The 72,089-nt window shown below is 39.0% G+C and overlaps 1 protein-coding gene across 5 annotated transcripts; it reads left to right on the top strand.

The window, feature by feature from the left end:
- The first annotated feature begins 29,869 nt into the window (after nt 1-29,869).
- nicn1 (nicolin 1) lies at nt 29,870-48,794 on the top strand. 5 transcript variants are annotated; one of them, XM_066698282.1, is made up of 7 exons: nt 29,870-30,149; nt 32,425-32,565; nt 33,568-33,750; nt 35,366-35,479; nt 37,210-37,281; nt 47,282-47,386; nt 47,843-48,794. In XM_066698282.1, the coding sequence occupies exons 2-7, from the start codon at nt 32,437-32,439 to the stop codon at nt 47,882-47,884; spliced, it is 645 nt and encodes a 214-aa protein (XP_066554379.1). In that variant the 5' UTR covers nt 29,870-30,149; nt 32,425-32,436; the 3' UTR covers nt 47,885-48,794. The 5 variants fall into 5 exon arrangements, 4 of the variants coding, with proteins under 4 accessions (XP_066554379.1, XP_066554378.1, XP_066554381.1 ...); XR_010812644.1 differs by lacking the exon at nt 29,870-30,149 and adding an exon at nt 30,156-30,274 and having other exon boundaries at nt 37,188-37,281; nt 47,843-47,864; XM_066698281.1 differs by lacking the exon at nt 29,870-30,149 and adding an exon at nt 30,156-30,274.
- The last annotated feature ends 23,295 nt before the right edge of the window (nt 48,795-72,089 follow it).

The following is a 72,089-nucleotide window of genomic DNA, read 5'->3' as shown; positions in this document are numbered from 1 at the left end:
AAAATTAGAGCTGGAGACAGGACACAATTCCAAATATGCAATTCTGATTTAGCTAACAGCAGTATAAAGATAGACAGTAATTCTCTCCACAGATTGATCAGATTAAACAAGTCTGGAGTCAGAAAAGAGGCAAAGTAGAGGCATATAGCAAGACATATTATATGAATGAGAGACAAATTCAGCAAAGTGACTTTATTCAGCACAGATTGAAAGATAGCTGGTCCAACAGGGCTGAACAATAGACAAATTGACTACTACTATTGTCAGATAATTATTTCAGTTTGGGTTTTTTTAAGCAAATTCTTTAAATTGTCATTTATTCTTACAAACAGTTTATACTGATGAAGGAAACGCCACTTGAGAGACCCAATAAATAATTGACTGAGCAAAGTTTACTCCATAAACAGTGTGTTGGGAGTTTGGAAATAATACCATGTGAACAGTACAATGTCAGCTCCATAACAGAACTGTAGAAAATCTAACTGGAAAAAAAAAAAAAACCTGAAGGGTTTACAATGGAATGTAATTGTTTGGAGGCACATGAGAAAGATTCTTACGAGATGAAATGTTCAGGAAAGAAATGAACTCCCACGTTTTTGACAAATATTTGGTATTTTATTTCCTTTTTGTAAACTGATCATATTGAATTACTTTCATATTCTGAAAATAACATACTGCAGTGCATCTAACTATCGGAGATTACACCATACACTCTTTTTCAATATCAAGAGACAATGGTGTTTTTTAAAAGATGAAACATGATTCTTTCTGTGGCTGAAATAGGCACTTCAGTTGGAACTCAGCATTAAAAGCTGCAGCTGTACTTATTTCATTTAGAGTCATACAATTAACTGGTATAGTGTGTGGTATTATTTGATGTAACTTCAGATTGTATCCTACTAAAGATCCCTTTCCAAAAATGATTAGCAAAATGGTGGAATACAAGTCTATGAAAAGTTATCAAACCAATGAGTGAAAAGTGAAAATAAAGTCCTGCTTTAGTCAAGTCTAGGTAGCCCTAAGACACTTGAATAATGTTAAAATTAATTTTAAGTTGCCCTGGATAAGGGCATCTGATAATTTAATAAATAATCATAATAATAAGGATGTGGACATCTGTAGCTCTGTGTCCTTCTATAGTTTTCCATCATTTTTAAAAACAGAAAACAAGGAGACCAGTTGCTAAGAAACGTTGCAGGCTAGAAGTAAGTGAAATTGGAGCAATAGAATCATGGAATCGTTCTCGTTTGGTGTCCATTAATAACTGAGTGATCCAAGGATCCTATCCAGTCTGATTTTAAATGTTCCCAAATTTTCAGCTTCTACCACATTGCTGGGGAGTTTGTTCCAGATTGTGACTACTCTCTGTGTGAAGTAATGTCTCCTGTTTTCTGTTTTGAATGCCTTGAAGCCCAATTTCCATTTGTGTCCCTGGGTGCATGTGTCCCTTCTCGCTTTCACTCGCTGTGAAAAAGGCAGAGCCTCACCCAGCTGCTCTGATCTTTAACTGCTATTCAGTCCACCTGTATTTCTTTGGATCCCTGATACCTTGCAGTGCTTAATTTCACAGTTGTCCCCATAGCACTACAATAATTTGATTAGCAGTAGGTAGTCCCAAGGCCACCACAGCTCTGCAAAGCTCTGCACTCTCTAATTACAAGGTTCTCTAATTAGTTGGATCATTTCAATTCACTAGTCATAACTGGGGAGAATCTGACCTTAATCTTTTTTAACCTCTCAATCAGTAAGCCAAGTAACTGAAAATGCTTCACAAGAACCAGTTGTATAGCTTATTTATGCACTTCATGAATATCTTATGTGTTAACATCAAGTAACAGAGAGACTGTTTGTGTCAATTGGGTTTCACAAGGAGAACATTTTTGGTTGAACCAAGACATGCATACATATTCCCAAGAGAATGCTTTTTCTTTTACCTTTGCATGCGTAGAATTTCTATTTCAGCTCTTATCTGTACCATTATGCATTTCTACCAATAGTTAATTAAAGATTCTCCATTTGGTGATTGGGTTTAGATTCCTTCCCTAGATCTTTATCTGTTGGGATCTTTTGTTATTATTATTATTATTATTATTATTATTATTATTATTATTATTATTATTATTATTATTATTATTATTTTTATTTCTTGGCAGACGCCCTTATCCAGGGCGACTTACAATATAAGTGTAAAACAAAGTGCAAAAATACAGTTAAGTAAAAGGCATCAATCATTACAAATTCAATTAAACTAAACATAGCAGTTCAAAATACATTTTACAAATTCCAATTTACAATTTAAACAAGCAAGTACAGTAAGTGAGGTCCTACATCCTGGACGGTAAAAGCTAAGTGCTGTCAAGATGTAGGGTCACAGTCAAGGGCTACGGGAAAGGGAGCAAGGAGGAAAACAAAATCAAAAACATAAGAAGCATAATAAAACTGAGAAGTGCTGTCTAGCAGGGATAAAGGACTAATATTACAAGTACTGTTGGAAAACATGCGTCTTGAGTAAGCGCCGGAAGGAGGTCAAGGACTGTGCTGTTTTGACTTCGGTGGGCAGGTCGTTCCACCATTTAGGGGCCAGGGATGAGAAGGAGTGGCTCTGGAGGAAGGAGAGTGGAGAGGAGGCAGAGTTAGTCTTTTGGCACTGGAGGAGCGCAGTGGTCTGGAGGGGATGTATGGAGAGACGAGGGTCTGAAGGTAACTTGGTGCAGTGTTGTCGAGACAGCGGTAGGTGAGGGTCAATGTCTTGAACTGAATGCGTGCCGGTATCGGGAGCCAGTGTTGGGAGCGGAGCAGTGGAGTAGCGTGTGCGAATCGTGGCAGAGATAATACCAGACGAGCCGCAGAGTTCTGGATGAGCTGTAGCGGCGGGTAGTAGTTGCAGGCAGGCCGGCCAGGAGGGAGTTGCAGTAGTCCAGGCGGGAGAGGACCAGTGACTGGATGAGCAGCTGAGTCGAGTAGTCGGTGAGGAAGGGACGGATGCGGCGTATGTTGCTCAGGAAGAATCTACAGGTGCGTGTCAGCGTGGTGATGTGCTGGGTGTAGGAGAGCGCAGGATCGAGGGTGACTCCTAGATTTTTAGTGGAAGAAGAAGGAGAGAGTGTGGTGGATTCCAATGGGGTTAAGATGGGGAGGTCAGCAGAAGGTGAGGAAGAGTGGGGGAAAAACAGGAGATCCGATTTGGAGAGGTTGAGCTTGAGGTGGTGCGAGTGCATCCAGGTGGAAATGGAGGCAGGAGAGGAGGATGGAGTGATCAACGGTGTCAAATGCTGTGGAGAGGTCAAGGAGGATGAGGACTGAGGAGAGGGAGGCCACCCGAGCGCGGCGGAGGGAGTCAGTGACTGCCAGGAGAGCCGTCTCAGTGGAGTGAGCTGTGCGGAAGCCGGATTGCAGAGGATCAAGGAGTGAATGTTGGGACAGAAAGTCAGAGAGCTGACAGTGAACCGCACGCTCGAGAGTCTTTGAGAGGAAGGGGAGTAGGGAGACAGGGCGGTAGTTCTGAGGAGAGGTGGCGTCAAGGGTTGGTTTCTTGAGCAGTGGGATGACAGCAGCTTGTTTAAATGCAGAGGGGAAACAGCCAGAGATGTTGAGGAGGGAGGAGATGAAGGGGAGAAGATCAGGAGCGGTCGCTTGGAAGAGGCAAGAAGGGAGAGGATCCAGGGCACACGTTGTAGGTTTGTGACGTAGGAGGAGAGCAGAAACTTCAGTCTCTGAGAGGAGAATGAATTTCCCTCCAGTAGATCAGGATAATACCCCATTCTGGTCTTCATATGCTGACATATTTTCCCAACTTTAAATCTTGAGCAGAGTATCTTACTTGTATTCCAATCTGTCAGAAACAACAAATACATTCCAAATATATCAGGCAGTTGATCAAATATAATAGCAATCCATAAACTAAATCAGCAAATATTCCAATCTAAGTTCACTTTGAGCCTCCAGTCCTTGAACCTGACTTCTGAAAGTCAGAGTCTCAGGGGCATGTTACCAAGTGCTTAGATATTATATTTTTACTGGAGGCGCTCTCTTCAAACAGTACTTATAACTGGAGTCATGCAAATCCACTGTTTGTATTATTGGACCTATCCTACAGAAAGAAAAGATTCAGCTTCACAGACACTATATGAGCAGTAAACACTGAAAGAGAAACAAGGATAACATTTAAGAATGAGTAAACAGGAGGGATACGGTAGGGAGAGATACATTAAATAGGCTACCCCTTATATTCCTCCATTAAAGTCCTGGAATAAAATGTAAATTTTGCACCCGGCTGAGAATTCAGGGAATCCATTTTCTTTTTCAAAACCATAAAAAAAAACAATTAACTCTTGATTTTAATCTCTTCAGAAAGGATTTAGAAAGGCCACAATGACAGACCATGAAAGGCATCAAAGAGGAAAATATTTCCCTGTTACTGGGTGTTACATAATCCCTTTACAATATAAACCTTTATTTAAGTAGCAGGAAGGTCAAAGGAACAAGAGAAACTCATGAAAAGATTAATCTTTCATTACACAGGCCTTGATAAATGCTTTTAACTTTATTTCCATGGTTGCTGTTTTATACCAAGATATTTCAGTCACCCAACAAGCTGGCCCAGAAACATGTATTATACTCACTCACTAACACACCTGTACCTATGCGTCCCTAATAGCTATAACACGAATTCCAGCTGATCCCATTTAAAGGTTATCTACACCACTAGGCACCCACATTATGCTGAATAGGACAATTCTCTGTCTTACAGAAGGTAAATCAAACATAGCCCTCAGGTTCTACATTTTTCTTTTGTTAAGTCTTGCATTTGCTGGTATCACATGTGGAATGCTATTGGCGAAATGAAAGAGTCTTATACCAAAAATGAAGGCCTGCAGACCAGCCAGAGTGGCTTGTGCATATTCTGACTTTCAGGGGCGTCCCCTGACTCGGCATTAATAACACCTTTCTTCTGCCGAGGTTTCTTTCTCACTTCACCGCGCTGCCTGATGAATGAGCTCTCTGACATTGTAATCTGGGTTTCGCTCAGGCCAGGCTATTCAACCTGATGCCCCTACAGTCCATTCCTTTGCCAGCCATAGTTATAATTCAAACTCTGAAATCATTCAATGCATCCTTGCTCAGTTCACTTACATGACTAAGGAAGAGATTCTTACAGGGCTGTACACTATAATGGTAGGTTTTCATGTGTTGTGGTGCTTGATTATGGCAATGCCTTACAGGTTAGAGTGTATATGTTCAAATATGCTGCTTATTTAAAACTGAATGATCAAAGTCTTCATTAGTCACTGTATTTAATGGTCTTTGGTTTCACTCAGACCACTCAGACCAGTTTCTTTATCGCACTGAAAAGTACAGGCAATACAGAATTACAGCCCTCCATATAAGAACATACTAGGCTTTACTGATTACCAAAATGCTGTATGTCAGCTGTCAAAAGAGTAATTGTGTCATAGACTTTACTTTTATTCAGCCCCTAGCTGGCACTCGGCTGGAAGAACTAATAAAAAGGGCTCAAACACCCAGCTGAGCAGGCCACTAAAGGTTTCCCCTGCTGTTACGTTTATGAAAACACCAAAGCTGCATTTATTCAATATTCTTACGTGACTGTATTTAAATGTAAATCACCACAAAACATTGTAGGATGCCTGTACGGAGACACAGTATCTCTTGTTTTATTTATTAAAATGTAGTCATTGTGTAAAGAAGAAAAAGAAAGCAATATAAATTTCTCACACTGAAAAAGGTCTGTGTGATGTATGGTTTAAATACTATCAATGCTTTCATTATATGAATGAGAGTCAAATTATTTGTAAGGTCAAGTGTTGGCTTAATGATAAATCTAAGGCCGGGCTATGGAATCTTTAGCTTTCTTTTTCTCAGAGACCAGTCCAGCATTCCCCTCCCTACAACACAAAGACCACACTACAGACACAACAGAGGGACAAACATTGTTGTGATTTGTGTTCTCATAGGGTCATAGCAGAATTCACCACTCTGCTGGTGGTATTCCCCACTCTTCTGATTAAACTATTTTCTGAGCAGTTTAGTGTATCACAGTTTTTCTCAAGGACGCAGGAACAGTGCAGTGGATTGGCACAGAATTCCAAGGACAACTTGATGGTTTGTAAGTCGCCCTGGACAAGGGCGTCTGCTAAGAAATAAATAATAATAATAATAATAATAATAATAATAATAATAATAAATAATAATAATGGTTTCACTTTTTTCTGCATGTAACACTCTTGTCTGTAACATCTACTGCTCACATATCTGCCAAGCATGCACACCCGCGTTTCAATAAGAAGAATGACAAACCACACTGCCTGCACTATTTTCAGTGAATTCATTGGCTATACAATTTCAGATAATGTCACAATTCGAGGGGGAATTTGAGTGTGAAGGCAAGCTGCCATGTCCCTGCTCCCCACAACCATTCACTGCATTGATGCTGTGGCTTACCACCATCTTGTGGTTTTTGATATTGAATTCCTTTATTGTTGTTGTTGTTGTATGTTTTGAGACATTGACCTCCATCTCCTCATTATTTCTTCTGAACAGTATAGCAAGCTAGTAATTCAGGCAAGGTTGAGGAAAAGGGCATATCAGCATAAGGTTCACAGTTGAAGAGCAAAGTAATCCCTGACTGTTTATGTATCTCTGTCTGTTACCCTTAACTGGTTACTTTAACTCCTTATGATCTGTCCTTTGGATAAATATTAAGTGCCTCTGAAGCAGCTGCTGTTGATTCAGTTGCTTCAGTGCCTAGACAACAAGGTACATGTGTCCAAGGAATGGTAGGGGGGGAGTATTATGCAAATATTTTATTGTAGTTCCTTGGTTTAATTTTTCAGATGTGGGAAAACTCATTGAAAGGACATATTGTCTCCAGTCAGCCACAGAGATATCCATTCAGTCGAAATATTAGAAAAAAATCATTTTCAACATTCACAATACTTTGTCCAAAAGACTGATAAAGAAACCTACCAGACTTACCAGATGGATTTTTTGTGATTACAGCTCTCTGAGGGATGTGTAAATGTTTCAGTTCTTGTTGTCAATCTTTAACAGATATTCATTTAAAAATATCTGAAAAAAATCTGTAAAATCCCAGGATTTGAAAACTTGTGAATCTCCCTAAAGTCTCTCAAGTCCCTTGCCTTTAATCTTTTGGCTGCAGTCCACTAGATAGTCCACAATGGTCTCATTTATTTATCCATCCCTTTTAAGCATCTGGACACAGATTACTCCATTCTCCATAGGGAGAGCTTTCTCTTAGGGTCAGCTCCTTCCTCCTGAGAAATGAACACCATAACCTTTGATAGGGGTTTGCTGGGAACCTCACTCTCAATGCCGTGGTGCAGTTCAGTCTGCTCAGTGTTTTGCTAGGTTAAACATAATCTAAAGCTAAAACTTGATTTCTATAGAACATAACATAGCTCAGATTGAGAGCAGTGGTGTAGAAGTCAAAAACTATAAAGCCACTACTTGTCATAGCTTAAATATATATATATATATATATATATATATAATATATATATTGTGACATGAGGGGTGTCTCGAGGCCAGTGGATATGGGTGAATGGACAGGCGTGAAACAAAGGGAGCTTTGAAAATGGCTGTAAAACTAAATCAAACCCAGCCCTTGTGTAGGGCACTGACTAAATGTGCAGAGGGAGTCCCAATCTACCTCAGGGCTACTAAACCATTTCCTAAAGCACTTACTACGGGTAAAAATAATCAAAATCAAAATCCAAAGCCGTGGTTGTAGTTCGGAATTAAGGGTCATATTTGTAATCAGCGTCGTCGACCAGTCCTTCAAATGTCTAATCGGATCTGCAAACAAACAATAGTCAAGCCGGGTAAACAATGGCCGGTGTGCCAGCGTCTGTTCTCTGCTGTCTGCTCACTCGAAACAGTTCTCCTGCCACTGTCCTTGCACTCCCCCTCAGGTACTTTGCGATTAGTTGGAGTAGGCATTTCCTTTTTATAGAGCTCGTCTCATTCCTCATTGTCTGCACATGTGTTGCACCTGCTGGGCTGACAGGCGTCTGTGGAAAGATTCTGATATGGGTTCCTGAGGTCACGGGATTGATCCACCAGGGGGATCCAAAGCTTCGTAACATACCAGCCATCACAGAACACCCCATGTACAGCGCTACTATAATATATAAGCTGTTTAACATTTTGGAAGGCAGACTCAATTAGGTAACAGATGAGATTATTTGGGAATCATACAGCATAAAATGAGCCCTACTGCCTTTGTTTTCACACTGTATATTAGTAAAATTAAATGTAACAGAGCAAATAGCAGTACATATTTATCTGAAAGTCAAATAAGTACAAAAAGACAAAGCACTACTAACGGGTTATTAAGAAACATGCATTACTTACTTACAGGAATGTTATGTCACGGCTCAACTAGCTGGCAATGCATTAGTAGAGAACACATCCTCTTTCAGCCCCTGAGGTATCCTTCATTGATTTCACATGAGCTACATGGTGGACTGACATCTTAGATGATTTATTGGAGAAAGAAGTCCCTTATTCTGTTGCTGAGAGCTTTGTGTATAACATTATAAACTGTTACCTGACAAAAACCGATCTCCTTCACCACTATAATTGGATTTCCCCAAAGGTAGGGCAAGACATAAAAAGCCACAAAACATTAAAAACAAGTAACTGAAACTATTTGGGTTAAATTGTGTGCAGAATATGATATAAAAGCAAAAGCTTTCAAAAACTCTACTTTCACTGCCGCCATAAATGAGATGTGGATGAAGCAGGTTGCTAACACAGAGATGTATATTTGTAAATTTGAGAGGAACGCCAATGTAAAGAATGCCGATGACTCTGTCAGTATCTCTTAGCATATGTCTTCGTTCTCATGCTCACAAATTGAGTATCCAATGAAACAGCTTCCCTCCTTCCAGAAGATACTTTGGAGGTCGTTTCTTGCCTCATTGCAAGGAGGAAGAGCTTTCTTTTATTTTTATTATCTTTCCTGAAATCTAAAAACAGTCTTGGGAACACAGAATTAAAATAGCTCCTTGGGTGCATCTTTAAGGAAGGAGTTGTGACAGTTTAAAGTGCCTCGGCTGGGAAGGGGTTTCACATAACCCTTTTGTGAATTCCACAGGAAGGGGATGGCTGTAACTGATAGCAGCCTTAGAGAAGATTTAACAAATCAACCAAGGTGTTTTGACAGGATCTACAATTATAACTTGCTTCAATTTCCTTCATCCAGAGGTTTTAAAGCAGCCTAGGAACCCATCAAGCATGCAAGTGGGTAATGCAATTCACCAGCGATATTGACATCTGTTACCCGGAGAAAGTCTTCCGCCGTGTTCTGTTTAAAGGTCAACGCATTGATAGGTGAGAAGTGGTTTGCAGGACAAAATGAACCCGCCGGCTTTATTGTGTAACATATCAAGTCAGCAAAGATGCCCTTTACATGCTGACAGATACACACTGCATCTACAAGGGTCATAAGCGTTAAAACAGCACTGCTGCTCGCAGGGTTAACAGCTATACATTTTGTTATTATATAGTCCCCCTTTATCGCATACTAAAGACTCAAGAAACACATCAACAGACCTCAGTGTTTATGACTTTCACTGTAAAGAGTGCACAACCAATATTGATGGGTGTACCATTTTCATCGGCACCACCTTGAAGTCCTCACAAGGCCTTCCATTTTTTGCATATGTGCTCCATTTATTTTTGTTTGCAAATTCAACTTTGTGAAATGGATGGGTGCATCCACTAAATGCTTTGAATTTTCAAAACAGACCTACATCACAGATTACTTTGGAAGTGCAGCCCACTTGTTTTGGATTCTGTTAATGCTCAAAAATGTCACTGAACGTGAAAATCTGGATTGGTCTAATTATGCAGGGCCTGTTGGTACTGTCTGAGGTTAACCATTGCAATTCAATCACTCAATCAATTTTTATTTGGTATAGTGCCCTTCACAAAGCTACCTCACAGTGCTTAACAAATTAAAATAACAACACAAACTCAGGATGAATATAAAAATGTAAACCATTCGTCACAGAGGAGAGAAAAACAAAACCTCCTATAGGTTGCCAGACTGTTAGAAGAAAATACATCTCTGGGGTCTATGGCTTAGGGCCTGGGTCTAATGGTAGTCTCTCATCCAGGGAATTGACATTCTTGTTATCATACTACTTTGACAATAAAAAATGAAACTTTGCTATGGGTGTGTGTGATAGTCTGAGGCCACTATTCAGATTAACTTGATTGCTGGATTTCTGTCCATCTCTGTGTTTGCCCTTTACTTCCTATTATGACCCACAGTAGAATTCAGGGCTAGAGATTTGGTTTATTTTTTGTGTGTGAAAAAAATAGAGACTGGTGAGATATTCATAGCTTTTCTTGGCACCCTCTTAGAGCTACCACACATTCGCTCTAAGTGTCTCTTGTTGCCCTGTGTCCAATGTTCAGATTACATGACATGCCCTATGCTATATTGAGCATGCAAATACCACACTCTAAATAACCTATGATTCCCTTGTAGAAGCTGTTAGAGTAATTGTGCAAAATGGTACCGCAATGGCGATTTTTGTATTATTTTCTGTGCTCCAAAAATTTCTGTGCTGTTCCCTCCAGGTCCTTTTTTTTCTTTAAAATCCACATTTCAAAAACCATTAGAAAGCCATTTTTCTAGGACAGATCGTTAGAAAGAGAAAGTAGCATTGGATGGTTAAACCCTCCAACATTACCATGCAAAACAAGAATCAAAGCACGAGCTGCAGCAGTTAAAAGGTATTAAAATGAAAAGCTGCCGGATTACATGATTTACAAGAAGTCTTTCACGGTATCCATAAGACAGGCGGGCTTATTGTCCTGAATTGAATGACACAAAAACATGTATAGATAAATATAGATGTTTTTCCCTATGTTTTAGTAACAATGTGCTTCCAGAATTAAGATGGTTGTGGGTGTGGATAGTGGAGAACAAATGCAGTCATGTTTGTTCATTTTTTCAGAAGTTCTAAACTTGTTCCTTGTGCTTACTGCTCTCAGAACACTGAGGCCTTCCCCCCAAAATACCAATTTAAAAACCAACAGCCTCGTTATTAAAACTTTAATCAGTTCCTAAAGGTGAAATTGTCTCAGACTTTAAAGGGAAGTTAGGAGAAATAAAATGATTGTTGTAATGTCTAAGAAATGTCCTTTCTCAAAAGAAAAAAAACTTAAATGAAACCAGAAGTGTATTATGGGACATGGGATCCAGTGCCTAGCCATTCAGGTAAGGCCACACCTCAATTTCACAAAATAACCCTGTTGCAAAATAAATGTCCCTTTCTCTTGGAAGTCATCTAAAGTGTTTTCTTCTCATTATAACGTATGCCCTTCACGACGCCTGTAAATATATGTCACCTGCCTGACAACAGTCCCAGAGGATGAGTACATGCATGTCTTGTTCTCCAGGTTACACCTAAATAGCACCAAACAGGAAAAAACTGTCAGAGACTCTTTGATTTTTGGGGGAAAAAATAAATAATGCCACCCAGTCACCAGTGGCTTTTCTATTCAGATCCAGAACAAGGCCCTTATTGTCAGGGTTAGACACAAATGCATTGTCAGCCCCAATATGGCAGCAGGCTTATAAAAAAAAAGGCCCAGCTATAAAGCAAATGGATTCCCTCTTGATAACTTCTCAAAAGCGTATGTCCACAGTAAATGTGTCTGCGTTGAAGGGAGTTCACTGTAATAGCGGTTCGCATGTTAAATCATATATTTTATATGACACCCTAACTAAAAGAAAGCTATTTGATGGTGTAACGCCATAAAAAGAGGGGAAGGATGGAGTTGCTTCACGAAGGACGTGTTCTCGCTTCGAATGGGCCAGTCCCAACTAGCCCCCAGCCATGGTGTATTTCAAAACACATTGGCATAAACGGAGAGGGGGGAGGATAAATCTGCTTTATTTCATTGTAACACATATAACATCTGTAATTTGTCCTGCAGAGCTCCTTCTTTAGCTGGAGATGCCGGTGTAAAACAACCCTCATGCCGTCAGTAAATCACTCCCTTTCTTTTCTTTTTTTTTTCTCTTCTCCCCTGCTTAAAGCTCGGTATCACCCAGCTCAAATCGGTGGCTCGCTCTGCAAGCACGTAAACGGGGGCTTTAATCTGTCAACTCTGAAGAGGTGAGAACTCATCAGGGTGGGATGCAGCGGGGTGGGGGGGGGGGGGGTGCAGTCAGCAGATAAATCCAGGCCTCTGTAAACATCAACCAACAATCGTGGATCTGTCTCATTTTTAAACTCGGAGATCATCTGTAAACTGAGATTTGAAACTGATTTTGCAGTCCAAATGATGGGTTAGGACACCTTGGCTGCCATCGGTTACATTACAGGACTACTTTGGTCTGCAGTTGTATTTTCTTCCTTTTTGTGACTTTTTATTCCTGAGTAAGTAAGTGAATAAATAGATTAGCCACATATCCCTGCTGTGTAATTAAGTTTTTATTAGGGACCAGGCTTTGTGTTTTTTTTGCTTGTTGCTGTAAAATTTTTGATTATCCATCCTCGCTCATACATTTAAATTATGTCTTTTAACTTAGCCGGTGTTTAATAATTCATCAAAGATAAACTTTACTTGTTTTGGTGGAGAGAGATTTCAGTGCTGTTGTGTGCTTGGTATGATCCTGGAAATCTGAATATATATATTTATAAGTATAAATAAATAAGTGGATGGATATAATCTGACCATGTACAGAAAGATTGCAGTTTTAATGCAAGTTGATCACCTTATTTGAACCCCCAGTGCTTACTACCTTAATTTTGCTTGATCCATAATTCACATTTAACTACCACAGCCCCTGTATATTGCATGTATTTGCTGCTGCTGCTGCAATAAAAAAAGTTTAAATCCCATACTGCCTATTGAGTTAATGTCAGGCAGTGCTGGCTTGTTTCAGTCAGTTTCTCTCTCGAATCAGTGGTCTAAAATAAAGGCTTGGCACTGAACTATTGTTCTAAAGAGGAGTGTCTTAAGATCACTGTAATATTTTATTTTTTTAAGTGTTACCCTGCTTCTACAACCTACTCCCTATTTTTTCCAAAATGTGTTTCTGAAAGTTTTAAATCCATAACTTAGCAGATATGAAACCAAAATGATTGTTCTCAAAATGTCACTTCACCCTCTTGTGTGTTATATAAGATACTTAATTGTGTATGTCTGAGCTGCAATTTAAATACAGCGTCCTTTTACAATTAAAAACATATTGATAAGACTCAAAGACTCAAAACCAAAGAATCAAAAGGAATTAGAATTTATGGCAATGTATTTCCATCACTGGCCCTTAATTATGATTACAATATAGAGCATTTTCCTGTCAAGATTCGGGAGATTATTTCTGATATGAGATATCTGTACAGACTCTCAAAATATCTAAATAAATAATATCCATGATGATCTAACCCCAACCCTAAACCCCTTGTTTTACTCTGTGGGAGCTGTGTTTGCAATTACAAACACTAAGTTATTAAAGCATTTATATTCACTGAAGTTGGCCTAGTCTGCTTGATAATTGACCAGAAAGTAGCAGTTGTAAGCACCAGTGAGAACAAGGACACTTTGTGATACACAAGGGCATTTGTCTGTCTGCAACAAAGGACATAACGACATTGTGAAATTACAAGTTGCCATAGAAAACATTCTTAATTTGTATTATTTTGAAGCATGCATTTAAGAGAATTAACTTGTGGCCTTCCAAAATGTAAGGCACCTGCCTGTTAAATGTAATGCTTAAAAAATAATTTCCAAACTGCATTTATTTTGTGTAGATTTTTTTTCTGTTTAAGTTTAATATTTATGGAATGTCATATGGAATGTCATATGGACACTATGGTGACTGTCTAAAGCTGTTGTTGTGGATGAGTGTAGTACTTTTTTTTGCAATATAACTAAAGTAAAATCACTATTTTTTATTATCGTGATTGTGATTTATTTCATACATTTCCCAATATAAACGATAGTCGGTCAGCTCTGCAGTGAGCCTGTGATGTTATTAAAAAGTACTCAAAAGCGGTTAATGATAAACTATGTGATAACAAAGCAATCTAATAACTGGGAATGTTTTGCGAATAGCAAAATGTTGGGCTAGGTTTTTTTTTAATAATTAAAATCACAAATCAAAGCACCTTAGGATGTTTCAACCATTACAAACAAATTGCTCATATTATTGGGACATCCAAAAAAACAAACAGCCTTTTGTAGCACTTTTCTGCCCTCTACCTGTGGCAGCGTAACTGCATTTATTTATTTATTGGTGTATGTAAATATGTATTATTTATTGTTTGTATATATGCATGCATGTATGTATTATTTAACTTTTGCACACATTAATTTATTCTAATTAACTTGAAGAAGCATAAAAATGTCTACGCCTTCATAAGAAAGAGCAAGACTTAACAGACATGTTGCATAGATATAGTGTTTTCCATTAGAAGATGTTTTGTTTTTCACTCATATACTAAAAACATTTTTTCAAATGTATTCAGTTCCCCTTCTCCTTACAATCTCCTTAAAAAGTGTTATTTTTACCAAAAGCTAAAATAATGTCCATGTATTGGCTTCTATGGCAAATGACCATATTAAAAAAAACAAAAAAACAGAATACAAATTAAATTTGCAAGGAATTACCTGTTTTTTGAAATATACTGTAGCTTTTCATTGTAAGAATTAGCTATTGCTGTGTGTAAGTCATGTGTGTAAATTAGCAGAGGAAAAGGTCTGTCTTCCATGAACACTGCTCATTGCATTTGAAAGATTTGTGAATATTGTCTTTTGAGAGGCTGTTAGTGAAGGACTTGGGATGGACCAGTTTTCACATAATTTGATTCTGAAGTGCCAGTTCATTTAATAACCAGACTCTTTTAGTGATTTATTATAAGAACCACATTTCACAGTCCAAAGATGTACTTTATTTTTCCAGCCTTAGAAGTCAATCAGCATGCACAATCGAAAGAGACAGTTCAAAGCAGAATGTAAAATATTTAGCAGTTACATTTAGCTGCATTTATTTACTATTTAGCAATTCCCTTTTAATAAGTGGTTGGTTAACTCTAATGTCTATGGAGCCAATATCTCTTAGGAAGATCAGTTTTTTATATGATAATATATATGAAGACAATTTGGTTGGAATGTGTTAGCACCCACATATTTGTGATTGTAAACTTTAAACAGTAAAGATAGATAAGAGCTGATTGTGGTATTGGACTGATAAGGAAGGTTAAAGAATGATATATCGTTGAACACTATCTCAGGGCTCAATATATCATCTTCTCTTTTTTTCTATTCTCTTCTCTCCTTGTCACGGGAGGTGACTAAGCTCCTTACTTATTTTGTTCTTATTGTTTTCTTATTAAGGTTTGATTTGTTAATTATGTTAACGCTTTTATTGCTATTATTGTGATTCACATTTCACAAATGTGTTTTGTTAAATAATTACTTGTGCTTTGAGCAAGTCACCAGCTGGACACACCTGCACTATTCAGGTGATGCCCTGTGACCTGCCACCAGCACTTTACTCCACACCTGACTCTGCTTTTATACAGGGGTTCAGCCAATCAGGGGACTCCTATAGCTCAGGTGCTTCTAAGTGATTATTCATATATATAGTAGCAATTTTGAATTGTAAGTGGTTATAGAGGCACGGACAATGATATGTTGCAACCCTGATCATCTAAAGAAAATAGCTCCCAAAGGGGCTGTGGGACATCGTGTCACACAATGGGAAGTGCTGAAATAACAAAGTTATTGTGCACTGTGACGCAGATTAGCCCTCTCCCTGCAAAGCAACTTGGTAAAGCTGGGAGCTATTTTCTCTTTCAGATAACCAGGATTGCAACCTCGGCTTAACTGATCAGTCTGGCGGATGCTCCTCGTACGATCCATATAGCAGCGTATTACCCACACTGGGCAGAGCAGGTGCAACCGGCGATCTTCCCCAGAAGAGAAGGGAGGAGGATAGAGAGCCATCCACTCCACCAGCTGGTTCACATTGAAGGGGGAGTTCACCTTCACCAGAAAAATTGATTAGACTACAGGGAGGCTCTAGAATCATTGCCAGCGGAGCGAGCACAAAATGGGTGCACAGACAACACTATGGTCTCACACTAGTTACCCGGTCTGATGGACTTGGACAATGGAGTGGTGAATGAGCATCTAGAACCTTAACATCCATAGATAGTTATTCAACATTCTCAGATCCAATATGTTGTGGAAACCCTCACCTTTATAGGGCCACAGGAAGGATTTGGAGTAAAACCAATCATGCATCATGGAGAGAGGCACCTTGCTGAAGGCATGCTTTAATGTAGCACTGGATTTCCAAATTGAGAGTTGAGCACGGGAGGTGGTCCTTCACAGATGTCCACAGCATACTCCAAAAGGGGTGTGGGGCTGAAATTGCAGGGAATAGGCAATGAATATAATTTGAAGCACACAGTTTTTCCAGCTGCAAGAAAGCTCATTTAAGAGTTGCCAGTGGGAGTACGGATGTTTTGGGTGCTGCTGCAGCACATCTGGGACAAGATCCTGAGGAGGCAGGTTAGGGGACAAAGGAGAGCCTTGAAACCGCATACACTAAAATGAGGTTGCCAGTGCTTGTAAACCAGGCAGCCTGGGCCTCTGCCACATAAGCCTTCTGCAGGAGCACCCTGGTGGTCTAGGATTGTTTGGGATAAACAAAGTCTTGTGGCTCGACTGAAATTAGAGAGAGAGACACCATGGACACCTCGGCTGGCCCACAACCACCGCAAAATGCTCCACCCTGGCAAAATGCTCCTCTCCTCAGATGTAAGACATTGGCTTGCCCCATGTTGTCTGAATTTCCTTAATGAAGTCAGAAAATGGAGACAAGGAATTATCACTTTGGGGGTTGGGGGGGAATTATAGTGTAGTTGAAATTAGTAATAATAATATATATAATCAAAACCTGGAAAGGGGCAGTTGCCAGCTTTCCTGTCCTGTCGGACGAGGTGAAATGAGAAGCATAAATGTAGAATTCAAAATGCATGCACATCCTCACAGTTGGGTAATAGAAGGAGTGCATTTCTGTAGATTGATAGAAGGAGGGGGAGGGTTCACCTGCGTTACAGCGCACAAGGGCTATTGGAAGCTTTGTTGTGAGTTTTCAACACTTCCTATTGTGTGATACAATGTCCCATAGTCCCTTTGAGCTGCCAAACATGTGCAGTGCTCTTTATTCAGAATCAAGCTATCCTTGCTGGACTGACAGGCTGAAATTGAAACACAGATGGGAGCAGGAGAGAAGCTGTGATAGGAGCCTGCCAGCGTAGTCAGGGAGGACAGATAAAGGTTCACACAGAGCGGTTTGGGGACATGGAACAACAAGTACACCCTCCAATAACGCAAGTACAACTGTTTACAAAGTCCACCTCCCCGTAGTTGTCTGCAATGTCCAGGTAATGTCTGTGAGGCCTCTTCCAGCATGCCCCGCACCCTACAGGCGACATCAGGTTGCAGCCTTCTTGCTGAACAGAAGCATTTTCACCGGCAGACAGTGCTACTATATATATATATATATATATATATATATAGAGAGAGAGAGAGAGAGAGAGAGAGCAAACATTAGGTTTTCAAAATATGCTCTTCCCAAGGTGATTGAAGTAGGATCACATTAAGTTAGAGACTGTTGAAGACTGTGTACATGTTGGTCAATTACTATCATCAAGATAGTATGTCTGAAAGGGAAGTATTTTCACACGCTTAAGGAGAATCCTTTGACTGGTTGGCTAAAAGTAGAAATGTTTCGCAATTACAAAATTGTGCTTCAATGGGGGACATATTGCACTTCTTCACAAACTGACTTAATTCAAAGAGCAACCTGAGCATACATTAAACATGAGATAACTGAGTTTTATTTAAGCCTTAAAATTAAAATGATGTTCCTCTGCGGGATCAGTCTTCAGCTGGAAGGGTGTTAAAAAAAAGAGACTAGAGTACCAATGTGGGCTGATTTGAATGTAGCAAATTATATACAATTAATATCCCACTGATGACTGCCTTATTAGTGGTGATTCACTACAGCCTATTTTTACCTCTGTACAGTACATCTACCAACAATAAAACCGCAAATCTCTTTCTGTTCTTTTGTACACATATACCAGCAGCATGCATAATAAGAAACAAACCTGGACTACCACTGAACATTGTTTTCTTCCAACAATCCTATACAGTTTCCAAGGCTGTGTGCTTTCCTTAAGAAAATCCACTTACTTAATCAGCTTCATCACATTGAGGCCTACACATCATTGCTTGTGTATTCATTTAGTTTAGCCATGAGCTAGCAGTAAGACGAGTGCATGTGGCCATACACAGAGAGTTATCCAAACAATGAGAAAAGCAATAGAACTACAAAGACTTCTTAAGAACTGGTTTTGTTGAACATTCTGTTCCACCAAATGCCCTTAATATTATTGAATTATTGAATTATGTTCTTTATTTCAAGGTTCATTTTCAGAACAGATTTGGTCTTCTCTGCTATTTTTTAATTTTATTTTTTAATCTCTTCAGACTCATTCGCTCAACAGGCTGTTTTTTAAAGTATATGCACAATAGAGCTCTAGAATCCTTCCCCAACCCTTCAGTGTAAATTGTATTATATTTGGAGTGACATCAGTAGGAGACTTGAAATGTATCTTCAAATCTTTTCTCTACAGTGTATGTTTTGAAAAGATAACAGGGAATCTCTCCAGATCATGATTTTGTTCACTGTTTGGTTATTACTGTTAATACCACATTGTACCCTTCTATGCATCTTAAAGCAAGCCAAGGCAGTTTTAGAAACTAATTTCAGAAGATCCCAGATGTACCAGGGAAGAAACAGTTCACTAGGTATTACTGTTAAAAAATAAGTAGCAGGGCTGAAATGATAACTTGGCCTATGGTTCTAAATTAACCTTTGACTTAAATACTGTATTTTCTTTCCAAGTTGAAGATTATTTTAAAGATCAGTATATCTCTTTATCATCTTCTTCTTCCTCTACTTCTGCTTCTGTCTCTGTGTCTGTTTCTTCTACTGCTTCTTCACTAAATGTCTGGGATATTTAACTTAATGTACATTATCTTCTACAGTGGTTACTTAGAAATAAACAGTACAAAATCTACAAATTGTGTGATCGCGAAATAACGGCATGCACCTAATGCAGTGAGTCACACTGTGATTCAGATTACAATGCAAGGTGCATCATGGGCAAGGACAGCAATGGTGCAAGTTTACAATACAGTAAGCTTGAATGGAGACAAATGTCCAACTTAGCCACAAGTCTTTGTTCCCTGGCTCTGTTTACAGTAAATGACTATCAGCAGCAGGTACAGAGACATATGAGGTCTGCTATTGTATGTTGAGGATCAGTGCTTAAAAACATCAGTTCTCATTTCTAATCTCAATTTGAATCTCTACTAAAACCAAAATGCTGCAGTCCACAATGGGAATATTAATTGTGATTTGTTTAACATGCATTTGAGTGTAATTCCTCAAAACTGTGCAAAGTGAAAAAACACTTCATAACTTATAATTAACAAGCATATTGTTTATATGAGCACTAAGTCATGTGATAACAATTCCCAATTAGACTGCAAAGGCGGCATTTTAATGCCACATTTTTTCTTTATTTTTATTGTTGGTTGTTTATGATTAATGCATAGTAAATAGATGCTTTTCTTCAAGATGTCATTTAGCTATCACTGCGCTAATTAGCTGGGAATTCATGTATTATTCATGCTCGACAGCTTATCCTCAAAATAAAGTCATGCCCGAGCAACAGATGTACTGCACTGACCCAAATAACATAAACTTTCAGAACTCTTTCCAAGCAAACAACATGCAGCTGTTTTCTCAGCGTCATTGTAGCCGGCATTTCCATGCCAATTTTCTTACAAAAACTCTGAAGAACTGGACTATTACTTATTTGCTGCTTTTTTCTGAATATGAATCTCCAAGTTATAAAATAAATAAATAAAAGTAATTAAAACAAACATGCATTTAACCTTTACCAACAAGTAAACATGTGAAGGTGTTATGGATACCTGGGAAAAAAAAATGTATATATACATTTTTTTCCATCATAACTTATTTTTCTTCAATGAGATCACATGTACAGTATATACTGTATTTAGTAGTAGCTACATTATACCCAATTTCTTTACAATTGTGTAACACAAATATACAAAACTAAGATTATTTTAGTTAGTAATTTAGAACATGTATGCTAGAGAGATTGGAACACACTTAAGTCAGACTTATACACTGATCTCCATTCCCAATCTGGCTTCACGAAGAGGCTAAATAAAGTTCAAGCAAAGCCAGAGAAATGGTACAGCTTATGAAATAACATCCAGCATCATTTTTTCATTTTTAATCAGCACACTTTATGAATGATGTTGAATTGTGTAATTCATGTAACGTCAATGTGATGAATTGTCATATGTCATGCGTTTGTGACCAAACTGAAAATATATCATCGTCTGCTGTGTTGCAGTACTTTGACCAGAATCATTATGATTAATTATATGTACAGTGTATATTAAAACAGAGAAGTATGTCATAATTGGTTTCTGAGTATATACCAGAGATGAATGATTTTAACCTTTTTTGTATAACCCTGAGTGTAATTATACACTAAAGCATTTCTGGCATACTAATGGTAGCATGGTACCGCAATGTTCCTAATAATTCAAGTAGCTTGTCTTCCATCTTACAAAAGAAAAGAAAAAAATAACTTTTAAAGTTCACAAACATCACAAGTATAGGTTACCAGAATGTAGTCACAGAGTTTAAGTCAGAAGTTAATTAGAGAATGATTCTCCAGGGTTTGTAAGTTCCTGATGATGCCATCTCTTGGTGATACTCAACACAATTGTTTTATTTTGTATTTTTATTTTATTTGGTTAAATGCCAAGTTTAATTAATTAATTGAAGTTCACAGAATGTATTGAAAACATGAAACACATGTTTACAGCACCTTTGAAGGAATGCTTCATCTGTCTCCTCATGTCAAGAAGAATACAGTTATTGCACGGCAGATGCACAAAAAACAATAGCACTGTTAGACGAAGATTGGCAAAGAAAAGGCAAAGTATAAATATGATATGGCAGACACATAGCTATGTTTTTTTGTTCTTTATTTTAATTTTATTTATTATTAGTAGTAGTATTTACTATTTATTTTATCAGGTTGTCAAAATACACCATGGAGGTATTCCTCCCCTCTCCCCTCTGTGACTGGTGAAATTGCTAATTGAATTGTTGGAAATGATTTAGGAAGAAAATGAAAGTCTGTGACCAATGAGGAGTGATAGCTGCTTAATGAGTTCAGGTGAGAGGACGCGGAGAGCTGTCGGGCTGACACCAGGGACGTTTTGCCTTGATGGCAGTGAGTGTGAGATGTCTTTCTACTTCCTTTCTCCTGCACTGGTGGCTGATTGTCTGTCTTGTGTGTTTTTGTGTTTTTAATTTACTGCCCTTCAACTAGTTTTTAACTGCTACTTGTATTTCAGTTCCTTGTAATAAATTTATTGATTATAAATCTGTCTGGTCATTCTCTCCCACAAGGTTGTTCACTGGAATTCAAACAACCTGCCATGAGGAAAACTACAATAACAGCAGGTAAAGGAACCATACACTTTAGTAACATCCCCATGGTTCAGGGTGGATGTATACGTGGCTAAACAATCTGAGGATATAATTCAGTTTCTGAAACTTAATAAGATGGTGCCTCCTAGCAAACCTGCAGAACAACATGAGATGTTGAATCAGCAAAAGGATTTCAGTTCTTCCCATAAGTGCTTCATAGTAATATATATGGAAAGCTGTAATTAAAAACACACATATTTAACTAGATGTACTAAATAGCTATGAAAAAATGTAATTTGTGATATTGATTTCTTATATTTCTGGCACAACACTATTGCAAGTGGGTTTTTTCAAGCATTTGCATAGACAAACTGCATACCCTTCTCAGTGGCTGTGCTTGAATTATTGAAATGCTGCTAATTATTATGGTGTAAAATGCAACACTAAAATGAAATTATGCATGTTAGCAGAGGAGGGGGTGTTTGGGGGGGTCATTATAAAAGTGGTGGAAGACCCACTGTGCATTCAAGAACATGTGAATATTCAGGCACGGCAAAAAGCACCTCCAAGGCATAGCTGTATGTTTTAGTTTCTCAAGCTCCTGAGACAACACTAAAAATTCACATTACGGTTATCTAGCCTAACAGAAGCACGGGCCTTTTCAATCTCTGCTCTTTCATGTGCACTCCAGTGTACCTCCTCCTGCTAACAATTAGAATTTCTCTGATGTTACTGCGATTAGATATACCAGTACATATACTCCTAGTGTGACATGACTTATAGATTAGAAGTGGGATTTGCAGGGTAAAATACTGCGCAACAACAAATAAATGTTATTTTTCTGGATTTTCTGGATTAGTAACACGCTTAAATAATTCATAATGCCATTTTAATACTGAAACCCTCTTTTTTAATGTTGGGTGGGTATAGGTAGTGAATTTCTATGAGAGTTGTCTTGAGGATATTTCAGGTGTTTTATTTCTTGTATTTCACATGGAGTTTGCATTGCCCTCAACCCCAGTGGCGTATGTTTGGTTTCGGAATTGGTGGGTATGTGTCCCCTATGCCTATGGAGCCGGGCACACATTATTGGGGGACAATTTTAAATTCTCTCAACACTGGGGGGGACTCTTACCCCCTGTCTTCCCCTAAACCTACGCCTATGCCCAACCCCATCATGAAAACTGCAGTGACCCAAGTCAAGGAGCACTGATATATGAGGATTCATTTTCACCCAGAGCCTCTCTACACACAGCCACTGTTAAGCATCTTCAGCCTATTCTACATTAGCATACCTTTGAGTCAATTGACTAAAAGCAATGTGCAATGACAGCCATGCCACTGAGCAAGCTTTTGAACATTAGATTACAAGTTACTTCCTTATGCTCCTTGGAAATTGGAAATTATGAATTTCCTGCTGTGTTGACAGGCCAACATATAACAATAAATCTAGCTCTGTACAAATGGTCAAGGGCTGAAGTTTCACCTGACTGGAAGCAATTATGTTAAACAGATCTCAGCAGAACCAAGGCAGAGGATTATGGACCCCAACGTATCTCGCAAATCATGAATGATGGCTGGACGCACCAGGTGTAGCGCACATCTGTTCAGGTCACAGCATGAAGCTCATAGTTTTTTGCTTTGAAGTGTTTCAAGGAGTTGGACTGTTCCAGATACTGTACCCTCTCTTTGGGGCTCTGGGGTAACAACAACAGTATTGTAGTTGATTAGATGACTGCCAATGCCAATTATTCACACTTTCTCCATCTTCGAAAGCCCATTGAAAAAAATAAAATAGAATGTACAAATTGCTGACTTCCTATGTGGGAAATTGTGGGATTTTGTTGAAGCTGTAAGAAGTACACTACCAGTCTAAAGTTTTAGAACCCCACATTTTTCCAGTTTTTATTGAAATTTAAGCAGTTCAAGTCCAGTCAATATCCTGAAATGGTACAAAGGTAAGCAGAAAACTGCCAGAGGTAAAAAAAAATGTTTAGGTTACCAAAAACTGAAAAATTATGTACAGTGAGGGAAAAAAGTATTTGATACCCTGCTGATTATGTACGTTTGCCCACTGACAAATAAATGATCAGTCTATAATTCTAATGGTAGGTGTATTTTAACAGTGAGAGACAGAATAACAACAAAAAAATCCAGAAAAACGCATTTCAAAAAAGTTATAAATTGATTTGCATGTTAATGAGGGAAACCGTTGTCCTGTCCCCTTAGCAGAAAAACACCCCCAACACCCCCAAAGCATAATGTTTCCACCTGCATGTTTGACGGTGGGGATGGTGGGGTCATTCCTCCTCCTCCAAACACGGCGAGTTGAGTTGATGCCAAAGAGCTCGATTTTGGTCTCATCTGACCACAACACTTTCACCCAGTTCTCTGAATCATTCAGATGTTCATTGGCAACTTCAGACGGGCCTGTACATGTGCTTTCTTGAGCAGGGGGACCTTGCGGGTGCTGCAGGATTTCAGTCCTTCACGGCATAGTGCGTTACCAATTGTTTTCTTGGTGACTATGGTCCCAGCTGCCTTGAGATCATTAACAAGATCCTCCCGTGTAGCTCTGGGCTGATTCCTCACCATTCTCATGATCATTGAAACTCCACGAGGTGAGATCTTGCATGGAGCCCCAGACCAAGGGAGACTGACAGTTATTTTGTGTTTCTTCAATTTGCGAATAATCGCACCAACTGTTGTCACCTTCTCACCAAGCTGCTTGGCGATGGTCTTGTAGCCCATTCCAGCCTTGTGTAGGTCTACAGTCTTGTCCCTGACATCCTTGGACAGCTCTTTGGTCTTGGCCATGGTGGAGAGTTTGGAATCTGATTGATTGATTGCTTCCCTTTAAGAGAGTGCTCCTAATCTCAGCTCGTTACCTGTATAAAAGACACCTGGGAGCCAGAAATCTTACTGATTGATAGGGGATCAAATACTTATTTCCCTCATTAACATGCAAATCAATTTATAACTTTTTTGAAATGCGTTTTTCTGGATTTTTTTGTTGTTATTCTGTCTCTCACTGTTAAAATACACCTACCATTAAAATTATAGACTGATCATTTCTTTGTCAGTGGGCAAACGTACAAAATCAGCAGGGGATCAAATACTTTTTTCCCTCACTGTACATTTCAGAGTTATATACTTTGTTACACGCAGCTCCTGTCCATGGAAGTTACATTATATTCCTACAATGTGCTCATTATTTGAAAGCTTATTCTCTTGGCTCCCAGCATGTTTCATTCTCAAACACATCCGAATTACAGTTTCTGTGTCGCCCACCGTCATTCAGAGCCAGAGGGGCAAACATACAGTCTGCTCCGGTGGGGGGTTGGTGGTCTCATTCAGGCGGTCACAGATCACTCAGTTTCGATCGGATTTCTTTGCAAATAGACTTGTTTTCTTCAGAGCAACCTAACGATTAGTATATATTATTTGATGTTCTATGAAACACAGACAAGTTCACGATTGGATGGTCTTGTTTTGATCAGTAGACTGTCTGGTTCCAGAATATGTCATAATTGTCAATATTTTCTGAGATTTTGAGATTACTCAGACCAAGTTTCCCCCCCACCCCCCATTTCAGAATGCGGAGGGGGGTGTAAATGTGGGGGGTGGGGGTATAAAAAACTATTTTTTCACATCAGAGAATGCTTCACATTGTTAGAAAGCTGAAAGTCTCAGCTTTCATGGGATACCAAACACTTGGCAAACAACGCAACCTTTTAAGGGTACCAGATGGGTTTGGCAGCTTAAGCTTCATAAAACGATTCCATGATTTCTTTTTTATCTCCAATTGTTCATTTGTTCTGTGCTTTACATTTGAACATTGAACATTAAACTGCATACATTTAAATAAAAACTCGAAAAATTGAGGTGTTCTAAAACAGTAGTGTATATGGAATTAACAAATTCTGAAGTAATGAGAATCTGGGCTTCAGGAATTTACATGTTTTATTTCCCCTGATTTATTATATATCTTCGGTTTCCATAAATAGACAAGCTCTTCTCCAAAAAAAAAAAAAAGCTCAATTTAAAAATGGATTAGGAACTCATCTCAGTAGTATAACAGTTGGATTAGTCTCTTTTCTCTATGAAACTTGAAAAATCAATGTTGCTATCTGACCCCATCCAGGTGATTGGAAGAAAAGCATAACAAAGATGAAACAGAATAACTTTCTTTCCAAGTAAATATATAACAGGACATTTACAAACAAGAGTCAAAATTAATGTATTAACCATCCTTTGGCACCACTGCTTGTGATTAGGATTTGTGCTGGATGTAGCACAAAGTGGATTCCTGAGCCAAATCATCACATTGAAGATCAAGCTAAACCTATTTAAATCTTGAAGAACTGCTTAAAATAAATAAATACACGATACAAATCGTTAATTCCTCTGGAAATGATATGTAAAAAAAATGCATAAATAAATATATCTCTTTTGTTTGTTTCTTTTTAAAAACTCTAGTACTGAATAACAGTCTTTTTATCAGTGTTAAATATCTCCTTAATGTGTGATTAATCTAAAATCTAGTTACATGCTTCATCCTCTTTTTCTAATATGCCCAATTTTCCTAACAAACATCTGTTTTCATTCTGCTAATGAATATTTCGAAAGACCGATCAATTTGTACATTGAACAAGTGATGGTTTGGGAATAAACTTGATTCAGCAAACAAAAAAGATTCAAGATTCAGCCAAGAGATACACCCTAAGATCCTCCTGCATGAGACCATTTTTAAGTGAAGTGTTTTGTAATGTACTTTCAAACATCATGTTAAGCTATGTCACGGCTACATTTAGATATTTTTGTCATTTGGCCATCCACTTAGTGTTTAAATTCAATTTGGAAGCACTTGACAGTGACCTTTCAGCAAACGCCTCAGTTCTGATAATATATTCTGTCTTAAATTTTACAAAATAAACCAAAACAATTTGCCATCTTTTACATGATTCAAGAGCTCATTTAGTATAGCCCTCCTTCCATTACATCTGTTATAGCGCTGTAATCAATTAAAACGTGTGTTCTAAATCAAGGGGTTGATGAATATATATTGGACTAGCCTTGCCTTGATACGTCAGTCAAGTTCATTCCATTGGGCTTTCAAGTAGATTAAGACTGACAATAAAGCAGAGAAGAAAGGTATGTGGAATTTCTTCAAAGCAAGCACTTCTTGCTCTTGATTGATGGACAGTTCATTGGTATTGAGGTTCCTGCCTGGCCCCCGCCTCCTCATCTCTCTCAGAAAACCCTGGGTGCTTGTAATCAGATATACTCGTGTCATGATATCATAGTCCTACAGCTATTTAGGTGCCATGTTGCATGTTAATAACATTCGTATCAAGATCAATTATTTTCAAATGGGTGAAAGCAAAGCAAATGCAACTCAACATCATGCGATTCAATAGTCATGACAAATACCCCATACTTGAAACATGATATGCTCATTGCAAAACTCTGAATATTGTCCATTTGTATCTATTTCGTGATCAATCCCTTTGCAAAACAAACCCACACGATTGGGATTTATACATGCAATATGCCACTGAAGTTTATTGATAGCCTGTAAATGTCTCAAGGCAGGTCATCTGTAGCCAAGAAGAAGGATAATGCACTGACTGCAAAGTGATATACATATTTATTTTTGAGGGGGTGTGGGGGCAGATATTGTATTTTGTGTATCTCTGTCTCTATAGATGTTTAATCCAAAAGATGTATTGTATGAAATGGCGAGAGATGGTTTTGAAATGTCTGAAAGTTGGTCAGGAGGGGATAAGCTCTTTTTTGTTTGCATAGCCAATACATTTCCTGTATCTGTTGCTGTATTCCATTTAGTTAAACTTCCATTCCATTCCATTTAGTTAAACTTTTACCATGCTCTTGCAATTCCCCTTACAAAATGTGATAAAAAGCTATATTATTAGTAGTATTAGTATTACACTACATGGATATTGTGCCCAATGTGAAAAGTGCATGAAGTCACCAATCTTACTGCAAAGTTGAAATAAGTAAGACCAGAAGTTTAGCATGAAGATATACAATCAAGTGTCTATACAATAAAGATTTAAAACTAAGGGCATCAGTTATCTTAAACCCATTCAGGAATCTCACTAGCCTTATTTTAGTCTTCAAATTTGCTATGTGCAGATCAGATTAGGCCTCTTTCATATTCACATTTAAGATTTGTCACAATGGCTGATAATGATAGTAATAATTCTCACAGAGTGAACTTATTTCAATAGATCTTATATGAAATCATAAATATACAAACCCTTTCCTTGTGAATCTGGGTCGTAGCATCTAATTACAGCTGATTAATCAATCAGCTCAAAGAAACTTGTGAAAGATTTTTGTCAGGTAAAGGCAGCAGGAAGGTCAATGAGACGCAAAACAGTAAAGTATGGGTCACCGGAAGTTTGTTTTAGGAGAGGAAGACTATATGGAAAGATGGGTAACCCGATTACTCCCATTTTCAGCAAGAAATGGTGGGCTCACTTTATTAACAATCTTTTTCATAAGGTTATATTTACATAGTGGTATAAAGAAAATATTAGTATAATGGAGAATTACAATTTTAAAAGGAAGTTGAAAGTGTGTTTAGGTTGTAGTACTGAGTTGTATCTACCCATTTCATGTGTCCTTCCAGAATGAGCCAACTGGCAGGGATGCATCGTATAAATATTTAAGCATATCAGTGTTTGTCACCGTGTTTCTTTTCTTATACATTTAATGTACACAGTTTTGACCTCTGCCAGAATGAATTACATGGCTCCTTTCTGGTAAACTGCAGTCAGGATAAGAGCTTATTATTGCTTTCTGCTAGATGGAAAATAATAACTGAAAGGGGGGAAGGTAAAAAGTAGTTTTACATAAAACAGATGTTGAAACAACAGTATAAAAGCATAACAAATTACAATATTTTCAATAATACTTTTAACATCTCTATCATTCCAGATGTCAGAACCATGTAGAAGTGAGTGACAACCCCTTGTTTTAAACGGAAGCTTTTTTGAATCAACAGAAGTGTAGGGTAGGCACTGCTATTTACTTTATTGCACTGTCCTATTTATTAGATTGACTAGTAATTTATCATTTTATTCCTTAGTCTGACATGCACCCTATAGAACATTTTGAGAGGTAGTGAAGCGAAGAGTAAGTGAAGGCAGGATTTCTTGCCAGACCCATCTAATATAGAATAGCTGATAGCTGTCTGATGCCGTCACATTCTCACTTTTTCCACTCAAGCTTTAATGAGGAAGGCACATTGGCTTTCAGATGTCACTTTCAAAACCTTTATCTCTCCTATAGATATTGACGTAGTAGCTGTGAAAGGGGGAAGAGGGTGGGGGTGGGCAGAGAGCATTGGGTGGTGTACTTCACGCTGAAGCAGTTTTACATTTACCACGCTTCTCCTCTTGTGGGGTCAATTTAATGTAAATGAATGCAGCGCACATTAAATCTCAATATTGACCTCCAAGAGACGTTTTAAAAGACACAAGCCTATGCTGAGATTACTTGTCAAAAGGAGTAAGGGAGAGAGACAGATGGGTGAGGCTTATTAAAATATAAGAGAGGGGATCTCATGGGCTGTGCTTATTCTGCACATGTAACTGTAGGCCTTATGGTTGAACCACTAGCCCACTAAAAGTGAGAATACATACGCCCATAACTAGTGCAAATAGTGCAGCAGTGTGGAGTAGCCGTTAGGGCTCTGGACTCTGGAGTGGAGGGGCAAAAATGTGAAACACCCCTTGTGATCATCACCCATGCAACCCCTTTGACACTGGCACTGCATACACCCGCCAGTCTTCAGTGGCTGTCTCCACTGCAAAAGTCTTTTATCTGCAATGATGTACACATAAACCTCCTGGGGGATTTAAAGCACAGAGGACTATCCCCTCTGCATGACGTAAAACCAAAAACTGTATCCTCCCTATATTGTCAACCCTTCTGTTCAATTTACAATGTCCTAATCTTGGGAACATTTTATTTAACAAGTGGGTCAATAATCATATAACAACACCCCCCACCACCTCCCTGAAGCTATTTATGGTGAAACCAGTTTGCTTTAACTGCACAAAAGACTGCTAAACATTGTGTGTATCCAATCTACAGTACTTTCAATCTCTCCGTTATGACGCGCACTCAGTGTGGGATGGGAAAAGTGGGGAATTAAAGGCTGTAGTGTTTTGCTTTTCATTTAAAGGTATTGTGTCACATGCGCAGTTCCAGGATGAATCTTTATATCGGGAAACACAGCTTTTTCATTGAACTGTCATGGATGAAGGCTCAACGATCAAAGGGGTGCATTTGAATGAAATCCCGGTGGCTTTGATAAGGCTTCTCCCCTCTGTTCTGCTGCTTTCGTTCACTTAACACGCATCCTGTGCTCGGTGTGTCCTGTGTCTTTAAAAACGCCAGGCATCGCCATGGATGCAGACAGGAAGCTGCGGACTGGAGGAAGCGTCGACATCCCCGTCCAGCCCCGCACACACTGCAGGTATTAAGCCGCCTCGCTGTTTTCCTTCGGTATTTCATTATGCCATTGCGTGGTGCATAAAAAAAAAAAAACTTTTTCTCGTTAATGAATACATGATCACGAAAAACGCGGTCAAACGGGATTATGTAAGTACAATAATGGAGCATTTTTTATGAATGTATGGTGCTACATTTTACATAATGATAAAATATTGCATATAGCTTTTGATCAAATTATTATTAATTATACTATCAGCTTAAGCATGAAATCTAACGTCCTGCGATACGATGTATATTTAAAGGGAAAGGTTTACCGAGACGTGTGCTGTTCACACAGGAAGCGCACCTGATCACAGTGCGCAGTATTACCGACAGTCATGCACTATTGGACATGACCAGCTGACCGCCATAACAACCAGTTTAACCCCAAAGTATGATTGTTTGTAAATTATGGTACTACTGTATTTCATTATTTTTTAATTTGATTTTCAGCATTTCAAAAAGATGTCGATGTAATTCTTAAAATATAGCCACTAAACTCACTCTCAATACCATTTCTCATACAACAAGTAAGCCTTGTTTCTTAAACAAACCAACATCATGGGCACACCATGCTTCATAATGTTTTTCCTCCTGTATCTTGACCTTTGAAAATGCCCCTGCATGAGACCTGAATCCCACTGAAGCACTGCATTAGATTGAACCCCCTAGCCTTGTCAATGATATCTTCCCCAGGTCGCAGCCCCCCAATAATTCCCAGGAGTGGTATAAAGACACTTTGAGATAAATCTCTCAGTTATATAGACTATGTACAAATGGTATATAGGTCCTGTGCCATACTATGCTATACAGAGATGTTCTGAGATGTATTTGTTTAACCCTTCATTTCAAGTAGTATTTATTAACTTTAGCTGCACAATTAGAGATAGAAATGCGCTCTTTCAAAGCAATGTGAAAACCAGTCATGTAAACAAAATTTGCATTGCCTGAAAGATATTGTTTGAAACAGAGATAAAGTCTGTACAGAAAATAGTTTTACATGTAAATGTACATATCAGTTGCTCAATGTGGTGTTTAAAGCTCAATATTGAACCAAACCATAGTAAATCAAGCTATATTGCATAACACTATCAAGAACAGGAAGGTGATTTCTTACAATATCAGTCGAGGTTCAGCTCCTTTGTCGGTTTTAGGTAGCAGCTTTTGAGAACAGACTTATTTTTTATTGGTGTGCTATCTGGATTCTTTGTGACTTGTGACTTTGTAGTTTGTTGACCTGTGGAAATTAAGCAAAGGGAGACAGATAAAATTGTCAATTTCTCTCCCCCCTCCTCCCCATAAGGTTAGAGTTTGACCCACTGCAATGTGACTGGAATTTAACCTTCTGACCCTCAGGAACATAAGGCCAGTCAAGGTTTCTTTTGTTAAGAGGTGAAGCAGATAATATCTAGTTACAGTTTTTCTGGGACAATGGTAATTTTAGTCATTTAAAAAGAGTCATTGATGTTCCAAAAGAAAACATGAACTAACTACAGATTGAGGAACACTTACCCACAAAATTTATATTCTCTAAAATAAACATAAATTTAAAAAAATGCATAGGCCTGTATATAAAGGATATTGAGTTGAGCTTAATATGTTTTTCTTGTGATTTATTTATGAGACATAATGGTTTAACACCTTCCAAATGGGGGAAAAAAAAGTACCAGTGTAGGTAGAAGTGTTTGAAGTTCAGTACGTTTTGATATTTGAGCTGAATATTAGGGAAACAAAATCCATGTCGTGTGAATCCCCTGTGCCATCATCAAAGCTTTGCATATGTCTTCCATTAAAAAAAGTTTCCCTTTGAGATCCACCACACACCCTATTTACAGAGTCGCCTTAAGGCTTTTGTAGAAACACTGTACAACACTGGGGAATACCCTGAGATGTAATGTAACCCCATATTTATTACAGGGAAGTTTAGAATACGAAGCACTAGTTTTTGATCTGAAATGCTTAATACTGCATGCAAAAATAGGACACAAAACCAGTCTCCAAAATAGAGCAGACACAAACACATGAGCACATAGAGGTTCGGTAATTGTGGGTCATGCAGGACCTAAACGGGGCTAGCATAGTTGTTTATGAGAAACCTGGATAATTCCTGTTTAAGGTCTGATCTCTTAGCATAGAGTTTGGGATGCTTATTATTTATTTTTTCTAGCACCCTTACCTTACGGTATGCTTATTTACTGAAGGAAACATATGCACACATATGCTCTATTTTTAAGCCATGCTTTTATTTTACCATACAGGAGTGTGTAATTATGAGCGACAACACTGTAACATGCACAGTGAAGACACCAGTGGCGCTGCAGATTGGAGATGTGAAGACAGACTCCAGGCCAGGGATCTATGTAATTGATATAACCTTCCCCCCTGGCCAGACTATTAATGTAAGTTGTGTTGGAGCATGTGCAATGTATACCAGGTATTGAGAGCCCGAGCAAATACACCTTTTTAGTAGTTTACCTCTCGTCAACATAAACATACCTTCTGTTCTTTATTTATTTCTGTACATGGCATTAGGGACACTTTTTTTTTTTTTTGTAGGGTAAGATATCTGATGTGATTTGGAAAGGCTTTGGGCTAAGCAAGAAATTGGGATGTACCCATATGGTAGGTCAAATTTAATGTGACATGGCATTCAAACCACTGTGGAATTCGGAATCACTTGATGCTGGAGCTATACCAAATACATAGCCCTAGTGATGTGTGGGTAGGTGAGTGTCCGTAATTTACAGTAATTGAGGTGTTCACCCAATTGTTATGTTGCACGTCCTTTGATTTGGCTGAAGCCAGCTTGCCATTACAATGCTCGAGTGACCCCAAAGATCTGAAGTGTGCTTCCAAGGAGTCGGCTGCTTTTTGTACGAGTTGATAACATCATACTAAGCCAAGAATTTCCCCCTGGATTCACGCTTCACTGACTATTTACTTACCCTACATTATTTTTATATAATGCCATGTAAACCAGAAAATAAAACATGCTGATAATATGAAATATAGGAAAGATCTGTTTTTACTTTATAGTGATAGACGGTTATGTATACTGCTGCACAAGAACTGATCTTTCCACTCTTTTCCATATTACTCCAGCACAGCTTTTGATTTTTTTTCTTTCTTTCTTCCATTCCATAGCTTCTTCACACCAATTCATATCAATTCTTCTTGGATTGTGTCTGGCTCTGGCTCATTGTGGTTTTAACATTTTCACTTTTTCATGGATGTCACACATCTGCCTTAGAACTCAGATCCATTTATTGCTCTTTCTTTATCTCTTAATTCTTCCAAGTGTCTTTCCATGTCACTTTGTTGGCAGTTGTCCGTTTTGTCTCAAAACATATACTTCTCTATCTACAGATGTATCAATACAGATATTCTCTTTCTTTAATCAGATTCAAGAGATCTCCTTTAAGAACTATTATACTGCCTTCTTAATGGTGCGCCTCCTCAGACGAGATCCCAAGTCTTCAGAGAATGCTGTGAAGTGGGTTACCGGCCTGCAAAAGTACCATCTCATGCCAAAGCCTCACGCTGAGGGAGGCTCTCAGGACTACTTCTCTATCTATCGGCAGCAGGTCAGTCCAATAGAAGGCGCATTTCCATAGCCAGCTGTACATTTAGGATTTCCATTAAGCAATCTCTTGCATCACAGCAATAACAGTCCTGTAGAACAAGGACAGAGGCGTAATGGGGAGGCAGAACTACAAGGTGGCTAAGAGAAATAAGCCAAATAAGTTTGCAAGGTAATGTCCCAAGCATGCTTTAAGTTGCCTGCTTACTTAGTCATGTTAACACCCAAATTGACTTCAATGTGACACGGCTATTTTAGGCAGACCTGAATTGCCTTGTGTCAATTGGATCATGAAAATTGAACATTTTAAATAATGACTGCTGTTAAAAACGCATTTAGTTTACTGTCATTACATCCATTCAGATCACTCACCCAGGGGCTAAGTTGGACAAAGCATTTAGCACTTTGATATACTTCACAGATTATTTTTAAAACTAATAATGATGATGATGATGATAATAATCATCATTATGGTTATTGTGGTTTTTATTGTTTATGCTGTCAAAGTCCAATTTAGAGTGAAGTAAATATGTGAGGTAGTTATGAGGTGAAGTTTTTTTAGTGGTTGAACGAAGAAAACACTAAATATTAAAACAAAGTAACCGTACATGATTGTTCCATTTGGTGTACCACTGCATATTTTGGATCATATAAATACTCTCATTTTATAAATAATGACTACATGACTTGGTTAAGGCATGAGTTTTTAAACCGTTTGAAAGGAATTCTTTTTTCACTTTTCAAAAAAAGTGTACGTTGTTGCATCGTTCAGAAGGTTAGCACGTAGGTTCATGGCCTTTAGTGTAGTATGTTAGTGAATCAGAATCCGTATAGTTTTAACATTGTTGTTTAAGGTACGTTTAGAGAAATTCCTACTTTTTGGGATAAAGTTGGGCATTGAGCCGAGAGTGCAGCGTTGAATCCAGCAAGGTAAAATAAATAAATACATTCCTGTGTATTGGTAATGTCAGGTAATATTAGTCCTGATATGAAAACAAACACGGACCAGATATTAAGGCAATAAATATTTGACAGAATTTAAAACCCTCTTTTCGTCTGGCCTAAATTACACCTGGTTTCTCACTGACAGGAGAGAAACTGTTCTTTATTTTTAGATTGCTCACTTCAAGGACACCCCACACGATAAGGGTATTTGCTCATTCTAAAAGGCGGGTAGACTCGATGGTTAATGTCCAAAGTGGATTGGCTGTATTGTGCATAGATGAAAGAGTCCTTCTGTGTTATCTGCGGTCTTGAGTGAAAGATACACTCTCGCTGTCTGGCATTGGATTTTCTTGTTAAATGATTGCAGGAACATAAGTCTATTAATTATAATAGCTGTGTTTATACATTCATTCTAAAATGATGATTGTAAGTAGAGGAGAGAGAGAGAGAGAGAGAGAAGGTAGCCAATAGGGTGAGGTGGTTCAGTTCAGGCATCTCTTTTGCACACTGATAGAAAACGTTTTTTCTATTTCGCGTGATTCAGAGCTTCACTGTGTGTCCCTGGAGTTGAATACTTTAAAAAATACTTTCAAGGCAGGTAGATGTATAGAAAAAAAGATATGGAAATCAAGAGATCTATAAATGTAATGTGTTTTGCCGTGTTGTGTTTGCAGATGCTGGTTGAACCTGATGACGTGACCTCGATACGGCTGATCTTGAGACAACCTTCCTCAGTATGGCTTAACTTCACTCTGGAGGACATCAAAATCCGTGAGTGTGGGAACGAGGTACGTGGACATATCTGACCATTGTGTGGCTGATTCTTTTCTATATGTAATAGAGTGTTACAGTTAAGAAGAAAAAAAATCTTAATATCAGTAATGACATAAGGCACATTAAATATACCATTTCCTTGCAAAACCGAAGGCAACTGAGAAGCTATTTTTAATGTGTGGTCACAGTTATGTTATGTATTTCTATGACAAGGTTAATTTAATTTCTTCAAAAAGTCCAGGTGAAAGTTATTTGTGGACAGGGGGCCTTTAACAGCAGAGGCTCTTCAAGAAAAACTTTTTGTATACCTCTTCCATTTGTGCATTCTTGAAAAACACAGTAAATGTCTCTCTGTGTTACTCAGGAAGTCTGAGTCAACAAAGCATAATGCAAACATTATAAAATAATAGGCTGAAAATTAACTGTGCTGATAGGCTGATTTACATTTCTTTCTTTTTTTTTTTTTTAGATATAGCCCTGTTTTACTAAAAAAAAAAACAATGTTGATCTCTACTAATTTGGTCAACATCACTTTTCTTATTTTTCACTTTGTTTAACATCACTTTACTTATTTTCATGTTTATTTTTCAGACTTGCTTTCATTTTACTTTCATGTAGTCATTGAACACTTGATGCATAATCTTGTGGGTGGGTGAAATTGTCTTAAAAAGATATAATTACAAAAATTCTTAAGACTTAATAAAATATTTTCCAGAACAAAAACAACTGAAATCACATTTAATTCTCAAGTGAAGCATTCCTCCATACATCTTGCAGACAGTTATATATTTACTTATAGCTGACTAATTAATATTAATGGTTATACTTTTGTTTTAGCCACCCAATTATTTCACATAGATTTAATACAATTTTGATAAATGTACCTTCTGGAATAAATACCTTTTAATACAATTTACATCTTTGCTCCCTTTTTTTAAACGTTCTATTTAAGCAACAGACAGATTGCCTGCCCACAAGAAAAGATCTATGATATATCCTTGTAATTACCCATGAGTCACTGCTGTTGATAGTTCACTCAATATCCAAGTTCATCCCAAAGCTGCTCAATTATTGCAATATGATAACGCTGGCCAGGGAAGTGGTGGCTTGTTCTATTGCTACACATACATTAACCATACTTAAGCTGTTTGGACATGTATATTTCATGATGAGAATCAAGATCAATGTAACTTCTGAACATTGTCAGTGTCTGTGTTCTGGGTCTAAAACTTGCAGAGGAGTCTTTTCAAATCCATGTAAAGATATGAAGAGGTGTTTAGAGCCTACCTTTTGTGGATGTAGTTCCAAGTGCTGCAAGGTATTACTCAGTCTTGTACTGTAGTCCTCCAACCTCAGATGCAGAAAATGGGGCACTCGGCAGTACTTTGGCTCTCTGCTTCCTTTGATGTCTCTCTACACACCAAGTTGGTAATTCAGAACATTAAAGTGGCATGTTGTTTAGGTAACTTAGTGCCCTCACATGCATGGGGTGAAAAAGTAAAATGATGATTCCTGTAATGATTTAAACAGGCATATTTTAGAACATGCTAATAACGCACAAAACCCTTCTGCATACCATACCAAGTGGTTATGCCTACTACTGAAATTATATTGCAGGTAAACAGTAACGAAAGTATCTTTTAAGAATTAATCTGAAGCTGATCAGCATGCAAGTATGTATATGTGTTTTGTTTATTTTATTTTGTATTTCTTTGATTACAGTATATATTTTCCTGTTCCTCAGGATTCAGAGAAGAACTTGTCATCGTGGTTTTCCAGCTTTACACCAGTGGAACAGCCTCCCGATTTGAAAGAAGTAAGTTTAAAAAAAAAAAAAAAAAAAGATTTAATTATCTATGTAAAGACCGAACAAAATGTATTATTCATATAGGAATAAAAATGCTATTTCCACCTAATCTAATTGCCAGACTGCTATATAAAATATATAGTGTTTGTGATTTGTACTTATTTCATTACAACTTCCTTGGACCATCCTTGCAGTACCATAAAATACATGAATTCACCTTCTTTCCAAAAACGCAGTGTGAATAGAGCTGTAGCTGTCTATACGTGCAACTTTTTAATGGCTTATAAATGTGGGGATGCTCAGAAGAGACAATAAATTCAAAGGATCTCCAATTTAGATCGGGTCATTAGCCTGGTCTTGGATTTCTCTTCTGACTGATTATCCTGTAATGCTCTTTAATTAAGTAATAATTAAGTTTAAATTGGTATTTTATGTTTGTTCTTGGCGCTCAGGTACTGCAGTCGGAACAAATCAGGTTTAAGTGCCATAAATGTTCTACACTCACCCATCATAAAATTCTTAAATAGAGGACTTTAATTACAAAGGTTTGCATTTTTCTATTTTGTTCATACCTTCATTGTCTTTTTTTAAACCGTGCATCTTAGTTTGACTTGGGGGAAAAAGTTGCATTTATAAAGTTATCTTCATTGTGGAATTATATATTGTGTGATTTGTAATTTTGTTTTCATCTTCTAGTAATACTCTATAATTGGGTACCATTGACAAAGAGCAATTAGTATAAGTTGAGCAGGTGGGGTATGGGGGGGTGTATTCTATTGAATTTGTTTCAGGAATGCTATTAAAAACATACCAATAATTATAGGAAAGGCATTATTAAAATATAACACCCCACCCTGCATTTCATGACAGAGTTTTCATGTTGTTAATTTCTCTGGGTTTTAGTAACATGGTTTGTTTACAGGAAATCATGAGATGATGCCATTTTAGTCGTATTGCAGCATGTAATTAACAGCACTCTTACAAATGAGGATGCCTTCATTGTTGTGCTTGATTCACCGTGCCGTCTCATACACCAAATGAATGTCTGCTGTCCTACAGAGTTCATGCATAAATGCCAGTCTCATACCTGGACAGTCCTGGTATCTGATCATATACTATTTTCTTGATACGTTTGTTTTTCTTAATTTTTTTCTTAATTTACTGGTAAAGTTGTGGACATAAATGTCAAATACAAATCCTTCCTCAACTTCGAACTCCACTCAGTTCTTGTTTAGAGTTGAAGACCTGAAGGGCAAAAGGTACCTAATTTGAAGTTCATGACAGCAATATAAAATAGAGTTTTAAGACAGTCACTGCTTGGTGCTCTTGTCCATGTGGTTGTATTTGAGTTTTTCAAAATGCATAGCTCATTAATATTACTTGAGAGGCAGGATTCAACAAATTGAAGTACAAGTGACCCAGCAGGCTTCAGGATGCCAGTAGATGGCACTGCAAATCTCATTCCCTTTCATGACTGGGTCAAGAAAAATGTAAGGTTTAAGTCATGGTCACAAAAAGAAAACAAAAAAGAATATCAACAAACATGTTTCTATTTTGTTGCTGTGGTTGTATTTAATCATTCTATAATAATGGTGTTCATAATATATTCCTAATGACACATTGCCAACGTAGCAAATCGTCCTTGCCAGGGCTGGTTTCTGAGAGCTATCTAGCATGTCTTGTCAGTACATGCTGTGGCTACATCCGTGTTTACTGACACGAGCCCAAATCCGGGCCGTGTGCCCATTATGCTGTCTGTCCAGAACCTTCCTAGTTTAGCCAGGCGTTGTATTAGTGATTGCACACACCAACGTAAATTGTTCTCATGAATAATAATATTAAGTTTGAATGAAGAGAAGTTCAGTGTTTGATACAGGATGAGATTTGAAAGATGGAAGGAACTAACATGAATATAAGGCGATACACTTATGATGAATTTTGGTGCTTAATTTTGGAGCCGATATGTAACAATAGCTTCTCACTATTTTGGCACAGAATTTAGCTTTTATAATTGCAATTTATTATTAATGTATGGGATAAACCATGACTTACTTTACTGTATTCTAAAGCCGTCTGATGGTGAAATGCTGCTGAACTAGGAGAGCAGCATAATGGGGAGTGGTGCATGCTGGGAACACCCTAACCCCTGCTGGACTAGTGGTGGACTTGTGGACAGTGGGGAGGGGAGTGACTGTTTGTCAGTAGTTGAGGGTGTAAAGGAGGGTTTGTGTTGTTGACCTGTGTTCCCTATTCCCTTCTGTGCTGACCTCCGTCTATGCCACCCTGGATGAGTCATAAAGCATCTATTCGTTGTATTTATTGCAGTGCATGGGAACTCAAATTAAGTGTAAGTAATGTTAATGTGTGTTTAATGGCAACTTTTAAGCATATAGTCACTTTAGTAATACATTTGGAACATTGTAGTATAATAAATAACCATAATACATGAATCTATCTATTTATGTATAGATTTGTTGAACAGCAGTAGCTGTGAATAGGAACCACAGGGAGCATTTTTCTGTGTATCATTTTCTCTAAGTGAAGATGTTCTCTTGCGTTGCCTATGTATTTATAATGTATATCTGCAAACCAATTAGGAAACTATATACACAATAGAAACTTAATGAGAGTGAAACCATGTTTAACTGCTGGGTCAGGTCAGAGAAAAGCTTAAAAGAAAATTAATTGGAACAGCTGTCTGCTGACAGCATTTATATACTGCTCATCTTCTGTGTATCAGCAGTGTACAATGTGCTGGATTTTAGATGTTAAAAGTGCAATACATTATTTGTTTGTTTGTTTATTGATCTGAAAAAAGTAATAAAATGTCTGAGTGCAGACTGCTGTTTCCCAATGTTCTCAAACGTCATGCTGAGCTGCAAACCATATACCTGCTCTCAGATTTTCAAACACATTTGTGTAAACATTGGCACACAGTATTTCTGATGGTAGTACTGAAAATGTGATCATTTAGTCCAAAATGTTTTGTAACATTTTAATTATTGTTGTTTGAAAACTTTATGTGAATCAGAATTAGGTTTATAATATACAGTATTGGTAATACTGAGCTTAATGATAAAGTATGTAGCCATGGTGATGGGCATTCAGAACACCATTCCCACAATGCCCAATATTGATCATTGTAGGATGAGTTTGGTCTTCGATTATTTGAGATAGGATGCAATGTTAATGTTCATTTTAATTTAATTTATTTCAGACTTCTACAGTGATGTAAAATTGGAAAAAGCCTGAGGAAATAAAAAACTAGACCGATTTCCACACAGACAAAAAGTGGGCATGTGACCCTGCTTTGGGTGTGTCAGTACTAGTCTGTAGTCTACAGCCACAATACCATTCTGACACGTCAGTGCAGCGATGCAGTCTATAGGCTCCTGGCACTGACGTGTCAGAATGGTATTGTGGCATTATACAAATGGTTTGAGTCATACTGTACTCAATGTAGGTAAGAGAAAATTGTTTTATTTTTTAATTAGTCTTTATGTTCCCTTTAAACCAAAATATTTTGACTTTGTTGATGTGTCACCCAGTAAGAAAATAGATTAAAGTTCAAAGTAATTCGCTACATCTAATCCTGGTTTCGGCAACTTTGTAATTTAATTTTGCAATGTATGAATTACATCAATGCAATTAACTCTCGCTTAATCTTCTGCCAAGTGTTACAACCCCCTTGATGAAGAAAAATAATGCATCCCATCTGAATAAAGAAAGGTTATTTATTTAATTTCCTCTCATGGCATATTTTGTAATACAGTTCTGAGAGTTGCCCCTGAAAACAATATGCTGCCTGAAATTCAGTAGCTGGACTGGGATGGTCTTCCTGTTTTCATGTATGTGTCACAGCCCTCCTGTCAATAGGGCTATAATAATCTTAGTGCTAGTTTGAAGCTGTTTTGTGTTACACACTACTGGAAACAGACACTGATAATCTGAAGTTTAAATGTCCAAAGCTGGTTAGCTTGGTGTCTGGCTAATAGGTCTCTTCTATTTGTCAAACCTTAATGGAAAGCTTGACTTTGTTGCTCAATACCAATCCCAGCTTTAGTGGAGATTACCTTGGCCAGCCTCTTGGCTCAGGAATAATCAGTTGCCAGGCTATTTTTCTGCTACTGCATTGTAGGAGAAAAACAAACATATTTGTACTGTACAGTAATATGTAAATAAGGCCACATTTTTACATCACTAGTTATATGAGCTTTTGTAGAGGTGACTAGTCCATGTTCTGAAATGTTAGTGTTTAATGTATGTGTCCTGTTTTAACTGAGAGGTTCACATGTGTGCTGCCACAGATTGATAACACAGCAGTCTTGGCCAGGGTCCCACAAAAGGATGGTGCCTTGGCACATTATCCAAGGATTTAATTGTTTGCAATCTCGCTGAAGCTGAAAATGACCCGAAACAAGTGCAGTGGATGTATGCGGTTTAATGAAAACTATTAATACTGAAAAATTGAAGTGGTGAAAGGAAAGCTGCATGGAAGTCACAGCTGGATGACAAGGCCCAAATTGATATCGATCTACTCCAAGTGCTCCAGAATGTTCATAGTGATACAGCAGCCAGGAAGGCATAAGAGACAATGTTGGGGGGGTCTGTTTCAGAGTTGTATCCCAACCATCCTCACTTTCCAAAGCCAGATTAGAAAAGCATTATCCATGGAAACATTGCTCAAACTTCTGTTCTTTATGATCAAGATATGTAAACACAGGCTAGCTTATAAAACAAACATGGAGCACACAAGAAATTTATAGTAAGATTGTGGAGGTTACGTTTGTTATGATAAAACACATTGTTTAAATCAAATGTCTACCTTTTTTCTCTTTTCAGTGCCATTCAGTGATGTATCACACAAATAAAAGTCTGGGAACAGTCTTTAGACTACAAGAGTTGAGGCTAAAATAGTTTGAAGATTTGTCTCATTAGAGTTCTATAGATCTTTTGATGAACAATTAGAAGTATGGATGCCCTTCGTATTGCATTAGCCTGTAATTCACATTATAAAAACTATGCATTTTTACTTTAATTGTACAGCTTTTTATTATTTGAATTATAATTCTTAGCAGATGCCCTTATCCTTATCACATAATTTTTACACACAATTACCAACTTATACAGTTGGGTTTTTACTGGAGCAATCTAGATAAAGTACCTAACTCAAGGGTAGAACAGCAGTGTCCCCCACCTGGGATTGAACCCACAACCCTGCTCCTCTACACTGCTGCCCTATACATGTACTTTTATATGAGTATGGAGTGTTTAAAGCTATACATGTAACAGCCATGTAAGAGTTAATCAGCCTCAGCTGTGACTGATGCTACTTATTGAGAACATTGCAATTGCCCTGCTGCCATTAAATTCCTAGTGCCAAACCGATGGATCTTCTTTCATTGAAGCCCATCCCTGCTTAGACATACTTTTCAGCTGGTGATCGTAAGTGTAAGCATTGCTTAGATATACATTTTAACTGGGGAGTTATAATATCCATATACTTCTCATTCGGTTTACATGTAAAGCTTGGCAAATTCCACCTTAAGAGTTTATTCATATATATTTTGTAAGTTGCCCTGGAAAAGGGTGTCTGCTAATAAATAAATAAATAATATATCCCCTTATCAGTAACCACTGAAGTACAGATGCATGTCTGCCCAACACTCTCATGTCTACAGTGGGCAAGAAATTGCCTTGCCAAATGGGACTGACCATCTGTGAATGTGAAATTGTCATGTTATGATAAAACTCAAGGATTGCTATGTTTACTGGGGTCCAAGACCAGGCATTCTCCTTAGAGGGTCTTAAACTCTATTCTTATTACAAACCCTGTACAGGTATGCCTACTTTCTCTCATATAATACTCTCACCAACTTAATCTTATTTCCACACATCACATCCCTGCTTCAGTGCCAGGAGGAGCTTTCTGAAATGGCACTGGGAATTGCATTCATGCAGCCCCGATGTAATGTGGAATTTCCCAGTGATAGAGTGCCCCCTAATGCTTTTAAATATACTTTTTTTTTTTTTTTTTTTTCAAAATAATTAATGTGTAGGGACATCTGGTAGCCTCTTGAGAAAATCTAACTATGTTCTGGCACCAGTTCACTTGCTTCTGATATATTTTAGTTATGATTACATATATAGTCTTTCAAAATTGTAATAATTAAAATTCAGTTCTGTTTCATTAAGGATCCAGTCAATTTTACACCACAAATAATTTGCACTGGAATATTTAAAATCCCACAGCCACGCTGATAAATAGCTTTGGAAATGCAACAATGACTTCAAAATATGTATGGCTGTCCCTGTGGTAAAGAATATGCCGAAACTGGCAAATGGAAATTCACTGAGATACAAAGTTAGCTCTTCTGTGGTGACTACACTATTTTATATATATATATAGCACTGTGCAAAGGTTTCAGGCAGGTGTGAAAAAATGCTGTAAAGTAAGAATGCTTTCAAAAATAGACATGTTAATAGATTATATTTATCAATTAACAAAATGCAAAGTGAGTGAACAGAAGAAAAATCTACATCAAATCCATATTTGGTGTGACCACCCTTTGCCTTCAAAACAGCATAAATTCTTCTAGGTACACTTGCACAAAGTCAGGGATTTTGTAGGCATATAGTCAGGTGTATGATTAAACAATTATACCAAACAGGTGCTAATGCTCATCAATTCAATATGTAGATTGAAACAATCATTAACTGAAACAGAAACAGCTGTGTAGGAGGAATAAAACTGGGTGAGGAACAGCCAAACTCAGCTAACAAGGTGAGGTTGCTTGAAGACAGTTTACTGTCAAAAGTCATACACCATGGCAAGACTGAGCACAGCAACAAGACACAAGGTAGTTATACTGCATCAGCAAGGTCTCTCCCAGGCAGACATTCAAGGCAGACAGGGGTTTCCAGATGTGCTGTCCAAGCTCTTTTGAAGAAGCACAAAGAAATGAGCAACGTTGAGGACCTTAGATGTAGTGGTCGGTGAAGGAAACTTACTGCAGCAGATGAGACACGCAATGCTTACTTCCTTTCAAAATCGGAAGATGTCCAGCAGTGCCATCAGCTCAGAATTGGCAGAAAACAGTGGGACCCTGGTACACCCATCTACTGTCCGGAGAAGTCTGGTCGAAAGTGGCCTTCATGGAAGACTTGCGACCAAAAAGCCATACCTCTGACGTGGCAACAAGGCCAAGCGACTCAACTATGCATGAAAACACAGGAACTGGGGTGCAGAAAAATGGCAGCAAGTGCTATGGACTGATGAGTCCAAATTTGAAATATTTGGCTGTAGCAGAAGGCAGTTTGTTTGCCGAAAGGAGTTGGGGATTTGGTCAGAATTAATGGTCCCCCTCAATGCTGAGAAGTACAGGCAGATACTTCCATCATACAATACCACGAGGGAGGCATCTGATTGGCCCCAAATTTATTCTGCAGCATGACCAACGACCCCAAATATACAGTCATCAAGAACTACCTTCAGCATAAAGAAGAACAAGGAGTCCTGGAAGTGATGGTATGGCCCCCACAGAGCCCTGATCTCAACATCATTGAGACTGTCTGGGATTACATGAAGAGAGAGAAGCAACTGAGGCTGCCTAAATCCACAGAAGAACTGTGGTTAGTTCTCCAAGATGTTTGGGCCAACCTACCTGCCAAGTTCCTTCGAAAACTGTGTGCAAGTGCACCTAGAAGAATTTGATGCTGTTTTGAAGGCAAAGGGTGGTCACACCAGATATGGATTTGATGTAGATTTTTAGTTAATTGATAAATATAATCTATTAACGTCTATTTTTGAAAACATTCTTACTTTACAGCATTTTTTCACACCTGCCTAAAACTTTTGAACAGTACTGTGTGTATGTATGTGTGTGTGTGTGTGTGTGTGTGTGTGTGTGTGTGTACAGTGAGGGGAAAAAAGTATTTGATCCCCTGCTGATTTTGTATGTTTGCCCACTGACAAAGAAATGATCAGTCTATAATTTTAATGGTAGGTGTATTTTAACAGTGAGAGACAGAATAACAATAAAAAAATCCAGAAAAATGCATTTCAAAAAAAGTTATAAATTGATTTGCATGTTAATGAGGGAAATAAATATTTGATCCCTTCGACTTAGTACTTGGTGGCAAAACCCTTGTTGGCAATCACAGAGGTCAGACGTTTCTTGTAGTTGGCCACCAGGTTTGCACACATCTCAGGAGGGATTTTGTCCCACTCCTCTTTGTAGATCCTCTCCAAGTCATTAAGGTTTCGAGGCTGACGTTTGGCAACTCGAACCTTCAGCTCCCTCCACAAATTTTCTATGGGATTAAGGTCTGGAGACTGGCTAGTCCACTCCAGGACCTTAATGTGCTTCTTCTTGAGCCACTCCTTTGTTGCCTTGGCTGTGTGTTTTGGGTCATTGTCATGCTGGAATACCCATCCACGACCCATTTTCAATGCCCTGGCTGAGGGAAGGAGGTTCTCGCCCAAGATTTGACGGTACATGGCCCCGTCCATTGTCCCTTTGATGCGGTGCAGTTCTCCTGTCCCCTTAGCAGAAAAACACCCCCAAAGCATAATGTTTCCACCTCCATGTTTGGAGGTGGGGATGGTGTTCTTGGGGTCATTCCTCCTCCTCCAAACACGGCGAGTTGAGTTGATGCCAAAGTGCTCGATTTTGGTCTCATCTGACCACAACACTTTCACCCAGTTCTCTGAATCATTCAGATGTTCATTGGCAACTTCAGACGGGCCTGTACATGTGCTTTATTGAGCAGGGGGACCTTGCGGGTGCTGCAGGATTTCAGTCCTTCACGGCGTAGTGTGTTATCAATTGTTTTCTTGGTGACTATGGTCCCAGCTGCCTTGAGATCATTAACAAGATCCTCCCGTGTAGTTCTGGGCTGATTCCTCACCGTTCTCGTGATCATTGAAACTCCACGAGGTGAGATCTTGCATGGAGCCCCAGACCGAGGGAGACTGACAGTTATTTTGTGTTTCTTCCATTTGCGAATAATCGCACCAACTGTTGTCACCTTCTCACCAAGCTGCTTGGCGATGGTCTTGTAGCCCATTCCAGCCTTGTGTAGGTCTACAATCTTGTCCCTGACATCCTTGGACAGCTCTTTGGTCTTGGCCATGGTGGAGAGTTTGGAATCTGATTGATTGATTGCTTCTGTGGACAGGTGTCTTTTATACAGGTAACGAGCTGAGATTAGGAGCGCTCCCTTTAAGAGAGTGCTCCTTATCTCAGCTCGTTACCTGTATAAAAGACACCTGGGAGCCAGAAATCTTACTGATTGATAGGGGATCAAATACTTATTTCCCTCATTAACATGCAAATCAATTTATAACTTTTTTGAAATGCGTTTTTCTGGATTTTTTTGTTGTTATTCTGTCTCTCACTGTTAAAATACACCTACCATTAAAATGTATAGACTGATCATTTCTTTGTCAGTGGGAAAACGTACAAAATCAGCAGGGGATCAAATACTTCAAATACATTCACTGTATGTATGTATGTATGTATGTATGTATGTATGTGTGTCTGTGTGTGTGTATATGTGTATATATATATATATATATATATATATATATATATATATATATATATATATATATATATATATATATATATATATACACACACAATATAATCACATATATATATATATACTTATAATTTGTTACACAAATAAATTAAATTAACTTTTGTGGTGCCTCACCCAATTGCATTTAGGTAAACCAGCTTTCATGAATGTGAAACCAATGATCCTGTAGTTATTTTGGATATACGCAATCACTCTTTCCTTTTTTGCCATTGATTGGGAGGCAATAAAGGAAATCCATACGTCTAGCATAATGATTGATATGTTCCCCAACCGAGGCACACTGTAAGTAGCTTTGTCAATTTGTCAGTTTTCTGTAACAGCTGTAAGGTAATTCATGTCGATGCTTGTGTATTTTGTAGGATTGAAAGAGTTTACCTGTCTTGTTTCTTGCTTTGATTTAAAGGGCCTGCCTGATCCCCAGCAGGTGTCATCCAGCATCCAGCAAATGTGGGCGTTGACAGAAGTCATGCAGACCAATCAGAGTGCAGCACGAATAGGTCGCTTTGACGTGAGTCTCAAATAGATGGATAACTTGTAAGCTGATGCTTTATCTATTCCATGAAGGCTCGTTTAATCAAAACAGACCCCATCTTTAAAATAAACAAGGTGACGCACTCTGGTCTTTGTCATGTTGTGATGGTAAAAGCACTGCATGGTGGATACTTCTGTGAAACCTTGATCCTTTGTAAACTCTACAATACATAGACTGAAGCGATGGTAATCAGGATATTTGTAAACATGTCTACAGATTCCATTCCTATGTTCGTTCTATAATTCATTGACGGAATTGTGCAACTATACTTTCAAGGTTGGTTATGAAAACCATCACAGATCGCTTAGAAAGAAGGCAGAGATATAAAAAAAAAAAAAAAAAGCCCATTCAAAGAGGAATGTATATGGTTGTTAATATACCAGTAAAAAGGTTACAGATCAAACTTTTTAAAATCGTGTTTTTCTTTTGAAGGTGGACGGCTGCTATGACATCAACTTGCTTTCCTACACATAACCGGTAATGTGACAGAAGAGGAACTTTTCTCAAGCAAAACGAGTGCAAATGCTGCATATCAGTCAACCCCATGACAGATATAGTCCTGCTCCATTAACTAGCCATGCATTCATTTAAAGTGTTTAGGTTGCAGCATTTGCATATTGCAACCTGCAGATCAACAGAAAATGATTGCTCATGAGGCAGAATCTGATTTTGAATCCTACAATCCGTAAAGTTGTTTAAATGCTTTTGAGTTCACCTGCCATTCCATGCTTTTTTGGTTACGCTGCCCGAAATTAGTGCAACCGTGTTTTTGTTTCCTTTGCACTTCTTTTGCTCTTAAACTGAAACGATATTCATGCAACCTTTTAGCAAACTCCTTAGTGTGGATTTTTTTAACCTTCAAGTGTGTCTTAGGCAAAACAAATGGCGCTAGAAGTGTGTTGAAAGGTGCCAAGAGGATCCCGAATCATCAGTTGGCCAAAAAGGAACTTGCTTCCGTATGTATATGAACACTGAACTCATTTAAGAATGGCCACTGAGAAATAAAATGTCCATCATCATGGTCTACGACTTTGTTCTTGCTGTCTTCCATTCTTATTCCTGAATTTGTCCATGGCGAGTGCTAGGGGGTAAGAAAAGGGTAAGAGGCTAAAAGAAAATGTAGGTCTGATAAAGCATATTCATCTGTAGCTTTGAAGACAAACTGTCATATCTAATCAAGTCTGCCAGGTGTTAATTCGGTACAATTATAGGATCCCTGAATGGATTAACATACCTCTAGTATTGCATCAAGAGTGCTGGTCTCCTCTTATTTGTTGATTATGACTTCTATTCAGTACATATCGAGCCAGATTATGTTCAGTTAAGTAATGCCTAAACCTAAATGTTTTTGTGTTCAAATGTAATAAAGGAAGTAAAAATGAAACTGAAATCGAGCCTTTTATTTCTGTTATTATCCTATAGGTAAGCTGATACACTAATTACTACTTTATTTCCATTTGCATGTTAATAATCTACAGTATTTCATGTCATGATTATATTTCATCCAAATATTGAATACATGTATTTGGCAACACTCTGCAGCCTATATATTACATGCCTTGGCTGAGGAACAACATCTTGGCAATAAAGATAGTGATCTAACCTCAACGAGGAAACCAAATGGATATCTGCTAGGGTGATACAAACTCTTTAAAATAGTAGAATTGATTGTTTTGTAAGGCTTATTAGTAAGGGCCAGGATAATAATAAATATATATAAATAAGAACCTCCAACCAGCTAAATCCCAAAACCATTAAGAAACAAACTTTCAAATATTGAAAGTGGAGTTAATGCACTCGAGAGGCAGTGCTCCTTGAATAGATTCATATTGACATGCTCAGTGTTTTTAGCTGTTGAAGAAGACACTTGGTCCCCTCGTGTTTCAAATGTGATTAGACTGTGTACCATGACTTAAAAAACATGCTCAAAGTTATTTTTAGGTTTTGTTGTGCCTTTAGGACCACAAAACTATTATGGCAGTACAGCAGCGTGTGGAGTTAAATATCCATTCATGATGAGTAATTGGCTATAGAGTTGAAGTAGTAATAATAATGGCATTGTCTAAATTAACAGAAGGAAACAGAACACACTTTATGGGTGTGATGCCTGTGGCAAGACACAGTTAAACTGTGGATGGAGCCAGGGCCAAGATAAAATGTCTAGTCACCTAGGGGCACAGCAGCACTACTAGAGAATATCTGGATGAGTGAGACAATGGGGAGAGGAAGCAACAATCCGACGGAGAGGAATCTGCTCGGGACACAAATTGTCTGTTCGCACACAAGAGACTGAAGCAGCCATTAGGGCACTGAGGGCTTGTGATTAATGATGACACAGGGAACCTGGCCAGGATATATAATTCAAAAGAAAGATACAGGCAGAGAGCGGTGGAGATGACACCCTGAAGAGGATGGATGCACTGTGAAGCAGTTGACCATAAGGGCCTGGGCAGCAGGTAAAACACATACCTGAGACACCCTGAGTACGAATCGTGGAAAAGGGTTGATGGAAGCTGGAGTCGCAGGCGGTGTGCTATAAGACTGTCAGGTGAGGAAACTGAGAAGCTGATTAGTGAAGGCCCATGGTGGACACGCAGATCTCAGGGCTTGGTTATGGTTACTCGTGTATATCTCATATGGGTGACAGAATCTTACTTTGAGATTTGTTTCTTGATTTGAATCGAATTTACTCCCTCTCAGTGTTGTATTAACAAACATGTATTTTAAAGGTCATGGTTGGTCTGAGGATTACACATTCTTTTATATTCTGATTTTATTTCTCAAACAGCTCAGGAAAGTCTTCTGTTTCTTCTCAAGTGCTATATATATATATAATTATTATTATTATTTTTTTCAAATAGGACAATACTGCCATCTAGCCAAAGCAAGGAAATGTTTCTCCATCCAACAATTTAGTATTTGACATAACATATGAAGTGGTTTGTTTTGTTTATTGATGTGTTGTTTTCTCTATTTTTAATTGAGCATTGTAAGATTATGTATGTATATACATATAATAAGGTATAACGAGCTCCCTTTTAAAACAATAGTAACGTTTAAAAAGATATGTGTTGTAGCATCAGTATGCAATTATTATTATTATTCTTATTATTATTAATAATAATAATAATAATAATAATAATAATAATAAATTTCTTGGCAAACACCCTCATCCAGGCTGACTTACAGGTTACATACAGTACAAAAAGTGCAATAAGATTGTACAAATTTCAAATCAAGCATAATACAATTACAATTTAAAAATCACAGAAGTGCAGAAGTGTAAATATGCAGTTAATATACAATTTAAATCATCCATCTAAGTTCTAATAGGTAACAAGTGTGGGCATGATGGGGTGAAGTCCTAGATATGAGCTAAGGAAGGAGGAATCGGTGCAATCACACATAGACTACAGCAGCAATGTATGAGTAATCAGCACAATGAAACTTACTTATATAAAGAGCAAAATGACAGGCGTGCTAGAAAGCTCCAGAGAGTAAGTTGCGACATTACAAGTACAGTCAGAACAGAACTTGTAAATGTGTGACAACTCCAGATATACATCATCAATTGTTATACAAAACCTTGCTGGGGGTTAAATCTGTAGATGTTTTGCAAATGTAACGTATTTTGAAATACCTACATGCAATGCCACGTTTATTTCTGAGTTCCCACGTTGCAAAATCTTCGTGAGCGGCATGATCACCGGCAGAGCGCACTGTCGCACTGAACTGCGGGCGTTCAATCTGCTGCCGCCCGGCTGTAACGGCGCATGCGTGTGAGACACAGCCCGAACCCTGACATTAAATAACCAAAGCAGAGCAGCAAACGTACCCCCGCACCCCGCCAAGTGCACCAGCTATAGTAAGAGTGCGACTGTGTTCCTTTAGTCTAACGGGGATATTCGTATGATTTATATTTCATTTGGAAAACGGTTACGGCATGGGAACATTTGCATTTCGTGAGTAAACCTTTGTATTTTTCCAAACTTTTGTCTCTTTTTTTCCCCTTTTCAGATTGAATGTCTTGTCCTTTATTGCGAATGGTAACTTAGAATCTCATTGAGGTTTTGTTTACGTCCCTTGTCTGTATTTAATTTTCAAGGTTTGATGTCCATTAATGCAAACTGGCTACTAGTGGCCCCTTTGAAGTATAGCTTGATTTAGGCCTGGGTCATTTGTGTGAAATTGGTTTATCATTCAGTAATACAGGTTGTATTCCCTAAGCAAACATCGCATGTAACCCCTCGTTTCACAGTAGATTTTCAACATCAGCGCGGCTTATTTTCTGCAGCACCAGCCAAACAATGAATGAAACAATATTGCGACTGAGGATTGAGAGCAGTTGCGACTGCGATTATACCAGTAACTCAAAACACACCTTAAGCACAGGTCTCACAATCCACGGTGATCATGTGACAGCTAGTTAAAACTGAAGCGCACAGCTGTGTCTGGCGTCTTTCTTTAACACTGTAACCGTTTTGTCTCACTGTCCGGGTTCAGAAACAACAGTCATGACGGCGGTCGATACAGTGCTCTTCCGAAAGGCAGGAATTGGCAATAGAAAGGACAGCGGAAAGACACGAAACAGACCATACAGAGGGACACACACAGTGGGAGGACACGGGGGACATGTGCAGCACCCGTGCTGTCCACTTAATGTCGCGCATTTCAATGAGCTGCTGCCCCCTGGCGGCCGTTGCAGTCTTTATTTCTTTATAAAGAGTAAGCTTTTGTATTTTTTTTTTATCAAAATGCGCCCTGTCTCGCAGCCCTGGTTCAGAGCCATGTTTTAGACAGTCTGATGGCGGAGTGTAAAACGTGCTGCACGACAAAAACCCTTCCGTTTTCCACTGGCGGCGCTTTCGCAATGATTTAACTGTGCCGAAGAGATCCAATGTGAAATGAGTGGTTCATTGATTTTAAAATACGTCTTAAACCACTGTCAGAATACTTGGAACCCATTCACTATATTTACCCCAAGGGAATCAATAATTATTAGAAAGATGTGCAGTATATTAAAAGAGGACTCTCAAAGTCACCATGAGGAAATTGGCAACGGGTGGTTCTTGGGCACAGCTTATGCAATGTGTTGCACATCAATGTGTCACTCCAGACTTCCTCAGTGCTCTTCTCTCCTGTCATACCACAGGATTTAACAATGCCTGCAGTCATATGCTTTCTCCTCAGATCATATAATATAAGCTTAGATTCAATGGAATACCTCAAAGAGAAAGCAAATCCTGTAGTTGGTGGTCTTGTCAGTCATCAAATGTGAACCTTAATAACTCCTATTGATTTGTAAGTCAATTCTCATTGAAAAGCCTTGAATAAACTCATACCCTGCCTAGAAATCCTTGGCAAAGGCTCAAAAATGTGCTGTTTGTGTAGTTGAAGACCCCTGATCTCCCATATACAACCTTCCAGAAAGTAAGAACTAATGTTGTGCTCTGAATCAGGTGTATTTAAATAAATCCAGTAGATGAAGGGTAGAGGCAGACAGTAGATAGTTTGTTTCGGAGTGGAAGTGATGACATTGTCATGATCAAATGCAAAGAACTAATGACTGGTGATTTTATGTGAGACTTTCTGGAAGGCTTGTTCTGTTTGTTTAATTTCCCATTGTGATATTGTTTAATGTGATTTGATTTTCAATGGCAGTTACTCATACTGGTGACAATCACTTCAGAAACCACAGCCTTGAAGCCGGAAGTGAGATCCTCAGGTGGTGAAATGTGTCCATGTCTCAGGGGAGATGCATGCCTAAGGCTTTGGTTTTTAACCCTTAATATTGCTTTCCACGGTCTGCACATTTTATAGCTTTTCCTCAGTAGCTTATAGCAAAGGCCTCAAACACTATTTTTGCAGGGCTGAAGTTTTTTCTGGTTTAAAATGCCCTTCTCAGTTACCTTATTAATTTATTTTAGAAATGTTATATATATAACAGAGTATATAACAAAGTTACTTTTTTAAACCAAAAGCAGAAGACACTATCTTTACTGAGTCTGCGGATTGGATTTCTATAGTTGCTGCTTGTTTGTGCAATTTTCCCAGGATGCCTCCAGGGAGCAGTGTTTCTCTGTTTTTGTAAATAATATTGAATGTGACGCATGGAAATCTTTGTATCTATATTGCATTATTTCACTTTCAGGTTATCTATTATATTAGAACATTAGAACTAGTCCTGGGCTCCTCAATGATATTTTGGGTCGGGTAATCCAAGACTAGTGCTAATTGGGGTCTCTTAAACCTTGTGGTAATTGTCTAGTAAATATACAGCTTTTGATTAGTTACTGTATGTACAAGTATCCGTTTGTTTAAAATATTTAGTGAGATTTAGAAAACAAAACTGAAGAAAGCTAGCTACTAGTTTAGAAATGAAAAGTCAGAATTAGTGATGATCCAAAGATACATTTTTAGGAGTTCCACTTAACACCAGAATGTGTCAAGCTTGTGTAGGGTATTTGTATGAATAAGTACATGTCTTTCTAATATCAATCTATATGGATCAATAAATCCGTATCAGTCTTGTGACTGTTTTTGGATCTTTTGCTGTGTTTACTGTGAGTGTATGTGTGTGTGTGTGTGTATATATATATATATATATATATATATATATATATATATATATATATATATATAATTATACACTCACCTAAAGGATTATTAGGAACACCATACTAATACTGTGTTTGACCCCCTTTCGCCTTCAGAACTGCCTTAATTCTACGTGGCATTGATTCAACAAGGTGCTGAAAGCATTCTTTAGAAATGTTGGCCCATATTGATAGGATAGCATCTTGCAGTTGATGGAGATTTGTGGGATGCACATCCAGGGCACGAAGCTCCCGTTCCACCACATCCCAAAGATGCTCTATTGGGTTGAGATCTGGTGACTGTGGGGGCCAGTTTAGTACAGTGAACTCATTGTCATGTTCAAGAAACCAATTTGAAATGATTCGACCTTTGTGACATGGTGCATTATCCTGCTGGAAGTAACCATCAGAGGATGGGTACATGGTGGTCATAAAGGGATGGACATGGTCAGAAACAATGCTCAGGTAGGCCGTGGCATTTAAACGATGCCCAGTTGGCACTAAGGGGCCTAAAGTGTGCCAAGAAAACATCCCCCACACCATTACACCACCACCACCAGCCTGCACAGTGGTAACAAGGCATGATGGATCCATGTTCTCATTCTGTTTACGCCAAATTCTGACTCTACCATCTGAATGTCTCAACAGAAATCGAGACTCATCAGACCAGGCAACATTTTTCCAGTCTTCAACTGTCCAATTTTGGTGAGCTTGTGCAAATTGTAGCCTCTTTTTCCTATTTGTAGTGGAGATGAGTGGTACCCGATGGGGTCTTCTGCTGTTGTAGCCCATCCGCCTCAAGGTTGTACGTGTTGTGGCTTCACAAATGCTTTGCTGCATACCTCGGTTGTAACGAGTGGTTATTTCAGTCAAAGTTGCTCTTCTATCAGCTTGAATCAGTCGGCCCATTCTCCTCTGACCTCTAGCATCAACAAGGCATTTTCGACCCCAGGACTGCCGCATACTGGATGTTTTTCCCTTTTCACACCATTCTTTGTAAACCCTAGAAATGGTTGTGCGTGAAAATCCCAGTAACTGAGCAGATTGTGAAATACTCAGACCGGCCCGTCTGGCACCAACAACCATGCCACGCTCAAAATTGCTTAAATCACCTTTCTTTCCCATTCAGACATTCAGTTTGGAGTTCAGGAGATTGTCTTGACCAGGACCACACCCCTAAATGCATTGAAGCAACTGCCATGTGATTGGTTGATTAGATAATTGCATTAATGAAAAATTGAACAGGTGTTCCTAATAATCCTTTAGGTGAGTGTGTGTATGTATATATACACTCACCTAAAGGATTATTAGGAACACCTGTTCAATTTCTCATTAATGCAATTATCTAACAAACCAATCACATGGCAGTTGCTTCAATGCATTTAGGGGTGTGGTCCTGGTCAAGACAATCTCCTGAACTCCAAACTGAATGTCTGAATGGGAAAGAAAGGTGATTTAAGCAATTTTGAGCGTGGCATGGTTGTTGGTGCCAGACGGGCCGGTCTGAGTATTTCACAATCTGCTCAGTTACTGGGATTTTCACGCACAACCATTTCTAGGGTTTACAAAGAATGGTGTGAAAAGGGAAAAACATCCAGTATGCGGCAGTCCTGTGGGCGAAAATGCCTTGTTGATGCTAGAGGTCAGAGGAGAATGGGCCGACTGATTCAAGCTGATAGAAGAGCAACTTTGACTGAAATAACCACTCGTTACAACCGAGGTCTGCAGCAAAGCATTTGTGAAGCCACAACACGTACAACCTTGAGGCGGATGGGCTACAACAGCAGAAGACCCCACCGGGTACCACTCATCTCCACTACAAATAGGAAAAAGAGGCTACAATTTGCACAAGCTCACCAAAATTGGACAGTTGAAGACTGGAACAATGTTGCCTGGTCTGATGAGTCTCGATTTCTGTCGAGACATTCAGATGGTAGAGTCAGAATTTGGCGTAAACAGAATGAGAACATGGATCCATCATGCCTTGTTACCACTGTGCAGGCTGGTGGTGGTGGTGTAATGGTGTGGGGGATGTTTTCTTGGCACACTTTAGGTCCCTTAGTGCCAATTGGGCATCGTTTAAATGCCACGGCCTACCTGAGCATTGTTTCTGACCATGTCCATCCCTTTATGACCACCATGTACCCATCCTCTGATGGCTACTTCCAGCAGGATAATGCACCATGTCACAAAGGTCCAATCATTTCAAATTGGTTTTTTGAACATGACAATGAGTTCACTGTAATAAACTGGCCCCCACAGTCACCAGATCTCAACCCAATAGAGCATCTTTGGGATGTGGTGGAACGGGAGCTTCGTGCCCTGGATGTGCATCCCACAAATCTCCATCAACTGCAAGATGCTATCCTATCAATATGGGCCAACATTTCTAAAGAATGCTTTCAGCACCTTGTTAAATCAATGCCACGTAGAATTAAGGCAGTTCTGAAGGCGAAAGGGGGTCAAACACAGTATTAGTATGGTGTTCCTAATAATCCTTTAGGTGAGTGTATATATATTGTGTGTGTGTGTCTGTCTGTCTGTCTGTCTGTGTGTCTCTCTCTCTCTGTGTGTCAGTGTGTCAGGGTTAATTGATAGAATTCCATGTTTAAACAATCTACACGTTTTATATTGGTAAAATACAAAGGACACTATATACATTTCCACACACAACACACAGCAGATGGGTGTGATGCACTCGGCAGTAGTTGTCCTGTGTGTTGATGGAATTAGGCAGAGAAGCTGTACTTTTTCATTTGTCAGAAAGATGTGAATGTGTTCTTTATCTGGAACAATAAATATGTATTCCCCATTTCTGAAATGTTCTTGGTATTTGTTATTGAAAGGCATTCATTGGCAACATTTCAGTTTCATATTTGTGAATCATGTTTATTTGTTATCGAGATTGGTTTTGTTCCTATCCAAAGATTCATAACGGGGAATGAAAACAATTTCCAGCCATTATCATTTAATTGTGAAGGAGATTGTTGTATTTGTTTCTGTGATATATCCTTATTGAACTTGTGGGCTATGAAAAATAACTTCAGCTAGTTTCAGAGCTGCCGTGACTTGCAGTGCACTTTAACCTTCTAACATTTACTTATTGTAAATTACATACTGCTATACATAGGAGTCAGGACATTTTTGCCCTGCTAGCAGTTGATGGCATCTCATTTATGATGAAATCGCAAGGTTGGTTGGCAGACACTTGTAACCCATGGTTGTGAAGACAGACTAATTCTGGACTTCTGACAATATAAAGAGAGCTAAATCAGAAATCATCACGTTACAGAATGCACAGATGAGCTGAACACACTGTCATTGTCAAGGGCAAGAAATGCCATACAATAGTTTGAACCTGGTGTATTTTGGTGGAAACAGCCCTGACTAATTCAGCGTTTTGCAAGAGATGTTCTAGTTTAATCTTGAGAGAGAGAGAGGAAGTAAAACTCTATTAATCTTGACATGCATAATACAGTAACCCCAAGAGCCTTTTCAGAAGCCATACATCCTTTGAAATAGCAAGTCTGGTAATATTCCAGTCACGCTTTTTTTGTTTAAGATTCAGAATCAGATCTTTTTTTTTTTTTCCCATCCTTGAAATAGTTTCTTTATCAGGGCCCAAAGCTTATACTGCTCCCTACATTTCCAAAATGTGAAATCGCCAGGGTTTATATTTTTTTCAGTGTCATTACCCCACAGTGAATCTTTGCAATATATATAAAGCCAAATGTTCACATGAAATAAAACGTTAGTTATAACACATTTCGCTTAAAGCTTGTACAATTCTAAAGGGCATCAATATTTGAACAGATGTCTGCTATAATGGTGTTGTTACTCAATTTTAGTCTTCTTGTTAACGCGGTGTTGTAAAACCTGTGATAAATATGTCCCCTATAGACCACACATTTACCACAGTCTGCTTTTTATGACTCATGAGTGTCTGATGAAACATATCGGTACAGTCAGTGTATCAGCATTTTGAACTGTGTGAAGCTGCAAGGCTTACCCCTTCAAAATATATACACACCCTTTTAGCAACTGTAGAGGCAAAATCTTATTACAAATCACTTTCTTCCATTTGGCTTTGTGCAGCAAGATCACTGATTTTCAGATGCTTTTAAGAACACTGGTTGAATGAATCCCACCACTAGATGGAGTATTTCCATGTTCATTGCAAGAGTCTCATGAAGTTCTAGTTTTCAAATCTGATCCAACTGCAGGGTTGTGAGACAAAATCTAAATTCTGACAGCGACTGTCCTCAATGTGGTATTGTTTCTGAGACCCTGAACAGTCTTCTATACAGCAGTGCTCAAACACCAGTGCTTTATATAAGGCTATGACTGAGTTATTGCTAGGGAAACATACTTTCATCTTTAATATTTTAACATTATACAGTGAGGGAAAAAAGTATTTGATCACCTGCTGATTTTGTACGTTTGCCCACTGACAAAGAAATTATCAGTCTATAATTTTAATGGTAGGTTTATTTTAACAGTGAGAGACAGAATAACAACAAAAAAATCCAGAAAAACGCATTTCAAAAAAGTTATACATTGATTTGCATGTTAATGAGGGAAATAAGTATTTGATCCCCTATCAATCAGCAAGATTTCTGGCTCCCAGGTGTCTTTTATACAGGTAACGAGCTGAGATTAGGACCACTCTCTTAAAGGGAGTGCTCCTAATCTCAGCTCGTTACCTGTATAAAAGACACCTGTCCACAGAAGCAATCAATCAATCAGATTCCAAACTCTCCACCATGGCCAAGACCAAAGAGCTGTCCAAGGATGTCAGGGACAAGATTGTAGACCTACACAAGACTGGAATGGGCTACAAGACCATCGCCAAGCAGCTTGGTGAGAAGGTGACAACAGCTGGTGTGATTATTCGCAAATGGAAGAAACACAAAATAACTGTCAGTCTCCCTCGGTCTGGGGCTCCATGCAAGATCTCACCTCGTGGAGTTTCAATGATCACGAGAACGGTGAGGAATCAGCCCAGAACTACACGGGAGGATCTTGTTAATGATCTCAAGGCAGCTGGGACCATAGTCAGCAAGAAAACAATTGGTAACACACTACGCCGTGAAGGACTGAAATCCTGCAGCGCCCGCAAGGTCCCCCTGCTCAAGAAAGCACATGTACAGGCCCGTCTGAAGTTTGCCAATGAACATCTGAATGATTCAGAGGAGAACTGGGTGAAAGTGTTGTGGTCAGATGAGACCAAAATCGAGCTCTTTGGCATCAACTCATCTTGCCGTGTTTGGAGGAGGAGGAATGACCCCAAGAACACCATCCCCACCGTCAAACATGGAGGTGGAAACATTATGCTTTGGGGGTGTTCTTCTGCTAAGGGGACAGGACAACTGCACCACATCAAAGGGACGATGGACGGGGCCATGTACCGTCAAATCTTGGGTGAGAACCTCCTTCCCTCAGCCAGGGCATTGAAAATGGGTCGTGGATGGGTATTCCAGCATGACAATGACCCAAAACACACAGCCAAGGCAACAAAGGAGTGGCTCAAGAAGAAGCACATTAAGGTCCTGGAGTGGCCTAGCCAGTCTCCAGACCTTAATCCCATAGAAAATCTGTGGAGGGAGCTGAAGGTTCGAGTTGCCAAACGTCAGCCTCGAAACCTTAATGACTTGGAGAGGATCTGCAAAGAGGAGTGGGACAAAATCCCTCCTGAGATGTGAGCAAACCTGGTGGCCAACTACAAGAAACGTCTGACCTCTGTGATTGTCAACAAGGGTTTTGCCACCAAGTACTAAGTCGAAGGGGTCAAATACTTATTTCCCTCATTAACATGCAAATCAATTTATAACTTTTTTGAAATGCGTTTTTCTGGATTTGTTTGTTGTTATTCTGTCTCTCACTGTTAAAATACACCTACCATTAAAATTATAGACTGATCATTTCTTTGTCAGTGGGCAAACGTACAAAATCAGCAGGGGATCAAATACTTTTTTCCCTCACTGTACATCATTGTGACATACATAAAGTACATTAACTTGTAGTTTATAGATCTAACTTTTGATGCAATTTATGTGTTTTCATACAACCGTGGGCCATTTCCACGTTCCAGGAATATTTTATATTTATAATATATTTAAGCAACTGCCATGTGATTGGTTGATTAGATAATTGCATTCATGAGAAATTGAACAGGTGTTCCTAATAATCCTTTAGGTGAGTGTATATGCTATTGATCGGTTCTATATTTTCTTTGAAAGTAATCTTAACCCTTTGCAGCCAAAGCTTTCTAATTAAAAATGTGCTGGATCAATGGGGAATCGAATTAATATATTTCCCTTTTTCAAATGTTCGGTTCTGCAAGTCTAAAAGTGCTGTCATACAATTCACCCGAAAGCGAAGCACATTTAGTAGGATATCTACATTAAATCACAAGAAATCATATGCATTAGTTATCAATAGCCTATTGAGATTTATAATCTGAAAATGTCCATTACACACACATACACACATACAGTACATATAATATATTATAGTAGTAGTACTTCAAAAGTGTCTGTCTCTTCGGTGCTGTTTGCTGCAGGTCGATGTGTCCCATGCAATCCAAGCTGCTGCTCAGTATTTCTTCTGAGTTCCTCAGAAAAACGTACAACCTTTTCTCTGGACTCCACCGCATTTGTTCTTATTGTTAAAGTCTAATCTTTGCATTTTTATTTTATATTGGTCGGGCGAGTGATTGATAGCCATCGATAGAAGCCTTCTGTGATTGCTTCTATAGTTATATCATCATAGACAGTAGCGCTCGTACACTTCCTTCGTTTTTTTTTTTTCCATCCACATTGTAAACAGTGCTTTAATTTCTGCATCGTCCCAGTTGTTACCTCCAAAGCCAGCATTTGTAATTGTACTGCTCAGCTCAATGTAATTGCATTTCGGATTGGATAGTAAACAGGTGGTCTCGTTCTAAAATGCATTGATTTGAATGGAAACCTGCTTCGGTTAATGCAAGATTCGGATGAGTGAATAAAGTTACCTGGTCCCGTTCACAATGCATTTAATACCTGAAAATTGCATACTGTTAAATTTCTGACTTCAATCATACTTAGTACAAGAAAAAACAATAACAAGTTTACCAGCTACACACCCTTTTTATTTTCATTGACTGAATAGTTTGAACTGTTTACATTATAATTCATTACTTTTATATATATAAAGATGTGAGCTAGCGAAATGTATCAGTACATTTAAGGCTATAGCTCGATATGACATTCAAACAATATAGAGAAAATAATGTTTGCCTTGTGCAGTTCATGTAAGCTGTTTTGGTGCCTGTGTTTACTCTTGCGTTGGCGAGAAGCGGCGCCTCAATCAGACGCGCGAGTCTCTGGGGGCATGGCTCGAGTTGCGTCACGCACTGACGCTTTCCACCAGTCCAGGGCCCGGCGCTGTCATATTCACAGTTAGGTCGCCTCAAAAAGCGGGACTAGTTTTGACCCGGCACAGGGCCGCCTTAAATTTATGACCCCGTTTACATTTGAGTTAAGGCGGCCCTGGGCAGCAGTGTGGAGTAGCATTTAGGGTCGTTGTACCCTCCACCTGCTCCAGTAAAAACCCAGCTGTGTAATTTTTGTATTTTTTTAAATGTAACATAGAGAAGTGATACACCGATCAGCCATAACATTATAACCACTGACAGGTGAAGTGAATAACACTGATAATCTCGTTATCATGGCACCTGTCAGTGGGTGGGATATATTAGGCAGCAAGTGAACATTTTGTCCTCAAAGTTGATGTGTTACAAGCAGGAAAAATGGGCAAGCGTAAGGATCTGAGCGACTTTGACAAGGGCCAAATTGTGATGGCTAGATGACTGGGTCAGAGCATCTCCAAAGCTGCAGCTCTTGTGGGGTGTTCCCAGTCTGCAGTGGTCAGTACCTATCAAAAGTGGTCCAAGGAAGGAAAAGCGGTGAACCAGCGACAGGGTCATGGGCGGCCAAGGCTCATTGATGCACGTGGGGAGCGAAGGCTGGCCCGTGTGGTCCGATCCAACAGATGAGCTACTGTAGCTCAAATTGCTGAAAAAGTTAATGCTGCTTCTGATAGAAAGGTGTCAGAACACACAGCGCATCGCAGTTTGTTGCGTATGGGGCTGCGTAGCCGCAGACCAGTCTGGGTGCCCATGCTGACCCCTGTCCGCTGCCGAAAGCGCCTACAATGGGCACGTGAGCATCAGAACTGGACCACGGAGCAATGGAAGAAGGTGGCCTGGTCTGATGAATCGCGAGTTCAAGGTGTTGACTTGGCCTCCAAATTCCCCAGATCTCAATCCAATCGAGCATCTGTGGGATGTGCTGGACGAACAAGTCTGATCCATGGAGTCCCCACCTCGCAACTTACAGGACTTAAAGGATCTGCTGCTAACGTCTTGGTGCCAGATACCACAGCACACCTTCAGAGGTCTAGTGGAGTCCATGCCTCGACGGGTCAGGGCTGTTTTGGCGGCAAAAGGGGGACCTACACAATATTAGGCAGGTGGTCATGATGTTATGGTTGATCTGTGTATATTGTAACAGTTGTATAGCTGTATAAGGGTCTGCTAGGAAATATATAATCGCCTAATTTATTATTAACGATGACAATTACCAATGGGTGGTACAAGCAAATGAGTTGCTGCAAGGGTGGAGGAGGGATTCTGGGGAATGCTGGGGAAGCGAATTTGTTAAACTGGGGTCACACTACACTATTTCTATAATCCAACCCCATTTTGCGAGCGGTGAGCAGCTCACACTTAACGACTATTTTGCACTGAATGCAGCGCACACTACAGTACAGGGGGAAACGCACTTCACGACGGATCTGAAACCCTGAGTCATGGGGATCTCCGACACCGCCTCTAAACTCGCCACAGCTTGCGGAAACGCATATAATCCACCCAGAGAAAAGGAAAACAAACACGGATGGGGACATTCACAAGTCATGTTCATGCAGTGCAGACGTCCGCAGTCCGCAATGGGATCAGTGTATTTCTGCAGATCTGCGCAAAACTGCGGAAAGAACGCGACCACAAGCCGCTGTTGCTGTTTGTGTTCGTCTGTGCGGACAAACACAGAAAGTGGAGAGAAAATAGTGTGTGAAGACATGGCTGGGGAGGCGAGGGCAATAGCCTGTATGCCCTGTGTTAGAGCTGGAGGTGAGCAACACACAGGTTAATCCATCCCACAGTATGGTCATCACATTGTAGGGATCGATATTTTGCACAGAACTGGGTCAGTTACAGATACTAATTGGTATTATATTTGAAAATGTTATTTTCCCTGTATTATAGTACTTTAAAATAACCTGCCCCGAAACAACCATTGGTAGTTGAAGTATTCTAATAAATACATATGAAAATTCTCGTCATGTTTATTCTTCCCATTTCTTTTTTCTTCTTCAGTCATCTCAACTCTCATTGGCTGCTGATGACGTCACTCTCCACGGTCGGTGCCGATCGAGTCATAAATATTAAACAAGTCATAGCGGCTCCGACTAGCTTACGATCGGATCGGAGGCCAGCGATCGCATCACAGCCCGTCTCTCGCTGCACGACCATTGGTAGCGGAGACGCGCCCTGACAAGGCAGCTCATCATGACGATCAGTGACAATTTGTCATGATTGACAAATCGGGCTCAAATCGGGCTTAAATCGAGCAGTGTGACCCAAGCATTATTCTTGTCTAGGTGAAACTCGCATGACATTGGGGGTGTCTTCCTCCCGAGTTTAAAACTACTTTAAGTAGATACACAATCATTAGGCTAGATCCATAATGTGCAGTTAGAAATATATATATATATATATATATACACTCACCTAAAGGATTATTAGGAACACCATACTAATACTGTGTTTGACCCCCTTTCGCCTTCAGAACTGCCTTAATTCTACATGGCATTGATTCAACAAGGTGCTGAAAGCATTCTTTAGAAATGTTGGCCCATATTGATAGGATAGCATCTTGCAGTTGATGGAGATTTGTGAGATGCACATCCAGGGCACGAAGCTCCCGTTCCACCACATCCCAAAGATGCTCTATTGGGTTGAGATCTGGTGACTGTGGGGGCCAGTTTAGTACAGTGAACTCATTGTCATGTTCAAGAAACCAATTTGAAATGATTCGACCTTTGTGACATTGTGCATTATCCTGCTGGAAGTAGCCATCAGAGGATGGGTACATGGTGGTCATAAAGGGATGGACATGGTCAGAAACAATGCTCAGGTAGGCCGTGGCATTTAAACGATGCCCAACTGGCACTAAGGGGCCTAAAGTGTGCCAAGAAAACATCCCCCACACCATTACACCACCACCACCAGCCTGCACAGTGGTAACAAGGCATGATGGATCCATGTTCTCATTCTGTTTACGCCAAATTTTGACTCTACCATCTGAATGTCTCAACAGAAATCGAGACTCATCAGACCAGGCAACATTTTTCCAGTCTTCAACTGTCCAATTTTGGTGAGCTTGTGCAAATTGTAGCCTCTTTTTCCTATTTGTAGTGGAGATGAGTGGTACCCGGTGGGGTCTTCTGCTGTTGTAGCCCATCCGCCTCAAGGTTGTACGTGTTGTGGCTTCACAAATGCTTTGCTGCATACCTCGGTTGTAATGAGTGGTTATTTCAGTCAAAGTTGCTCTTCTATCAGCTTGAATCAGTCGGCCCATTCTCCTCTGACCTCTAGCATCAACAAGGCATTTTCGCCCACAGGACTGCCGCATACTGGATGTTTTTCCCTTTTCACACCATTCTTTGTAAACCCTAGAAATGGTTGTGCGTGAAAATCCCAGTAACTGAGCAGATTGTGAAATACTCAGACCGGCCCGTCTGGCACCAACAACCATGCCACGCTCAAAATTGCTTAAATCACCTTTCTTTCCCATTCAGACATTCAGTTTGGAGTTCAGGAGATTGTCTTGACCAGGACCACACCCCTAAATGCATTGAAGCAACTGCCATGTGATTGGTTGGTTAGATAATTGCATTAATGAGAAATTGAACAGGTGTTCCTAATAATCCTTTAGGTGAGTGTATATATATATATATATGACCTTGACCTTGTGGCACAATACAATCAATATCAAGTTCATATGCTTTAGAAAGAGACAACAAAGATGTAGACGGGGAAGGGACTAAGAACTGCCATCTTATGAGATGGGGAAATGTCTCAAGACCGACAATTATCCCACCAGTTAAACTTCCTGTAAGTCCTGAAGGAGTCCTTGCCTCCAAATTATCCCTGTACTGTTAGGTTGGTTTATTTTTCTGGAAAAGAGAAGTGTGTCAATAGTGGAAAAAACATAAAAAGACAAATGAGGAAGACTGCACAGGATAGGTCAGTGTCAGAAGTAGCGTAATAGAATAATGCAGATGCATTAAACAAGCATGCACTCTCAATTGGCCTCCTGAATTCCAGTTATTAAGAAAATGCCTGTTTTGGTCCACTGGTGTTTAACTGAAGCATTAAAGAACACTGTGTTGTAGTTTAAGCTAAAGTTAAGTGTCAAGAGGAACACATTTCTAATTTGTTATAAATAAAACAATGAACATGTGGTACAAATTTACTACAACTAATATATGGAGTCATTAACTTTTATAAATATTTAATCAATAAATTAATGAACAGCTGGCTGAAGTAAAAGATTAATTAGCAACAGTAGTTAGTAAAATTAGCTAGAATGTTTCACAACAAACTTTAAAGAGGAAGGGCACTTTACCAAAACTAACTTTCAAACAACAGTGTGCCTCAATTTGTTTTTTAGACAGGGTCTGTCCTGGTAATTAATGGGAAGGTTTAATGGCCTCTATTGATTTTTATAACTGGTGGATTATAACTTTCTAGCTTTAATTATGGGTGGGTGACCACAGTAATACACTTAACATCTGTATCTAATACCTTGGTTTAATTTAATATGTTGCCACATTCTTTGAGCATTTTCTGTATTCTCAGAATTTAATCTAAAATGAAATGGATAATTAAGATAATTGTAAGATATAAAAAGTATTTTTGATACTTAATGGATTGTTTTTGGAAAGTGACCAGATAACTGTTTCAGATATTTTATATAGGCTACCTCTTCAAAGAGAAGGAAATAGAAAACATTTTAGTTTTAATGGAATTTTAATTTCAGCAATCCCTGTATGTTAATCATGGTAAGAAGATGTGTAAAACTTCATTCCTCAGGTAACTGTGGTCACTCCATTTTATATGAAAATTGAATTCCATAACAGAAGTGGTAGTACTTTATGCTGAACAAATTATTAGGCCCCAGTAAACATTGGAGTATTTAGGCACCCCCCCAGCTGATTTCCAATGAACACGCATATTTCTTGCAGGCGCACAAATCGAGAATTGTGCATCTTCACCTGTTTCAATTACAGAGCTCCACCGAAATAGATATTTGATTGACAAGCACTAGAAACCGCATAGTTTGCCTGCATAATGTCGGTTGATGTGCGATTTCCTCACTGGATGTGTCCCATTGTGATGTGTGGTTATGGAGCAAATATATTGTAACAACCTCAAGGTTCAGGGTAATTTATGAGAATAACAAAATAAATTAAACTGTTTTCCAAAACAAAATGATGCTTTATTTCACAGCACTGAGAGGTACATCAACTTTTCCTCCAATAGTCTTGCCCACATGCAATAGAACACTCAGTTCTATCTGTAGGGGTACTCCCGCTCCAACTCTCCGAACAACGCGTCATCACATCTTAATATACCCCTTGGTCATGTGACCCCCACCCACCAATCACTGCTCCCCGGCTGTACCACCCTGGAGATGGGGGGAGCCACACAACCCCAAAACAAATGAACCCAGAACAATATCCCTTTGAAACCCAACACAACAATTACCCCACATACACAGACCCCGAACCAACCCGCCCACCCTCCATACACACTTTTACAACCCCCCCCATCCCTTAGACTGCCCTACTGGCGCGTGCACATTGTCTAGCACTACAGGTCCCCGCCAGGATCGCTACAATATTTTTTAATCAAATCTGCTTGATTTTATGGATTTCATTTGAGCCACGTTTTTCGACTCCGAAATGACTCAGAATTGTGCATTTTAGATATTTAATTTTCAACATTTTCTGGGGGAGCCCCCCCCGGCCCCCCAGGTATTGGGTATTGCTTTCCAAACTAAGAGGTTTGTGTTGACTAGTTGTAGCCACTGTGGGTTTATTTTATGCTGTCAGCTCCTGGCTCTGTTTTTAGTTAAGTGGCCCTTGTAGGGTATATTTTAAAACCATTAAACAGCCCAGCTATAAATGTCTGTGGATTGTCAGACTGCAATATGATTCCATTTCATGATGGTTCCATTTCTGTGGAAAAGTAGCTAAATGTTTCGAAAAGATCTTCTACCCGCAAATCACAAATTATAAATTAAAACTTTTCTTTCATTAAATGCCTATTCATTTCTTTTAAGGAGGGCAAAAACTCAATCATGTCGACCTGCTAGATCAGTTGGAAGAGATCAGAGACAGATGCTGGTCACCTGGAGCCCCAGAAAGACTGTAATCTCCCAGACACGGTAAGACAAGGGTTTTTCCATGGCTTTAAATGGACCTTGAATTACTCTCAAGTATTTACTGATTGTTAAACATGAGTCTATGCTGGCTGTTTGGGCAAGATCCTCAATATGGATCTGTTTTAACAAAGTTAACAAAGGACTTCTTGGTGTGGATAAAGTTATTATTCGATGAAAGCCTTTTCACTGGACCAAACACAACCATTTCCTAGAAATGAAATTAATAGATTCAGCTAGTCTCTTAGTTCAGACTAAGATCAAGTACAGCTTTCCATCTATTGTAATAACAATGGAGATGAATCCATGTCTATATAATGTGACTAAGCTGAAGGAAAGACTTGGGGAATTTACAGCAGGCCTGTTGTCTACAAGTTGATTGCACAAATAGGTGAATGCACAAGATGATGCTACCAGATATTAATGCATCATCTTCTGCTTTTCTTTGTAACAGTAGTTCATTAAAAACTGTTTCTGCATTTGAGGGATTATTTTGTTCTGGCAGGGGAACAGTATGTTTTACAATATCTTGCATGTGATAAATCTCCTTAATGATGTTGTGATGACTAAGGCAGTTAAGCTATTCATTCAAATACATTTGTGCATATAAATGGACTTGTTCCTTAAGCTGTATTCTGCCTGCTGTACATTCACACACGGCAGTGATTTTGAACAGAGCAGAACAGGACTCTCTAAACCTGGGAGTATATGTGGTGCAGGTCAGGTGTGGTCTCTTAATGTAGCAAAACAAACAATGGCAGAGTCCTTCTACCGCTTGCCTTCTACAACAGCTGTTGTGGCTCTGGAGATGCCACCTGTGACTGCTCACTTTATTGGTCTCTGAACACACAGTAAAACACTGAACTTTGTATCTGGCTGCTTCTGACCATATGTCTCAACACCTCGTGAAGTCACCTTGCAACGCAACGGTCAATGGTCTTTTGTTGTAGTTTTATCCTGTTTCACTCTGCAAACAAACTGCTTTGTAGATGATATCCACCTGGATGAGTTACTTATATTCTTCATTATAACTGGTCATTTTTACAATTTAAAATGAGAGTTTGGACTATAAACAGACCCACAGCTATCTGTAGGCACAGGAAATACATACTAATCTACATAATTTATCCCCTCAAAAGCCTACGCATTCTCCCTGATCCCCTCATCAACAGAAGGTAATCTTAATGGAGGCTTTATCATCACAATTATCACACACTCCAGAGACAAGGTGTTCTCATTTTAATTGCTTTGCTTTTGGATTTGAGGCTTCCACACATGTTACCTGTTACACAAATACCAGTCTTGGCAATTGGGTAAACTGTGCAAAACCAAAGTCTGTGGATTCCTTCTCCTGTGGTATTACTCTTCTTTCAATAACTTGGCCTTTACAATTGTTATATGTAAGGGCTTTGGCTTTTACACTCCTACACCTGAGGTTTCTGTGGTAGTACAAATGGTGTGAATCTGCTGCATAACAAGACACTGTGTAAGTCAAGACCTGTATTTTGAAAAATACAGGTCACAAATATTTGGTCACTAATTGTTTAATCCTTTTTCCTGCAAATCCCTGGCACCAAATCAAAGTTAGAATGCACTGATGTCATAGCAGATTAATGTAGAAGGCATATAGCCTCTTACTTAAAATATGTATTTAAAGTGATGCTACGTACTGTAAGTACTTGTTGGACAATGGGACAATTTATCTTTTCTGTGTTCTCTGGCTATTGATTCTCACAATACTTTTTCCTTCATCCTAATAGTAGCCACACAATTTTATGTGATACATTTGATGCTAAATTTTACTTTTGGTCTTGGTATAAAGTGTGCAGTGATTTTCCATGTCACTGCACAGGAAATGCAATATCTTCATATATGAATGCTAGTTATGTTAAACCCAAAAGGCAGCTCATTGAGTGTACAGAGTCAGGTTAAATAATAATCTGCTTATGAATTGAGGCTCTTGTTTCTGTGAAATGTTCTTAAAATAAAATAAAAAGAGATTGTGAATTGCTTCACAGTTCTTGGTATATTTTTAGACTGTTCTCTACTTAGAGTACAGTGGGTTTTGTGCCTCTGATGTCAAGAGATTCCTGCTTTCAGCTGATGACATAAGAAAAGCATCAACCATTGAATAAACACAAATAAGTCAAAGCAAGAATGACAATGCGATAGGATAACAGAAGGGGTACACAACTGCAGTATTTCAACTGTCTAAACATACATTAAACTATACTCACATTTATTGTCAAAAAACATTTTTCAACAGTTTTCTAGATAGGATGGTAATATTGGCATCTTTACATAGTGGCACCAGCCTAATTTATGTTGCAGTTTTGCTGTCACTTTTTCTTCAAAGTTTGCTGCCCTTCACTTCTAAGTGTGGCAAAGCAGAAGTGACAAGGACATTTTTTTTTTCTTCAGCACAAAAGTCATTTGGAAAAATTCAATAAAAAAAAGATACAATAAACAAGAAGAAGCCCTGTCTCTCAGCACATAGAGGCCTAACAAAAAATACAGCCTCAATTTCACAGCTGACCTGCTGTGTAATTCACTGGGGGCTCACTGAATATAAATTACAAGTGCAGCTCCTCTGCCCCTAGCCAAATGTCTAAATATGCGTAATACAGCACAGCCAGGGATGTCGCTTCACACTAAACTTATTTTTCTCTCGCTCAAACAGCCACCACTAAGCAGTTGGCAGGAGAGGCTTCCCAGTAGTGAAGCAGTATTAAGCCAGCAGTAAGTCACTGCATCACTGGGTTCCATCACCAAGACTTGGGAAGCCTTCTGTAATGCTGATTCACAACCTGTGGATAACTGTGGATTCAGGCCATTGCTTGTGTGTATACACTCACCTAAAGGATTATTAGGAACACCTGTTCAATTTCTCATTAATGCAATTATCTAATCAACCAATCACATGGCAGTTGCTTCAATGCATTTAGGGGTGTGGTCCTGGTCAAGACAATCTCCTGAACTCCAAACTGAATGTCTGAATGGGAAAGAAAGGTGATTTAAGCAATTTTGAGCGTGGCATGGTTGTTGGTGCCAGACGGGCCGGTCTGAGTATTTCACAATCTGCTCAGTTACTGGGATTTTCACGCACAACCATTTCTAGGGTTTACAAAGAATGGTGTGAAAAGGGAAAAACATCCAGTATGCGGCAGTCCTGTGGGCGAAAATGCCTTGTTGATGCTAGAGGTCAGAGGAGAATGGGCCGACTCATTCAAGCTGATAGAAGAGCAACTTTGACTGAAATAACCACTCGTTACAACCGAGGAATGCAGCAAAGCATTTGTGAAGCCACAACACGTACAACCTTGAGGCGGATGGGCTACAACAGCAGAAGACCCCACCGGGTACCACTCATCTCCACAACAAATAGGAAAAAGAGGCTACAATTTGCACATGCTCACCAAAATTGGACAGTTGAAGACTGGAAAAATGTTGCCTGGTCTGATGAGTCTCGATTTCTGTTGAGACATTCAGATGGTAGAGTCAGAATTTGGCGTAAACAGAATGAGAACATGGATCCATCATGCCTTGTTACCACTGTGCAGGCTGGTGGTGGTGGTGTAATGGTGTGGGGGATGTTTTCTTGGCACACTTTAGGCCCCTTAGTGCCAATTGGGCATCGTTTAAATGCCACGGCCTACCTGAGCATTGTTTCTGACCATGTCCATCCCTTTATGACCACCATGTACCCATCCTCTGATGGCTACTTCCAGCAGGATAATGCACCATGTCACAAAGGTCGAATCATTTCAAATTGGTTTCTTGAACATGACAATGAGTTCACTGTACTAAACTGGCCCCCACAGTCACCAGATCTCAACCCAATAGAGCATCTTTGGGATGTGGTGGAACGGGAGCTTCGTGCCCTGGATGTGCATCCCACAAATCTCCATCAACTGCAAGATGCTATCCTATCAATATGGGCCAACATTTCTAAAGAATGCTTTCAGCACCTTGTTGAATCAATGCCACGTAGAATTAAGGCAGTTCTGAAGGCGAAAGGGGGTCAAACACAGTATTAGTATGGTGTTCCTAATAATCCTTTAGGTGAGTGTATATTATAAACCATTCCTACACCATGTATGACACACCAATGTTCATCTTTCACCAGTTCATGAGTTCACAGTCATTTTCAACATTATCATTAAAGCTCATTCTTGGCACGTACGAGCTCCGTTATATAATCCAATAAGGGGCAAATCAGGTAAAATACCAAAAGACAGCTGTTCAGTGTGTTTAATAAGATGTTGGCCCAGCTATGGCCTTACTGACTCGTGCAGTCCATGTGATAGATGGCCAGAGCAATACTGTGTGAATTGTCCTGCAGCACGGTTTCCAGGGATGTTTTTAGAGAAGCTGTTCTACGCAGTCTCTTCCTCTGCTTTTCCAGTTCGTCTTGGCGGCATTCATGGGGGTTGAGGGCGGAAGCAGGCAGTGAAATGTCTCAGTCTTTCTTCTTGATCTATTGGGTTAGACTCCCAGCAGTGTTATATTATGTTTTGCTACATGTATGGACACTCG

This window comes from Amia ocellicauda, chromosome 3 (genome assembly GCF_036373705.1).
Source record: "Amia ocellicauda isolate fAmiCal2 chromosome 3, fAmiCal2.hap1, whole genome shotgun sequence".
Taxonomy (NCBI): Eukaryota; Metazoa; Chordata; class Actinopteri; order Amiiformes; family Amiidae; genus Amia; species Amia ocellicauda.
The sequence above is the reverse complement of the archived record's forward strand: the minus strand, read 5'-3'. Positions and strand labels throughout refer to the sequence as shown.

Coding starts and splice junctions, on each gene's coding strand:
- nicn1 (XM_066698281.1), top strand. CDS start 30,242: ATGATCACGAAAAACGCGGTCAAACGGGATTAT. Junction 30,275..32,424: donor ACGCGGTCAAACGGGATTAT/GTAAGTACAATA, acceptor TTTACCATACAG/GAGTGTGTAATTATGAGCGA. Junction 33,751..35,365: donor TCTCTATCTATCGGCAGCAG/GTCAGTCCAATA, acceptor TTGTGTTTGCAG/ATGCTGGTTGAACCTGATGA.